General features: G+C 36.2%; 1 protein-coding gene across 1 annotated transcript; it reads left to right on the top strand.

The window, feature by feature from the left end:
- Positions 1 to 40,644: 40,644 nt before the first annotated feature.
- LOC133806236 (uncharacterized) lies at positions 40,645 to 43,954 on the top strand. The gene is made up of 3 exons (XM_062244361.1): positions 40,645 to 41,691; positions 41,793 to 42,900; positions 43,281 to 43,954. Exons 1-3 carry the CDS (start codon positions 40,645 to 40,647, stop codon positions 43,952 to 43,954), a joined length of 2,829 nt encoding a protein of 942 aa, XP_062100345.1.
- The last annotated feature ends 28,135 nt before the right edge of the window (positions 43,955 to 72,089 follow it).

Below are 72,089 nucleotides of genomic sequence, written 5' to 3'. Positions count from 1 at the left end.
CCATTGAAGTCTTTTTCGCCTCCAGCAAGAAAGTTATATTAGTGAATGTACTTTATGTTCTCGAAATGAGTAGAAACTTGGTAAGTGGTGATTTTCTTGGCAAGCCCGGCATTAAAGCTGTTTTTGAGTCCGGTAAACTTATACTTACCAAATCAAATGTATTTTTGGGAAAAGGGTACACTTGTGAGGGAATGGTTAAATTTTGCACCAATGATGTAACTTTCAATGTTATCAATAAAAATGCTAATTCCGCCTATATTATTGAGTATGATTCTTTATTTTTGTGGCATCTTAGACTATCGCATATAGGTTTTTCGACCATGAAAAGAGTAGTTAAATGTGGTATGATTGCATGCAATATTAAAAACTATGGTAAATGTGAAACATGTGTTAAGGCAAAAATGATTAAGAAACCACTTCCTAGTGTAGAAAGATCATCTAATTTACTAGATTTAATCCATAGTGATCTTTGTGAATTAAATGGTGTTTTAACTAGAGGTGGTCAAATGTATTTTCTTACTTTTATAGATGATTTTAGTAGATATACCTATGTGTTTCTTTTAAAGCATAAATATAAAACTTTTGATGCTTTTAAATTGTATAAATTAGAAGTTGAAAATCAACTAAATAAAAAGATTAAGGTGCTAAGAAGTGATAGAGGAGGAGAGTACTTCTCTAATGAATTCAATACATTTTGTGAAGAAAATGGTATAATTCATGAGTGCACTACACCTTATACACCACAACACAATGGTGTTGCCGAAAGGAAAAATAAGACTTAACTAGAGATGATAAATTCTATATTGGTGTTTTCTAAGTTGAACTTCAACTTATGGGGTGAAGCACTTTTAACCGCTTGTCACATTCTTAATCGAATACTGATGAAGAAAAATGAGATATCTCCATATGAGTTATGGAAAGGAAGAAAACCCAACATAGGGTACTTCAAAGTGTAGGGGTGTCTTGCATATTGCAAGAAAAACGAACCTAATAGAACAAAATTAGGTTCAAGAGCCATAAAGTGTGCTTTTGTTGGTTATGCCAACAATAGTAAAGCTTATAAGCTATTAGACTTAGAGTCTAATATTGTGATTGAATCTAGAGAAGTTGAATTTTTTGAGAATATGTTATGCGACAACAATTCTCAAGCTTCAACATCTCTAAAGGAGAATTTGTTATATGAGAACAATTCTCAAGCTTCTACATCCAAAGTTGATTCTCAAGAGGAGAATTCTCAAAAGGATGTAAAGCAACCCTTTGAACCTAGAAATCATAAAATTCTAGTAGTGGATGAGATAGATTCTCAATGAATTTCATTCTACATGGTAGAAGGAAATAGAGAGAAAGTCATTAAGAAAATTCCTATTGTACTTATCGTTGAGGATGATCCTAAGACTTATAGAGAAGCTATGCACTCGAGAGATAGTGCATTTTGGAAAGAAGCCATCAACGATGAGATGGATTCCATTCTTTCCAATAACACTTGGGAATTGGTAGACCTCCCACTGGGGTCTAAGCCAATTGGGTGTAAGTGGGTATTTAGGAAGAAATACCACACTGACGGCACTATCCAAACCTTTAAAGCTAGATTAGTAGCTAAAGGGTTTAGGCAAAAAGAGGGTATCGATTATTTCGATACTTATGCGCCTGTTGCAAGAACAACTTCTATAAGAATTTTGTTCGCTTTAGCTTCTATACACAACTTGTATGTTCATCAAATGTATGTCAAAACGACATTCCATAATGGTGACCTGAATGAGGAGGTCTATATGGAACAACCCGAAGGGTTTGTCCTACCAAAATATGAACATAAAGTATGTAGACTTGTAAAATCCTTATATGGATTGAAACAAGCTCCTAAGCAATGGCATGAGAAATTTGATCAAGCCATCATGTATAATAGATTTAGACATAACAATGGAGACAAGTGTTTGTATCAAAAACTTGTAAAGGATATGTGATCATTGTTTGCTTATACGTGGATGACATGCTTATTCTAAGTAATAGCATGAAAGGGATAGAAGAAACGAAGAGATTTATATCATCAACCTTCAAGATGAAAGATCTTGGAGAAGTTGACACCATACTTGGTATCAAAGTAAAGAAACATAGTGGGGGTTTTGCTTTAGGGCAAGCCCACTATGTTGAGAAAGTATTGAACAAATTTAACCATCTCAAGGTTAAAGATGCCAATACTCCATTTGATCATAGTGTAAAACTAGAGAAGAATGAAGGAAGATTGGTGGCTCAATTGGAGTACGCTAGTGTTATAGGGAGTCTAATGTACGCTGCCCAATGTACTAGACCTGATATAGCATTTGCGGTAAGTAAATTTAGTAGGTTTACAAGTAATCCAAGTGTGGATCACTAGAAGACAATTGGAAGAGTCCTAGGTTATCTCAAGAAAACCAAAGGACTAAGCCTTCACTACTCCAAATTTCCTTCAATTTTAGAAGGATATACAGATGCAAGTAGGATATCCAATCTTGGGGACAGCTTGTCCACAACTGGTTGGGTACTTACACTTGGTGGAGGTGCAATTTCTTGGGGTTCCAAGAAACAAACCTGTATATCTCATTCCACTATGGAAGCAGAGTTCATAGCTCTAGCCGCTACCGGCAAAGAGGTCGAATGGTTAAGGGATCTGTTGATAGAGATTCCCCTAATCAAAGAGAATGTATATACTATATCGATACATTATGATAGCTAAGCGACATTGGCTAGAGCATACAGTGGAGTGTATAATGGGAAGTCTAGACATATTAGTCTAAGACATGGATATGTAAGAGAATTGATTCAAAGAGGAGTCATCTCAATATCCTATGTGAGAACAAGTGAAAATCTGGTGAATCCTTTCACTAAGCCACTAATGAGGGATTTAGTGGTTGCATCATCTCGAGGGATGGGACTTAAACTCCCTAAAGAGATTCACGATTGAAGGTAACCTATATTAACACTAGTTATTCAACTAGTGTTAGGTTCAATAGGTAACAACAAGTCAATCAAGTGAACATTAGTTGTACTCAAAACAAGTCCCATCTGAGATATTGAGTACTTGTGTGTTACCAAGTGGAGGGAGGGTTAAAACTGAAAGGTTTTTTAATAGAATTCAGTCTTGTAAAGACAAGTATTTTTGGTAACAAAATACTGTAAGAATTCTACCTATATGGACCTAGGAGTGGTGCTAACTCTCATGAGAATTAGGAGTATTCTCAAGAACGTCCATGAATGGAAAGTGCACATGGCCATTAACGGTGCAAAGCGAGACATAGATGTCTCAAGTGAACATCGCAAAGGTGTGTGTGTTATCACCGATTTGTTATCATGAAAAGATGGTTCAATGCCTAGTGCAACCAAATTTTTGACAAATTTTGTGATAATTACACTATAGTAAAGTTCAAGTTGAAAAACACGTTGCTTTCTGCACTAATGCAATGACTCCTATAAGAGAGAGTTCTTATTTAATCAAGTGGGGGATATGTTATATTTAAAAATATAATAATTGATTAAATAAGTGTTGCAATAGATAACTATTTAATCTAGTGGGGGAATGTTATATTATTTTATAATATAATGTTTTAGATTAAATAAATGTGACAAAGAATGTCACATATTGTAACATATAATAGAGAGTTACAATATTTAGATATATGAGATATATCCAAATAATGTAACATATTTGGTGTTACAAATTTGTAACTTCCAAATATTACCCTTTATTGTGTAAATTTTGTGTTACACAATATTGAGATGAATTTCATAAAGTCATTTGAGAAATGGTTGTTAGAGATATGATTTTAACCCCAATAATGTGTTTTGGGGGTTACAAAATCATTTGGGAGGGTTTGGAACCGTTTGGAAAAACAACACAATTTTAAGTGCTGAAAATGGTCAGTGGCCGCGGCCTGTGGGACAGAGACTAGTGGTCGCGGCCACAGGCCAAAAACTGACAATTTTTCAATTTTTTCAATCTTTGTTGAACGGCTCAAAAAACCCAAATAACTCCCAAATCTCATTTTTAATTTCATATTAATCCAATTAAACATTGGTAACAGCCATGGGGGTTGGTGTAATTTGAAATTCAAAGGGTGTCTCTAAACTCTATAAATAGGAGCCTATAGCTCACTTGTAAAAAAACTTTTCTATCCACTAGAGCACTTGGCTAGAAACACCTTGAGGCTTGATTATTCTAGAAAGCATTTCCTATAATCTGTGAGAGATCCTTTAGTGCTTAAGTTAGGGGGAAATAAGCTTTTGGACAAAGGTTTCAAACCTTGTTCAAGTTGGTGATCCCCAACACTCTTCACTTTGGTTGTGTGAGTGAGAGTATCTTATTATTTTGTTTTTGTTATTGTTCTTATTTTGTTCTATTGTTTTTCTTCTTATCATTCTTGGTATATTTACTTGTATCTTAGCTCAAGAGTTGTAATCTCATCTACATCTTTCTTTTTACTTCCTCAAGTTTATTTGTATCTTTTTGTCAAAAGTTGTATTTTCTATTTCAATCCTCTTCTTCTTCTTTCTCTATATTTATATGTATTTTTCAGTTATAGAGTTGTAACACTCTTTTTAATCAATCATTATTTATTTGTAATATTATTGCATAGAGTTGTATTTTCTTACCATTTCCATTGAGGCAATCTATTTTTTCCTAACACTTGTATTATCACAAAAAATGGTTAAAGTTTTAATATCAAACCCATAGTCTGCCAACATTTGTTTCATCCACAAAAATTGAGTACAACAGCTTCCAATAGCAATGTACTCAGCTTTGGCTGTTGACAAGGAGATGGAGTTTTGTTTTTTACTATGCTAGGAGACCAAATTGTTTCCTAAGTAAAAACAACCACCACTTGTACTTTTGTGATCATCAGTGTTTCCTACCCAATCTGCATCACTATAACACACAAGGTTAGAATTTGTTTCTTTGGAGTACCAAATGCCTAAATCAAGAGTATTATTGATGTAACGAATAATTCTTTTTACAGCAATCACATGAGACTCCATGGGGTTTCCTTGGAAATGTGCACACACTCCAACACTATAACTGATATCAGGGCGACTAGCAGTTAAGTATAGGAGACTCCCAATCATACTCCTGTAAAGAGTTGGATCAACTTTCTTTCCATTCTCATCTTTAGATAGTTTGATGGTAGTTCCCATGGGAGTTTTAACAGGTTTAGATGTATCGAGTCCAAATCTCTTTACTAAATTTTTGGCATACTTGCTTTGTGAAATGAAAATTCCATTGTCTGACTGCTTCACTTGGAGTCCTAAGAAAAAATTGAGTTCTCCTACCATGCTCATCTCAAACTCTTCCTGCATTTGTTTCACAAATTCCTGCACTAAAAAATCATTAGTAGAACCAAACACTATATTATCAACATATATTTGCGCTATCATAATATTTATATCAACATTTTTTATAAAAGTGTTTTGTTTACTCCCCCTCTCTTGTAGCCATTTAAGACCAAAAAATTAGTTAGTCTCTCATACCAAGCCCTTCATACAAAGCTTTTTACAATTTAAAAACATGATTAGGATAGTAAGGATCCTCAAACCCTTTGGGTTGTTCCACATAAGCTTCTTCATTCAAAAATCCATTTAAAAAAAGCGGGTTTGACATCCATTTGGAACAGTTTAAAATAAAGAACGCATGAAATAGCTAGTAATAATCTTATGGATTCAAGTCTTGCAACAGGGACAAATGTCTCATCAAAATCAATTCATTCAACTTGAGTGTACCCCTGTGCAACTAGTCTAGCTTTATTTCTTATTATGGTCCCAAATTCATCAGTTTTATTTTTAAATATCCACTTTGTACCTATAACATTAGTATGACTCGGTCTAGGGACAAAGATCCATACCTCATTCCTTGTGAATTGATCTAGCTCTTCTTGCATAGCATTGATACATGATTCATCATTTAAGGCTTCCTTCACATTTTTTGGTTCCAAAGTAGAAGTAAAACAAACAAATTGAACCAAGTTTACATACCTCTTTTGAGTGACCATACTCTCTTCAAGATTTCCCAAAATGAGATCAGAAGGGTGATTCTTTTTTACTCTGGTTGATGGTTCTTTTTGAACGGAGTCAGAGGAAATAAGTGGATTTTCCTTCTCTATTTGTCCAGTTGTTGTTTCGACAGAATCAACGTCTGATACATCATCAGTGGCTGTTGTCGCCTCTGAAGGTTGTGCTGTCAGATCTGCCATTTCTTTATGATGTCGAACATCAATGAACCTGTCAATTTCCTCCACATGGGAGTACTCAGAAAAATATTTTAGATCATCTACAACCACATTAGCAGATTCCATAATAGTTTGGTTTCTCATGTTATAAACACGATAAGCCCTATTATTGGTGGAATATCCAAGAAAAACTCCCACATTGCTTTTGGCATCAAATTTGCCCAGATTCTCACGATCTCTAAGAATGTAACACAGACACCCAAATACATGAAAATAATTGACATTAGGTTTTCTACCTTTCCAGATTTCATATGGAGTTTTATTTGTACCTGGACGCAGAAAAACACGAATAATTGTGTAACAAGCAGTGTAAATTGCTTCAGCCCACAATTTTTTTAGCATAACTCTGGCCATTTCCTGCAAAGTACGATTTTTTCGCTCCACTACCCCATCTTGTTCTGGGGTTTTGGGAGCAGAAAATTCATGCAAAATTCCAAAAGATTTACAATATTCATCATAAATAGAAACTCCTTACCATAATCACTTCGTATTCTTACAATCTTTCCAATGTTACAATTTTTTTCAACTCTTAGTCTTGTACATAGAATTTGAAAAACTTCAAATGTATCTAATTTTTCACTTAAGAAATCTACCCAAGTAAATCGAGAAAAATCATCCACACATACAAAAATATATCTCTTACCATTAATACTTTCAACCTATATAGGACCCATGAAATCCATATGCAATAATTCTAACACATTTGAAGTATTAATATCAGATAGTGCTTTATGGGAAATTTTCAACTGTTTTCCCAATTGACATGATTCACACTTACCAAGTGATTCTTTACCCAGCTTGAGTATACCACGGATGAGACCTGCATTAGCAATATTTTTTTAAGTTTTTGAAATTTATATGTCCAAGTTTTTCATGCCACAAATCAGTATTATTAAAACTTGATGATGACGCATGGCATGTGAATTTTTGTGTGAGTGTGTAACAATTATCCAAAGAACGAGAACCTTTAAGAACAATGTCACCACTTTGATTTACAACATTACACTCATCATGTGAAAAATTAACAAGAAAACCTTGGTCACAAATTTGACTTATGCTAATTAAGTTTGCTTTCAGCCCATCAACAAGAAGCACATTTTTCAGTTTTGGTAACCCTTCAATGTTTAGAGTACCTTTACCTAAAATATTTCCTGACATTCCATCCCTAAATGTTACTAGTCCACACTTCAAGGATTTGAAGTTGGTGAGTATGTTGGCATTACCTGTCATATGTCTTGAACAACCGCTATCAAAGTACCATGAACTAGATGCATGCATTTTATGACAGGTAAAGGTAGCCAAGCAAACAGAGTTATCTTTCTTGACCGATATTGTTTTTTATTTTGAATTTCTTTTGGTCAAGAATTGATTCATGCTATCAAAGTGTTTAACATAATTCGTTTTAAACAAATTTAACAAAGAAAAATACTTAGGTCTTATGTGTCCTTTCATCCCACAAAAATGACAAAATGGTACAAATTGTCCAATGTTTCTTTTTGGAGAAATTTTATTTAATTGTAGATCTGTTGGAACAGATGACAACTTTGTGGTCTCTGAAGAGTTACTTGTTCCTACAAAACGGTTAGTTGGCACAACAGTCGGATAATTCATGGATTTTACAAAAAACCGTTTTTCTTAAGGATTCAGATCCATTAGATCCTAATCCATTGTAATCACCAGCCTTTTTTCCTGCACAGAGAATATCATCCAAAATTCCAGATCTTGGATTAAGCATTTTGACACCTTTTTGCAAAAGATCAATTTCTTTACTCAAAGAATTAATTTCATCATTTTTGGAAGCAATAATCATCTCAAGTTTTTTAATTTTTTCAACATATTTTTTATTATTATTAGCCATTAATCGATTCTCAGAGCAAACTTTTAACCATTGATCATACATTATTTTATAAGACTCTTTCAATGACTCCTCATCTAAGTCAGAATCATTAGAGTCAATGCTAGAATTCTCATTATTCAGAACATAATTATTAAGGCATAACAAATCCTTGTAATCGACTAAAGAAAAAACCATACCTTTGTGAATAGAGGTTAAGGCAACACTATTTTCTTCCTCATCACTCTGTTCAGAGTCTTGATCACTCCACGTGGCTGTCACGACTTTCTTTTTTTTTTAAGGTATTTGCACACTTAGATTGAATGTGTCCAAATCCTTCACATTCCCTGCACTATCCTTTTTATTAGTCTCAAAGGGTTTAGAAAAATTACCTTTTGGGTTTTTGGATATGGCCTTTTTGTTTCCCAATTTGTTTATGTACTTTTGAATTTTTTTTTGTTAACAAAGCCATCTCATCATCCGAACTCTCCTTCTTTTCTCTAGAAGATTTCAAGGCAATAGATTTTTCCTTGATTTCTTCTGTTTTACCTTTTTGTCTAGTTTGTTGGTTTAGTTCAAAAGTTCGGAGTCAACCCATCAATTCTTCTACTTTTATTTTGTCCAGATCTTTTGCTTCTTCAATTGCAACTAGCTTAGTCTGAAACTTGTAAGGAAGAACTCTATCAATTTTTCGATCCAAAATATTCTCTTCAAGTTTCTCACTAAGAGAAAAATATTCGTTAGCAATATCTGACAATTTCTCATAAAATTCAGTGAGGGTTTCATTTTCAATCATTTTCAAATTTTGTTGTGAGCATAACAAGCCTAGAACGCTTGACATCGGCAGTTCCTTCAAATTGAGTTTGAAGGATTTGCCAAGCATCTTTGGCCGAAACACATGAAGAAATCAATTTAATATAACCTTCACCAACACCATTAAAAATAGCATGTAATGCTTTATTATTGTAACTGGACAGTTTATCTTCAACATCAGTCCAATCAAGTTCAGATTTTACCTTAGTTACATCATTGCTTTCTACTGGAGGAGTCCAACCACTCAAAACAGCTCTCCAAGCCTTTTCATCTTGAGATTTGATGAAGGCTCTCATTCTAACTTTCCAGTATGGATAGTTCGAATCATTGAGTAAAGGGGGGTGAGTTATGGAGCCTCCTTCCGTGAAAAAAGACATTGCAAGAACAAGAACAACAAACGGAATAAACCAAGATCACACTCAAAAGTGAGTGACCTGCTCTGATACCAATTGAAATTCTGTTTTTAGTAATTACCAAATTAATTAAACCATGTGAATTAATTAAAGTATGGAATGGTAATTAAATATTTAAACAGATGTTCGTTCTGTCGGGACAGAATCCACACTTGTCACGACAGAAACTGAACACAATAAAAAGATAGTCCAAAAACAATTAAAGAACACAACGAATTTTTACAAGGTTCAGAAACCCTTTCGGATAACCTACTCCTTGGGGCCACGCCCAGAGAATAAAATCAATTAATAAAGAATCACAAGTACAAAATATTGACTTATACAAAACAAGACTCCCTCTTGAGATTTGCCGCAACTTTGTTGTACTTCTCTTCACCAATCTGATTTTGATTTAAACGCTCAACCACTTGAACTCCCTTCAATGGACAGTGAGTGCTTGCATCCTCCCGACGCAAGGCTTGTAGAAATACTCTCCCGAAGATTATAAAGTTGTGTTCAAATTACAAAGTGTATTCACTCATGAAAGTGGTATAAACTCACCACAAATACTAAACACTCATTTTTTTCACAAGATCACGTGAATACTATGATCTTGAATACAAAGAAGGAACTCTCACAAATATTACAATACACTCACAAATTATGCATCTAAGATTTCGCTTTTTCTCAAATTCTTAGAAACCTATTTATAGAGTCCATTTCGTGCTCATAAAGGCTGAGAATGAATCTCCTAATAAAGGCGAGAATATTTGAAGATATTCTTGATTGATGAAGAATTGCCTTTTTTAGAAGATGTTGATCCGACAGATACGATTTTGGTGGAGACAGCTAATACCTGTGTCAGATCAAAATGTTCAAGACAGAAATAATAATTAATGATAGCAAAGATTCAGTTTCCTGAATTTTATAATCTTGAGCTGCACGAAAATATACAGTCAAATATTCTAGAAATGACTTTGAGTATGTACTGAATATTTACAAGATATATAACTTCCCTTTATAATCAAATTGTGATAATATAAAGCTAAATAAGGAAGCTAAATAATCCGAAAATCACAAGAAAGGGAAAGTAAATTCCAAAAATCACAATAAAGGGAAACATAAATTGATCTTTTAATTAAAAAGATATTTCTATAAAATATGCAAATTTTAGGATTTACAAAAAGAATTCATAATATATTGTTTAACAACTAGTAGATTGACATAATAGTTGATTATTATATATATATATATATATATGAAAGTTGATTCTTGACCACTGACTTAAATATAGTCAAAGTATAATAAATTTTAAGATCGTAAATGTTTAAATGTTTAACAAAATTATATATTGATTGCAAAAATAAGGGATAACCATCATATTTGATATTTTCGTAGCAGTGCTTATGGTTTCAAAAAGATTGAAATGCAAAATCATCCAAATAGTATTAGTGTAGTCCCTCAACAACTATACTTGAAACAATGGTAGCTCCATACCCTAATTAAGGGATTCTTGGGGTGTTTTGAATATTAGAATAGTAATGAGCGGAAATTTAATTCAGACTTCACCCACTAACTCGGTTTGGTTCTTAAGACCAAATCCAGAATGTTTGAAGACAAATCATTTTTTTTATCCCTAATTTTCCAGGCCTCTTTCTTTTCTTCCTCACTCTTATCCTATAGAGTTTTGTGATAACGCATTATTTTTATCTTTATATATATATATATATAGGAAAATTGTAAAATAGGGACATGCCTTTTGTTCCCACCGGTAAGAGTGTTTCTATTTTTAGTGCATGAAAAATTATAACTCAATTTTTTTTATATGACGGTGTACACTGTAGTTATAGTAGACATCCCACTAATTTTCAGAAAATTATGAATAATTTATGGTGCCGAAAAAACTTCTAAATAATTTGTTTCACGCGCGTATAAAACAAGATAAAAACAATCTGTTTTCTTATTTTCGGTATATGGATAGATTACAATTCAATTTTTTTTATATGACGGTGTAAAATGTAGTTATTTAGAATTCTCACAACTTTTAAAAAAATTCTAAGTAATTTACAATGCTGAAAATATGTTGTTTTGAAGCTTGTTTTATACGCGCGTGAAACAGGTTATTTTGAAGATTGTTTTTGGTATCGTAAATTATTTAGAATTTTTAAAAATCTGGTAGAAGGTCCTAAATAACTATAATGTACACTGTCATATAAAAAAAATTAGAATATAATTTTTCCACCTGCCAAAAACAGAGACGCCCCTACCGGTGGGGGAAATTGCATGCCCCATTGTAGTCGTCCTCATATAGGAAAATTCTAAAATAGGGGCACGCGTTTTGTCCCCATCGGTAGGAGCATTTCTGTTTATAGTGTGCGAAAAAATTATATCGTAAATTATACAAAATTTTCAAAAATTTGGTGAAAGGTCCTAAATAACTATAATGCACATCATCATATAAAAAAAATTGGATTATAATTTTTCCACGTGCTAAAAACAGACTCCCCTAGTGGTGGGGGCAAAATGCATGCCCCCAATGTAGTCGTCCCCATAGGAAAATTCTGAAATAGAGGCATGCCTTTTGTCCCCACATGTAGGAGCGTTTATTTTTTCACATGGAGATTTTTTTTTTCAATATATATGTTTATTTCTCTATCTATCCAATTGTTCAATTTGTGAACACTATCAGAAAAAGAGTGAATATCATTTTGGACTCCATGTTTTGTAAAAGTTACCGATCGGACCTTGTGTTTTGTTAAATGATAATTTGGACCTCATGTTTTACAAAGTGGAAAAAAATAATACCGTGAGCCTAATATTGGTCAATTTTTTTTAAATATGACAAATATACCCCCATATTTTATAAATTAACTAAATTAAAAAACAAATACAAATAAAGATATATATTTAAATAATTAAATAATATTAAAGTATGATTAAAAAATCAAAATTTAAACTTAAATCTATACTTAATAAAAACAAAACACAAAATTAAATACAGATTAAACTAAAACTTCTTGTTTTTTTCTCTTCATGTTCCAACTCATTTATCTAACCCATATTTCATCAACAACATAAATTCTTCAAATTTTCCCCTAATTTTTTTCAAGATTTTATTCATCCATCATCATAAATAATAAAAAAAAACCCAAACTTACCATTGTTCTTCACAAATAAACTCAACATAAACAAAAATCAACTCAAATTTATCAAAAAAAATTATTCAAAATAATATCACAACTCAGATTTTTCCTCTACAACGAAGCACAACCGTATGTGAAGCCAACCCATCCCTGTCGTAAATCCCCCTCCTTGACCTCTTGAATTGTTGAAGCCATCCTTAATGTTGCCGAAACTTGGATTTGTCGAAGCCTCTATGATCTTGCAAGTTGAAGCCTCTCTGATCTTGCAGCTACGCCATTTCAGCCGACCATCCAGCATCGTCACCGACAACGGCGAAGATCAAAGCTCACCGAAGATCAGCTCTGAGCCAACCTAGGTGGAGGCCAGTCCTGAAGACTTAAGCTCATCCTCAACGACGTTCTAGTCTTGCCTGCAAGCCCAGATCTAGCACCTTCGTCAACAGTTAAGAGCCTCCAAGCCTAGATATAGCACTTTCGTCGATCACTAAAGCACCTCCAAGCCTCTTGCCTCCAACCCCCTGAACATCACTGTAGACAAATAAGAAATTGTAGATGAAGAAGAAGAGTCCCTATTAAGATTTAGGTTTAGTTTTTCTTTTTTGGGTCAGGAGATTTAGGTTATGTTTTAGGTTTGATTTAGATCTATTTTATTTACATATTATTTTTATTATTAAAATATATTTCTTTATTTTTATTTACCATTTTATTTGTTTTTTAATTAATTAATTTTTATAAGTATGGGTATTTTGGTCATATTCAAATTTTTTTTTGACAAAAATCAGACTAAGGGTATTATTTTGTTCCATCTTGCAAAACATAGGTCCAAATTATCACTTAACAAAACACAGGGTCTAATCGGCAACTTTTGCAAAACACAAGGTCTAAAATGGTATTTACCCTTACAAAAATTGTAACAACCTAAAAATGCTAATAAGGTTTAGTGCCTTGATAAGTGTGCCGAGAGGGCATAATTAGAGATGTGTGTGATTAATTGATTAAATGCGTGACTATGTGGCATGCATGATATATATGATGATGTGAATATATTATATGCATGTTTATGAGTATTAGATATGCATGTGAGCCTTTTATTGTTTATAAGGGCATATTTGTAATTTTGGCCCGCTAAGGGCATAAATATGGTTATATTTGTTAAATGATTGAGGCTACATTATTATGTGGATATATTTGCAATATATGGCTCGAGGCGATCCTAGTGAGCGGAATAGCGGAATAGTCACAACGGGGTTTAATACCCGGCTCGGGGTGAGCCTAGGGGTATTTTGGGAACTTAAGGAGTAATTTGGTGGTTTATTGAGTAACAAGTATTTGGTAATTAGTTGGACATGACAGGATTGATTGGGAATAGATACAATGACTTGAGGAATTAGCGGGAATCGGGATAAATGACCATTATTCCCTTATGGGCAATAGAGGAGGTTGGGTTAATTAAGGGTATTTTTGTCTTTTACGTTAAGGATATACTCAGAAATTTTAGGAAAATACCAGAATTAGGAAGAAGGACTCTCAACACTCTCTCTCCCTACCACTCACGATTTTCTCCCCCTCTCTAGAACCTAAGGGACTTTGAAGCTTTGATGGAGGAAAAACTCAAGGATTGAAGCTTGGGAAATTTGAAGGGTTAAGGCTAGGATTCTGAGGTACTGCTCTGGGACAACATTTTTATCTTCAAGGTAAGGATTAGAGTCCAGTTGATTGAATGAATTATGTTGAATTACTGTTAGAACTTAGAGCTTGCATGAATTATGGGTTGTGACTGGTATTGGGTGTTTGATGGGTGTAAGGGAATTGTTTATAGGCTAAATATGATGTTTAGGCTATAAGGATAGGAATTCTGAACTTAAATATGAGTTTGGATGATGATTGGGGTATGAATTTTGGGTTTAGGCTTGAGGGAAAACGTAGGAAAAAGGCTGGATTTCTGGGTTCGGAGGCCTGAGCTGCGGCCTTGTTCTTCAGGTGCCACGACCTGCCTGTTTGAAGAGGTTGGGGACCCCTCTGGTTGGAGCATACCGCAGCCCAAGTCCTCCAGTAGGGAGGGCCTTGCCCTCTGACCAAGTAGTGGGTTGTGACCCTAAAGGGCATGCCGCGGCCCTAAATAGAAAGGAAAGGGAAGCTAAGGTTTTTAGGCTCGTGGACGAATTCTACTACCAAGTTTAGTAGAATTCGAGGTCTCGGAGGCTAGTAGTTGTTTCCAAAACATTTTATTGGATTATAATTTGATAGTTATCCATTATTGCTTGTGACTAGGTTTATCGTTAAGGCTTAGGACTGAGGACCATGCTCGGGACCGCTCTTTATCCATCGCTTAGGACTTGAGGTAAGAAAACTGCACCCATATGGTTGTGATCGGGACTGAGATTCCCTGTGATTGAACATATGTTTTCTGTGAATTATATATCTGTTATGTGGGATATGAAAGTACGGCCTAAGAGTGCTTGGGCTGATGATAAGCGTACTGAATGCGGCTCGGCCTAAGCGAGTCGGGGTCAGCTAAATAACTAGACGGCTCGGCCTATGGGCGCCGACACCAAAATATTCGTATTACAGATTGAGTTATGTGTTTGAAAGTATATGTTAATCGTTGGCTAGCTTAATACTTGTATTATGCTGATTAATTGAACTAAATGGCTGAATTTTATTAAATGCTCTTGTTGCTATCTATGCTTGTTGTTTTTGTTTCCTTTCTGGGCCTTAGCTCACGGGTGGTACGTGGTGCTAGTAAAGGCAAAGGAAGTTGGACCAGCCATGAGTTGGAGAGCTCTGGGGGCAGAGTGTACATCGTTAGCTGCTTGACCGCCACGACCGAGGGAATTTACAAGAATTAGAGCTCTAAACTGTATTTTGCCGTTAGACTGGCTTTTGTTGTATCAGTCTTTGAGAGTTGTATTTTCCATGTAAAACCTGTTTTGGGGATCCCATGTATGAACCATTTGTTTTAATAAAAATTAACTGTTTATGATCAAAATCTTTTCACCCTAACGTGCAGTTGACTTTAGAATCACATTTATGTTCAAACGACTTGATTAGCAAGTCTTGCACTATTTAAAACACAGTACAATGGTTTTGGTTATCCAGGGTGTTACAACTTGGTATTAGAGAAGTCTAGGTTTAAGGGTTCGTGAAGACTAGCTGGGCATGTACACTCACCGCTAAAGACAAGCTTGACTCAGGGTTTGGTAACTATATACATGATTATATGCTTAAATGTTTAAATAAATAATAAATGTTTTATCTGCATGATTTATAGGGAGCATGAGATATACTGATAAGGCCTTGCCCTTGACTGCCATGTGATTATGTTAAGTGTAGTGCACCAAAATTTTTTAGATTATTTAAATTTTGTGTTTTATTTTATTTAAATGTTAAGTGTGATGAATTGTTTTATTTAAATGTTATTTATTTTATTTAGTTGTTGTTTGTTTTATTTGATTGTTTATTATTTTATTTAATTGTTAGAATTGTTTGGTATAATCTTTTGAATTTAAATTTGTTAATTGTTTGTTTGGTTAATTAATTTAATAAGTGAATAATTGTGTAACATGTTTATTTTACTATTAGTGTTACATTTTAAATAAGTGTGACAATTGAGGTAATTATGTGAGTTATGGTTGAATGCACTAAGGTGCATGGTAGATAGTGATGCACCCTAGTGTTTTAGTGTGTGCTAGTATATGGTAATAGGGTGCACATGTGTGGATTTTCAACACATTTTATAATTGTCATTTATTGATATTTTGGGGTAGTTTTATTTTAATAAGTAGGAAAATAAAAAATAAATAAAAATAAAGGATATGGCAAGTAAGTGGACGTGTGGTGTAGGGAAATGGAGTGATATTTGTTTTTCCATTATTTTCTAAGGTAAATAAAGTTAAATTGGATGAGGATAGACATTTTGGGAAACTACCATTTGACTCCAATCTTTTATAATAAAAGAAAATTAAAAGGAATTAAAAGAAAATAAAATGAAGAAAGGAAACTTACCTTTTTTCTTTTATTTGGTCATTATGAGAGAATGGAAATAAAGGGGAAAGGAAGAGAAGAGGAGGGCATTCTTGTGTGGCTGCCGTGACCTAGAGAGAGAGGTAGAGAGAGAGAGTGTGGCGTGTAGAGAGAGAAGGAGAAGAAGAAAGAAAGAAAGAAAGAAGAAGAAGGAGAAGAGGAACCAAGTTTAGAGTATGTCTTTCTTGTATTTTTGTTGTCCAATCTCTTTTTCTTGATTATATGATTTTGACTTGGTTTATTTGTTGTGTGTGATTGGATTTCTTTCTCCTCCTCATGGTTGATTTCAACAAAAAAAAACCCCTAGGCTTGAACAAGGGGTGTCAAGTTTGGGTGTTGATCATATTGTATTCTTGATTTTACAATCAAGAGAGGTATAAAATCTATAACCCTAGTGTTATGATGTTCATGGATTGATGGAGTGTTTTCTTATTATTTTATGCATGAGTTTATGTTGTTGGGTTTGATTTTTATGGTTGTGTAATAAGAATATGTGTAGTGATGATGAGTATTTGAAAAACATGAAAAGAATAGGTTATTTGTTTATTGTATGAGTTTCGGCCTAGAGGGGTATGCAAAAACATGATTGTTATTTTTATTATATTTTATAACAATGAAAATTTTAGAAACATGATAGGTTGTGGCAAGATCTTGTATGATGTTATGATGATTGTGATTTTTGGAATAATTGCATGATAATAATGTATTGAGAATATATGTAACACAAGATCAATGGTGGTTGTTGTTCATGACTTGTGAATAAGCTCTATGGTGAATGATGAATTATTGTATACTCATGATGTGATTAAAATGGATAAAGAGGTTAGAAGCATGCTAGGGTTTGTGTTGAAATATTGTGCATAAATGAGCATGAATTTTGTGAATATAATGAAAGGAATAAATTTTATGATTTAATGTGCTTGCTGATTTTTGTACAAAAATGATGTTGTTCATGATGAGATTAATGTTTCCAGTGCTCAAATAAAGTTTGCAAATATTTTGATGTTTTAAGAAATTTAATGTGAAGTTTAATTATGCTTTGAAATTATATTGTGTGTAAATAATTACCTACATAATTTTTATTGAATTTTTAGAAAAATATGAGGTTTTAAATTGAATGTGGTGATTTTTAAAGGTAAAAAAATAGTTGCTAGAATTTTTGTAAGAAAATGTGAAGTGTGTTCCACTAAAATAAATTTGATGAGTTTTTGGAACAAATTATTATCATAAGTTATGGTAATATTGAAAAATGGTATTTTAAAATGGTATAAATGCATATTTTGATAAGTTATGATTTTCCTTTATTTTTGATTGAGAAAAATATTTAGATTCTATTTATTTGTGATTTTTAAAGAAATTAAATAGTGGCTGAAAGTTTGGTTTAAAAAATTTAAAAATGATTATTTAATTGTTACATATGGATTTATGTTACATAAAACTAAGTCTTAAATAATTTAAATAAAAATATATTTTTCTCACACTTAAAAATATATTTTCTCACACCATTTATGTTACACAATTAACCAATGTTAAAATTTGTTTTTCTAAAGAAACATATTAAACATAGGTATTTTTATTAATTCCAAGCTTTTTGTTAATTCTTTGTAATTTGAGATTAATAAATGAAATTGTCACATATTTTATTTTTAAGCTAAATCAAATTATTTTATAAAATAAAATAATGTTTTGAGAAATTAATTAACTTAGAAATTTTAAGAAAAATAAAGCATGTTATATGTCTATTGATTTTTAAAAACAATAAAAGTAAGAAATGTAGAATTATCGTTTTTAAAACGTCGCAATTACGTAATGTTCCCACGTATGCATGTTACATGCAAATCCACTTTTACGTCCAAAATTATGTTTACTATTCAACTATGTGGTTTTTATAAAAAGATCATGCATGTAAAATAGGTCAAATGAGCATTATTCTTTTATAGCTTTATGTGCAGTTAAGAATAATTGCGTGTTATGTGTAACTGTTATTATGTGTGCATGACCCATGCACACATGAGTTGTATGGAAGGGCAAAATAGTAATTTTATGAACCTAAGAAATGTTGTTTTGATTATGATATAGGCTCGTTGAAAGATTGTGAAAATTTCTTAGCTTAGACCTGAGGTAAGGAAGTTAGATAGATTCTATGATTTTATGCTATGAGTGGTAAGATTGTTGTATGAATGAATTGTTATGAATTATGAATGCCATAATGTGATGATATGTTGAATATGATATGTGTATGGATGTTAGATACATCAAACAAATTACGATGTTAGATACATCAAACAAATTACGATGTTAGATACATCAAATGAGTTACTATAGATAAAGACGTAACTCCCAGGGCGAACGCGCCGAGGTTATTCAAGGACCAGAGACTCTTTTTTACCTCATAGGGTGACATGGACAACTAGCGAGCCATGCTCATCATGTATGTTGTATGATTGTGATATGATGATATGTTACGGTTACATTATGATATGCAATGATGATATGTTACGATTATGTTATGATATGCCATGATGTTTTAGATTAACGTGAGTGTTTGTATTTGTTGTATTCTTACTTGCTTATTGTTTGTAATTCCTTATTGGGCTTTTAGCTCACCCCCTTACTTTCCTTCTAGGTAACAAATAGGATTTCTTTATGGCACGCGTGGTGACGTGAGGAGTTCTATCATCGTGGGGTGTATGGCGTGGGGTAATCCTATGGACGGAAAAACGATCATCTTAGAACGCCATTTAAATTATGTTTTGTTTTAAGAGACTTTCCTAATTATCAGTGGGACTCAGTTATTTAATTTTTGTTTCTTTAAACTTTGCATAAAAATTTATGTTTTCTTTTAAAACTAAAGGCGCCAACTTGCATGGTTTTAAGCAAGTCCCCACTGAGACTTTGATAATGAGTGGTATTCTTTTATAAACTATGTTATGCGAATGTTTTATAAGTATTAGTTTAGGGTGTTCTTTACATTAAGCCATGCTTATTAGCATTGCTACTGTATGTGAATAATTGTTTAAATGCTGGTTTGCATCATGATTATACTTTGTGGCCTGGATATCGGCGTTGGACCATAGAATGAATGTGAACCTGTTATCATTGCCTGACCAGCCGAGTTGTTGATTGCAGATAAACTTGGATATATATATATGTGTCCAAAGCAATCAATACGACTAGCCAACACAGGGGTCAAGGCTAGAGATGATGAGTAGAGCCAGAACCGTTTGCCAATTCCTGAGAACTGGCAGAAGTTGCTTCCTGATATACAAGCTAGAATTCAGAGTCAGGAAGAGCAAATCCGCCTTCTGAGGCAACAGGCTCCGTCTAGGAGTGTCACACCTAACTTGCCACCTATTGTGGTACCAGTTGTATAGCCACCTCAGATTGGAAACAAGTGGGAGCCACTTTATGAAAGATTCAGAAGACAACATCCTCCAATCTTTGAGGGAGGACCAGATCCACTAAAAGTTGAACAGTGGATGAGTATGATCACATACATCCTTGACTTTATGAGGGTGGAAGGTAATGACAGGGTGGCCTGTGCCACCTATATGCTTAGAGAGGTTGCCTGAATTTTGTGGGAGGTGGCATCACAGACTCGGGATGTTTCTGCTATGAGTTGGGATGGGTTCAGAGATCTATTCAACCAGAAATATTATAACGTTGTCGTCAGGGTGGAGAAGGTGAATGAGTTCATTGGGTTGGTGCAGGGCGGTATGACAGTTACTGAGTATTCCCTGAAATTTGACAGACTAGCAAAGTTTGCACCAGACTTAGTGCCTACAGATGCGGCCAGACAGGACAGGTTTATTCGAGGGCTTAATGCTATGATAGCCCGAGATGTGAGGATCACATCTGTACTTGGGGAAACAACTTATGCCCAGGTGGTTGAGAAGGCCCTCACTACTGAGGAGGTGGAGAACAAGATTTGGATGGAGAACGCTGTGAGACGGGATGTTCGCAGAGCAGTTCCTCCATATACAAGGTCTGCTAGGGGTGGAGGCCCCAGTGATCAGAAGAGGAAGACCCCTAACACCTTGACCACTACTGGTCCTGGTAGAAGGGGTCAGGGTGTCTAGGGTGGCTGCCAGGGAGGCGGTGAGACGTGGAGGAGTTATCCAGAGTGCACTAGATGCAGGATGCGCCATCTGGGCGAATGTCGGGCCAAGGCTTGTTACTTGTGTGGGTTGGTGAGACACCTTAAGAAGGATTACCCGACACTAAAAAATGAGGAACTAGGGAAGGTGGAAAGCTTGACTCTAGCTCAAGTGTTCACCTTGACGCAGGCAGAGGTCAAGGCTAGTCCCTCAGTAGTGACAGGTCAACTTTCTAGCGCTAGCTCTTCATATACTATATTGATTAACTCTAGTGCTACACATTCATTTGTTTCTAGTAAAGTGATTGATAGATTGTGCAGGTCTAGTGAGTATTATACTGTGAGGTTTGAGACTATACTGCCTTCATGGGAGTTGGTAGTTTCTAGGAGATGGATTAGAGCATTGCCAGTGATGGTTGAGAGTAGGGAACTATTAGTGGATTTGATCGAGTTGGGTATGGACGATTTTGATATGATTTTGGGGATGGATTGGCTAGTCAGATATGGGGCCACTATAGATTGCAGAAAGAAGATGGTGACTTTTGAGCCTTCGGGTGAGGACCCCTTTGTCTTTGTGGGTGTTATGCATGGACCCCGCATTCCTTTGATATCAACATTGAGGGCTAGGGACCTATTACAAGGAGGTTGTATAGGTTTTCTGGCTAGTGTGGTGGATACCACTAGAGTTTCGCCAGTGGCGCCGAAAAGACTAGATTGGTATGCGAGTTCTTGGACGTATTCCCTGAGGACTTACCAAGACTGATGCCACACAGGGAGATTCAGTTTGTTATTGAGTTAGCGCTGAGTACAGAGCCAGTGTCGAGGGCATCATATAGGATGGCTCCGGAAGAGCTAAATGAATTGAAGATACAGTTACAAGAGCTTCTAGACTTGGGATTTATTAGACCTAGCTTCTCGTCATGGGGTGGTCTGGTGTTATTTGTGAAGAAGAAGGATGGGACTCTTGTAGTGTCCCAGATTTTACTTAGCTAGATATTAGTAGTAATTAATATTAGTTTGTCGTATGATAGTTTCCATGGATTTTGGTTCAAACCGGGACTTAGTTGGAAACTCATAACAACAATTATGGATTTTATAAGTTTAACCTATAATTTAAGAATATTAATTATAACATAAGGTTTGATTAATATTGCTGGTTCTAGAAATATTATTAATTATAACCTAAGGTTTAGATAGAATTAATAAGAGCATGACACTTGTCATAATTATGTTTATTAAGGATTTAAGTTTTTTTTTTATGAATAGTTTAATTAAAAGAAAGGTCTAGAAGCTCTAGAACCTTCTAGCAGCTGTTAGGATCACGTTTAGATTTAGTCAAAGTTGTTTTATCAATTCAAAATATGCTGAAAAAGTACAAATATGTGTTTGATATATCAACAAATGTCGATATATCGCAGCTATAGAGGCCGATATATCGCCTACGGAAGACACAGAAAACACGTCGACTTTGCATGAACGAACGAACGGGGCTCGGGAATATGGGGGAGGCGATAGATATATCGGCTCCAACTCACATTTTGAAAGTTTGTGGATTTAATTTGAAAATAGCCTTAACCACTTAGAACTGCCTTTGAACGATTTTTACTGAGTTTTGGGCGTCTGTTGAATGAAAATTAAAAAAAAATTCATTATATATTCAAATTAAAAGGGGTTAGTTTCACTCCTTGAACTCTATAAATAGGAATAGTACGCAGCCATTTTCTTCATTCTTCAAGCATTTGTTCAGAGCCTCCAAGTTGCTAAGTTTACTATAGAGAGAAACACTTGGGTTTTGGGTTAAAAGCTTTATCATTCTAAGCTTTTCTAAACACTTGGGAAGTGAGATATAGTGAGATTTCGATGTCGAGGTTTAGATCAATTCATAAGATCATTCAAGGTATTCTTATCCCTAAGTTCAATTCTTTATGGTTCTTTAGTTTTCTTTTATTTTCTTTTCAGATCCTAACTCTTGTTTATGATTCTTGGTTAGGTATTTAAGTTTCTTGAAACTTAAGGTTCTTTTCGGTAAGTTTCTACTTGGATGGTTTAGTTCTCTTTTCATCTTCATTTTTTAGAAATACTCATGGTTTTGTTGTTGGTTTTCAGGAGTGTTCCAATCCCGTTCTTGTTCTCAAATATCCCGGTTTTTTGGTAAGGAAAATAGGATAGATTATATGTGTTTATATTTTTATGTTATGATATGTTTTATGCTATAATATGTATATGTATAAGTATGTTTTGTAGTCCTTGGGCATATGACTTGCTTAGATTGCAAGCCCCAAGAATATGTTTTATAGTCGCTTGGGCATATGACTTGCTTAGATAGCAAGCACCAAGAATTTTTTTTTATCATTTTCATGGTTTAGAGTTATGATTTACCCAACCTCGATTAATAGACAGAGGACCTAGATGGGTTATCATATACTACCATGTGATCTAACCAACATCGATTAGTAGACAGAGGACCTAGATGGTTTTATCACATGCCATGTTAATGAGTTAATGCCATTAATATTGTAGTCCTATATGATATACGTTTTTATAGTCATATGTTTTATAGTATATGTATATGATATTGTCTTATGTTTATGATTTATGTTGTTAATAGATTTTCCTTGCTGGGCATTAGGCTCATTCCTTTATTTTTTAGCTTGATGCAGGGAAATGATATGGAAGGCAGAAAGATTCAGGGCAGCTTGGCTTGTGTGTTGAGGATGAATGGACTGCGTGACGATAAAAAATGAGGATGACGTTATTTTTAAGTCATTTTATTCATGTTTTTATGTATTTCCGCATTTAGTATTTAAACAATTAAAGTTTATGTTTTATGTTTTATAAACAATGGGATCCCATACCATATCACATTTTATTTTATAGTTTTACCTTATCTTGTATTGGTGCAATATTTTGGGTTTTAAATAAAGTTATGTTATTTATAATGTATGTTTCCCAAATTAGTAGCTATGTCTAGTAGTTTTAATGGTCCAAGGTCTTAGAAATAGTTGGGTCATTACAACTATGAGAATGTGTATAGACTACAGGGAGTTGAACAAGTTGACAATCAAGAATAAGTACCTCTACTGAGGATAGATGACTTGTTCGACCAGCTGCAGGGAAAGACGGTGTTCTCGAAGATTGATCTTCGATCTGGTTATCACCAGCTAAGGATCAAGGACGAGGATATTCCTAAGATGGCCTTCCGTACGAGGTATGCGCATTATGAGTGCTTGGTCATGTCGTTTGGTTTGACCAATGCCTCAGCAGCGTTTATGGATTTGATGAATAGGGTGTTCAAGGATTTCTTAGATCAGTTTGTGATTGTCTTCATCGACGACATCTTAGTTTACTCCAGTTCAGAGTCAAAGCATGAGTAGCATCTCCGACGGGTATTACAGAGATTAAGAGAGCATCAATTGTATGCTAAGTTTAAGAAGTGTGGGTTCTAGCTACCAGAAGTGACACTCCTTGGACACATTGTTAGTGGAGATGGGATTAAGGTAGATCCAGCCAAGGTTAAGGCAGTTAGGGATTAGCCGAAGCCAAGGAACACCTCGGAGGTTAGGAGCTTCCTTGGATTAGCAGGATATTACTGACGGTTTGTGGAAGGGTTTTGAAAGAATGCCACCTCATTGACTGAGTTGACACGGAAGAATCTGAAGTTAACCTAGTCAGACAAGTATGAGGGTAGCTTCCAAGAACTGAAGCGATGACTGATTCCTGCTCCTGTGTTGAGTCTCCCTTTGGAGGTAGGGAAGTTTGTAGTGTACTGTGACTCATTAAGGCTGGGATTGGGATGCGTGTTGATGCAGAATTAGAAGGTTATTGCCTATGCATCACAACAGTTGAAGGATTATCAACAACGGTATCCTGCCCATGATTTAAAACTGGCAACGGTGGTATTCACACTGAAAGTTTGGTGACATTATCTGTATGGGGAGAAATGCGAGATATTCATTGATCATAAGAGTTTGAAGTATTTCTTCACCCAGAAGGACTCTAACTATGACATCCTTTACCACCCAGGAAAAGACAATGTAGGGGCAGATGCGTTTATCCGGAGGGGCTCGAGACAGTTGTTTAATTCAAAGCAGATATTGAAAGAGTTAGCAGAAGAGATGGCTAGTGCAAGGATAGAGCTGGTTGTGGGTCAGTTGGCCAATATTACTTTACACTCTACCCTCATAGAAAGGATAAGAGAGGGTCAGTGGATGACGCGTAATTGCAGGAGGTTAGCGGGAATGTCCTAGCTGGAGTGGCTAAGGTTTATTCTATTTTAGAGACAGGTTTACTACTGTATAAGGATCGGATTTGTGTTCCAATGGATATTGGTATTAGATGAGAGATACTTGATGAATCCCATACTACACCATACTCACTCCATCTAGGCACCACGAAGATGTACCTGAATCTACAGACTTTATATTGGTGGCCTGGGATGAAGAAGGACGTGGTTGAATACGTGGCCAAGTATTTGACTTGCCAGCAGGTAAAGGCTGAACATCAGTGACTAGTGAGGTTGTTACAACCTTTGGGTATTCTCGAGTGGAAGTGAGAAGATATTACTATGGATTTCGTGGGAGGTTTACCCAGGATGGTAGGGAAACATGACTCGGTGTGGGTGATAGTAGAGAGGTACACCAAGTCAACCCACTTTCTGCCAATGAGGACAACCTATACTGTAGACCAGCACGTGGAGTTATATGTGAGGGAGATTGTATGTCTCCATGGGGTTCCTAAGTCAATAGTATCATATTGGTATCCCATACTTACCTCCAAGTTTAAGGGTGGTTTGTAGAAGGCTATGGGAACTCAGCTGAAGTTCAATACAACCTTTCATCCTCAGACAGACGGACAGTCTGAGAGGACAATTCAGATACTGGAGGACATGCTTAGAGCATGTGTGTTAGACTTCGAGGGGTCTTGGAGTAACCACCTCCCATTGATTGAGTTTTTGTACAGCAACATTCATCAATCAACGACTGGAGTAGCACCATATGAGATGTTGTATGGAAGGAGATGTAGGTCACCCATTCATTAGGATGATATGGGGGAGATGAAGTATTTGGGAATGGAGATGGTTCAGAAGAGTAATGCTGCTATTGAAAAGATCTGAGCTCGAATGCTCGCTTCGCAGAGGAGACAGAAAAGCTATGTTGATCCTAAGCGTAGGGATGTGGAGTTCCAGGTGGGGGACCACGTGTTTCTACGAGTTTCACCATTACGAGGGATGAGGAGGTTTGGGAAAAAGGGCAAGCAGAGCGCTAGATTCATAGGGCCTTTTGAGATCCTGGAGAGGATCGGGTAGATAGCCTATAGGTTGGCTCTGCCACCATCGTTATCAGGAGTTTACGACGTATTCCACATCTCTATGCTTCGGAAGTACATCTTAGATACAACCCATGTATTAGAGTATGGGGATCTGGAGCTACAACTCAATTTATTGTATGAGGAGCGACCTATTCAAATCCTAGATAGGAAGGATAAGGTTTTGAGGAACAAGACAATTCCTTTAGTCAAAGTATTATGGACGAATAACAAGGTCGAGGAAGCGACCTGAGAGCTAGAGTTAGCTATGCGGGATCAGTATCCCGAGTTATTCAGGTAAATTTAGTGGACGAAATTCTCAGTAGGAGGGGATAGTTGTAACGACACAAAAATGCTAATAGGGTTTAGTGCCTGGATTAGAGTGCCGAGAGGGCATAATTAGATATGTGTGATTAATTGATTAAATGCGTGACTATGTGGCATGCATGATATATATGATGATGTGAATATATTATATGCATGTTTATGAGTATTAGATATGCATGTGAGCCATTTATTGTTTATAAGGGCATATCTGGAATTTTGGCCCTCTAAGGGCATAAATATGGTTATATTTGTTAAATGATTGAGGCCACATTATTATGTGAATATATTTGCAATATATGGCTCGAGGCGATCCTAGTGAACGAAATAGCGAAATAGTCACAATGGGGTTTAATACCCGGCTCGGGGTGAGCCTAGGGGTATTTTGGGAACTTAAGGAGTAATTTGAGGGTTTATTGAGTAACAAGTAAGTATTTGGTAATTATTTAGACATGACGGGATTAATTGGGAATAGATAGAATGACTTGAGGAATTAGCGGAAATCGGGAAAAATGACCATTATGCCCTTATGGGCAATAGAGGAGGTTGGGTTAATTAAGGGCATTTTTGTCTTTTGCGTTAATGATATACTCAAAAAATTTAGGAAAATACTAGAATTATGAAGAAGGACTCTCAACACTCTCTCTCCCTACCTCTCATGATTTTCTCTCCATCTCTAGATTGAAGCTTGGGAAATCTGAAGGGTTAAGGCTAGGATTCTGAGGTACAGCTCAGGGACACCATCTGCATCTTCAAGGTAAGGATTAGAGTCCAGTTGATTGAATGAATTCTATTGAATTACTGTTAGAACTTAGATCTTGCATGAATTCTGGGTTATGATTGGTTTTGGATGATTGATGGGTGTAAGGGAATTGTTTATAGGCTAGATATGATGTTTTGGCTATAAGGATAGGAATTCTGAACTTAAATATGAGTTTGGCTGATGATTGGGGTATGAATTTGGGGTTTAGGCTTGAGGAAAAAGGCTGGATTTCTTGGTTCAGAGGCCCGAGCTGCGACCCTGTTCTTTAGGTGCCGCAACTCCCCTGTTTGAAGAGGTTGGGACGCCTCTAGTTTGCTCAAACGTCGCGGCATGGGGGAGCATGCCACGGCCCGTGTCTTCCATTAGGGAGGGCCTTGCCATTAGACCAAGTAGCAGGTCATGGCCCTAAATGGAAAGGAAAGGGAAGTTAAAGTTTTTAGGCTCGGGGATTTAAACCTAAGACAAATTCTACTACCCAGTTTAGTAGAATTCGAGGTCCCGGAGGAAAGAGTTTGTATCCAAAACATTTTGTTGGATTAGAATTCGATAGTTATCCATTATTTCTTATGACTAGGTTTACCATTAAGGATCATGAATGAGGATCGTGCTCGGGACCACTCTTTATCCAACGCTTGGGACTTGAGGTAAGAAAGCTGCACCCATGTGGTTGTGATCAGCACTGAGATTCCCTATGATAAATCATATGTGTTCTGTGAATTATATATCTGTTATGTGGGATATGAAAGTATGACCTAAGGGTGCCGGGGCTGATGGTAAGCATACTGAACACAGCTCGGCCTAAGCGAGCCGGGGTCAGCTAAATAACCAGAGGGCTCGGCCTAATGGCCCATCACATGAAATCTTGTGAATAGGTTTAGAGAAAAATTAGGCCCGCATGTTCTCGTTGATCTAGAGGTGGGCTGTGTGAAGTTGTTGGTCTAACCTCTAGATATGGAAAAAGCGATCCTCGTACCCCGACAATGGGGGAAGTCACTTAAAGGGTCTTGAAAATAACGAGTTTATGCAATAAGAGCATTGGCTACGACTCACTAGAAAGTCACTAAATCCCCAAAACTTACCGAAGACTCAGAAAGTCTTGTACTTTGTCGTGAACCCCTATGCCAAAAACTAGTCCTACATATAACCTCTGGAATAGACACCCCGCTATTTACCAAGTTTTTGACCTCGTAGTGGGTGTTCAGGTTGTAGAAATTGCATTCCTAACCTACCGGGTCAGGTAGTGGCTAGCTTAGTGACCTGTACAACACTTGCATCCCTACAAGGATGCGATATCCGTTGGGGACAAACTAGAACACTAAAATCCAAAAATATTCAAGGACCTTGATGTAGAGGTCGTTTAGCAGAAAGAGAGACCCCACCTGGTGTTTCAGGTTGCTCATCACCTATCACGAGCCTCTTCGTTGGCGCGTCATACCACCAGTACATATTCTTCATCCTTAAGAAGACGTTAGGTTTTTGCTCTGAGGGAGAAAGGTTGAAGTTCCTCTCCTTGGAGGTCGCGGCTAGGTCTGCGATTGCCCTTCTAACCTCGACCAAGTCAAGGAAATCTGGCGACCCCTTGTCACCATGGCCTTCGGTAATGATGGATGGCTGGTGGTTTCTTCTTCCTCATGTGATCTTAGTGAGGCTGCTATGGAGCCATAGATGTCGCTTGGTTGGTATGAATGGTGATGTCAACTTGCGCCTGTAATTTTGGTAGGGCTGGGAGTTCAACTTTGCCTCACTGGTTTTGAAAAACACCAGTGACCTGCATCCAACTCGCAGGAAAAAATCTTCTTTTCCCTTCCTCTAATTAACGGATATGGCTAACGTGAGAAGCTTTCTCAGCTAACTAGCGATATTGGTGATGCCACTCCTCTTAGCGACGTTCTAGTCTTTCGTGCAAAGTTGGTAACCTAGGCTTCGAGTCTGACTCCTCATCAGTCAAAATGCGAAGAAAGTCATTTGAGAATGGTAGTTGACCTTCGTAATAGTTCTGATCTCCTACGAAAATATGAAACAAGAAAGGGAGGTCATTTTTCGAAAAAGATAGCAACCCTAAACAAGGTTTCCAAGAATAAACATTTATGTTGGATCACCAATAAATTGGTTTTATCAGCGACCTAGACAAACAAAATGGATCAAAAAGAATTTCTTGGATGCTTTCTCAAATAGCCTCCGTGTTCTTGAGTGTCTTTTGAAAACCCAAGAACTCAGATCAACCCCTACGATTCTAGCGAGCTTGTATGTATATGCATCCGAATTCTAGGGTGCCTGACCTCCGATCTACACAAATCTGGCGAGCTTCAGGCCCCAGTGACTCGACCTAAGTCACAATTGGTAATTTATTATTGAAAACCCTACAACTCTACTATTCACAAGTAGAGGGGGCCCAGATCTACTTCTAAAATAGTAAAATAATGATGGAAAAGTGTAGAGAGAGTCAGAAACTTACTAGATGTGAATATCTTCTGGAGTTTCTAAATAACAAAAACTTGATATGGACAATCAAAAGATTTTGAGCTCTGGAAGCGTTCTCTCATTTATTGTGTGAAGATAATATAAACTGGGTGCCCATTTTCTGCCTCTTCTCGTCTTTTTATACTCAACCCATTGGGCATTCAAAAATTAGATGCTAAGGCTATAAAGCCTCGTAATTCTAACCCCGAGACCACACTAGGCTATCGAAAACCAAATGATAGACTAAATAATGCATAAAACTTCATTAAAACATTCCTATTTAAGACATGCAGTATTCATATATCCGTAGTTTAAAATAAAATATTAATTTAAACGTCAGTAAACAAAGAAAACTATTTCCAGTCTCAATTCACAATAAAACATCTTTGAAACCATATGAATAAAAATGTCAAGTAAAACTTTGGCGTTTACCTCCCTTTGATCGTAACAAGGTTGAATGACTATCGTGATATACATTTTTCATATTAAACCAACACTTTGTTATAAATGCACCCACCCCTCCTAATGTTGATTCATAGTCAAAATGTCTTCAAAAAAGTCCCAAAACTATTCTACACGGGACCCTTAATCAGAGACACAAAAATTAAAACCAAAACATAAAGCTAAACCAAACTCCCGTTTCTGGGTGAGTAGCACGATCGTGCTAGGGCCTGGGCGCGGTTGCGCTCATATAGAGTTTTGACTTTCTGGACATGTAGTGTGGTTGCGCTCGATGAGATTTTAGAAATGGCAAGATGCAATTTTTAACCCAATTTCCCCCAAGAACATGAACTTAAACATCATCAAACCGAGATTTCAACATACAACAATTACATAATAAAAAAAACCATTCCTGAACATATCTAATCATTAATTTATCACCAATTCATGCATTCATTCAAAATTATCATAAATGCATGGTTAGGGTTCAAGAACCCTAACTTTATCTTCAACCTGGAGGAAACAATTAACCAAAACCTAAATTCTTAACCATTACGCATAAATCATTCTGTAGCATGTTTCTACCACTGAATCACAATCATGGACATCCTAATATGCAATTCTAACAATTAAATCATGACTTCCACATCAAATTCCCAAAAACAATAATAATCATATCCTATAGTCTAAGAGTAATTGAATCTTACCTGAAAGTCGATTCCTAATTCACAAACCCTTCTAGATCTGAATGAGAGAGTGAATGATTCCTTGCTTTGCTTGAGAAAGTGGCAGCCATATTACGATATGGTTAACCCTAAGTCTCTTTTTAATTTGCTTATACTAACCCTAGCACTAAAAGACTACCCCCAATTCTAACTCTCTCATAACTAGGATCAAGTCATTTTAGTAATTTCACATAAAGCTAATAGTTTCAATTTCCTTAATTAACTTATGGCCCATAAGTCCTCTAAATTATATTAAGGCCCTTAATTACATATTCTGTGACACTTATGCTCTTACAACTTGAAGGAATTATTGTTGTTACTCATAAACATACACAATTTCAACAATTGCTCACATAACATATTCAAATCATAAGCATAGTCAAATATACACTTAAACATGTATTCACATAAAATTACAAAATACCACTAATAGTTACCATGTAATGAAAATACCCCTTAAGGGAAAAATTATTGAATTTCCCTCACAAGCCAAATTACAAAAATACCATGACATGCTTGGAATGATATTACAAAGGCCCATCAACCATGTAACCTCAAAAACTTGTGAAGTTATTGAAGATTGACTTGGGGGGGGGGGGGGGGGGGGATGTTGTACCTCATTTTGGATAAGTTGACATGACAACCGATGTGGAACAAATGTGCCAGCTAAGTAATTTAGGAGGGTCCGAAAAACCCGATTCCTCGAAGGTTGCTAACTAGGACCTCGCTAAGAGGGCTTTGCCAGAGACATCCTCAACAAGGCAAAATCATGCAAACCCTAGGTTGCCAACTCTAATGAATTTTATCAAATCAACATTCCCACCTTATGTATGGGAAACATGTACTTGAGACATTACCGAATTTAGCAATTGAAAATGTCATGGATGCTCTGACTCTCGCAAGGTTTAATCTATAATGGGAATGAGGTTGTCCCATCAAGCTCAACCTCCATTTTGCCTCTATAAATACTGCAATCCGAGACCATTAATGGTTGAACTCACCATTGTATCAAAGAGAATTTACTCTCTATAATAGATACACCAATCAATATACTGACTAAGTGGACGTAGGTTGTTAATGGTTCAACTCCTATAAACTCTATTTCTTTACTTCATGCATTTATTGCCTACATATTCTCTCCAAGTTCTATGCACAAAAGTTCTCACTCTCTTAATTTATTAGTTGTCCAAAAGTCAAGTCAACCACCTCTCTCTCACAATTTTCCTGTAACGATGATGGTCCACAAGGAGGATTAGACCCACCATCATCCTTGTAAGAATACATAACACCAACCACATCTAAGAGATACAAAGATAATGATTTATATATGTATACATGAACAATAAATGATGAAAAAAATATAAGTATACAGTAATTCTAAATTATCCATACACATAAAAAATCTAGAATAATTTGGAGAGGCGTATCTAAGAACATTACTAACTCACCCTATTTGAATGAGTCTAAGGCTTTTAGTGAGTAATAAAATAATATTATCAATATCTGATAATAATATTCTATCCTATCTTTAGTAATAATTTCTTATCAATAACGAACAACAAATAATTAATTTTTTGTTCTTTATTTTGTTTTGTTTTTTTATAATATATACGAATACATTATGATGTCTTATGAATAAATTAAGATGTATTATGAATTTATTCATTTAATTATTAGTTTTAATATTAAAAGTGTTCACTCATATTTATTTATTTATTTTAACTAATTTAATCATTTTACTTATTAGGTCACTAATTTAGTTTTTTTAAGTTTTATGGAAATTTTTTATTATTGTTTAAAAATTTTCACACTTCCATAATTTTATAAAATATTATGACATACAACAGACTTATATTTTCATCTATTCCAAAAATAAAAAACCTGCAAATAAAAAATATCCAAAACATACAACAGACATTACAAACAAATTTTAAACATATATATTTAAAAAATATGAATTTATGTAGCATATTCTAATATCTTAAAACATATCATCTAACACAAGAAAATAATATATATATATCATATTTTCCATTAAATTTACATAATCCATTTTTTTAAACTTAACAAATTAATTCATAGAATCTAACTAACTAATTAATTAAATATAATATATTATATAACTAATTCGATACTCTGCCCTGTCTATCATAATATGATTCAATTCATATAAGTAAAGTCATCGAGAATGAAACATAACATACTAAACATAAGAAGGTGATTAGCCTCAAGACCCCACGGTCAAGAGAATAACCACTTTTAATACTAAATGAAAACTACACATATATCCACGATGATTGTCCTGTAATATGGACATACCACAATTCAGACACATGGTCACCATAACTATAGAACCTTAGCATGCATAACAAACAATTGCATCCATAGCAAGTCGTAAACATAAATTGCATGCACAAGCAATATTCATTTTACTTTAAAGCATATCATAAAATCATACATATCATGGAAACAAATAGAATCCATATAACCTAAGTTACTATTGGTACAAAACTTCCTTATCTTATGATTTTAGCTTGACTTTTCCTTTTTGTGACTGGAATCGCTTCTAGGTCATATAAATCCAAGCAGGATGCATAACTTAGCTTTCAATCATACTATGTCTTATCAAAAAAATTTAAGGGGAAAACTTATCCAAATATTCGATTCCCTATACTTGGCCCAAACCCGAACCCTCAGGGTAAAATGACCAAAATACCCCTCTTCGAAACCCTTACTATACTTATAAAATTAACAGTTTATTTTTAATCTATTCTTGAAATTTCATGTTCAAACTCCAATTATATCTCAAGTTATGAATTTTCGAGCTCGGAGCTCGAATCATGAGACTCTGACACAATTCCCGAGCCATGACATAAAATCGAGCCCCAAGCTTTGACGTAAAATCGAGCCCCAAACATAAATCTCACTATAAAAAAATCATTAAAGTATTTTATATTCATTGAAAATACTTTCTAAATCCTCGAATCCTAAATTAAATCTCAAATGAAACAAAATCCCTAGTCTCGCCTGTAATCCCAAGTGCTAAGCTCTACTTGAATATCATACTTACTCTTAACTATATTCAAAGCCTTAAAAATATTAATCATGAGCCTTAATTTCTAAACACGAGCCAAGACCAATGTTATAAGTCATACGGTTCAATTAAGCCACATGCATGGCCCATGGCTCACACATGGCTTGACCATAGAGCCATTCCATTTCGTACCTGAGCCTATGCTCTGTAAACTTGACCATTCTCATAATTTTCATTATTCTCATTGTATCATCATCAATATCACCATTGGAGACACCACCACCACCCATGGTCACGACCATAGTATGATATTAATCATCTGAAATACTCTTCAATCCATAATAAACATTAATGACAGATGGAGAGAAATTCACCTCTCTAACCCTTACCAACACGGTGTGGTTTTTTCTCTGTTGGTGGCCATTAACATAAAATTGTTAAAGTTTCAAGTTCACTCTCTAATAATTCTAATCCTAATCATTAATGTGCCTAACTTAATCCAATACTCGCAAGAACCTAGAGCGTTGCTTTATCTCTATACCCTCTGATATCGCCTAATAATTCATCTTGTTGTCATAGTAGAAAACGGGATATGTCGTATCCACAAAGAGGAAATGAGAAACAATCAAGGAAAGTTAGCTAAATTAAAGTATGAAAATGAAGTGACAAAAATGAGAAAATATTTTGAGAATTTTGAACAAGAGTTAAAAACTTATAATGTTGCAAAAATAATCAAATGAGAGAAAGTAGTGAGACAAAGATTCACTTATGTTTTGTATTCTACATGAAAAATAACTCATACTCTATGGTTATCTTGAATAAATTAAGCCTTCTTAGTAATTACCAAATGATTATCAATATAAGATATCTAAATAGCGACAAAATACTCTTCATGACAATTTTGTAGTAAAAGATAATCCTATATAATAATGCTAGGAAAATATTTATATGGCATTACATAAGTAGTACATGACTAATACTTATATAAAATATGATATAATACTTTGTAAATAAATGAAAAGAAGAAGATTTGAATAAATCAAAATGTAAACACTACAATTGTAGTGTCCCAAAACTCCTACTAAGATTAAGTACTTGGATTAGCGTGTCAGGAGGGCACGTGGGATAAATAAGTAAATTATATTTATATATAATTGAGCATGCTTGATTATGTGTATTAAATGTGTTTAAAGACCCGCTTTTATTAAAAAGGGGCATTTTCATAATTTTCATCTGGTGAGGGTATATTTGTATTTTATCTGCTATATGCTTTGAGACCACATTGTTACGTGGATATATATGTGAAATTCAGCAGGAGTGGGTTCTTTTGAGCGATTTTAGCGAAAAGTCACAACAGGAATAAATACCCAACTCGGGCCGAGCCTAGGGGTGTTTTTGGAATTCCAAGAATTTGAGATAATTGGTAAAATGAAATTTGTTGGTGGAATCATTGTATTAGAAGGATTAGTTGATTAATTTGGAGATTAGTGGTGAATTTTTTGTTTTGGTGGGAATTTAGTCGAAATGACCAAAGTGCCTTTGAGGTTTGTTAAGGGATTTATCAATGGGAAGGGAAAAATGCTCTTTTGACCATAGAATTAGAAAAATGTGGCTAAGTGTGGGCAACAACCATACCTGATATGTTATAGACTTCTCCTAAGTTCTCTTCACACACACCAAAAATAGGATCCAATTCTTGATGTTTTGAGGATGCTAGAAGGGATTGATCATTAAGGAAATGAACTCAGAACTATCAAGGCCACAAACAACTTAGAGATTTTTGAATTCAGAGGAGGTAAGGATTCTTACCCTGTTCTTCATTTTCTTTGTGGTGTTCTTGAAGAAATTGTTGAGTTTTATGTTAATTTCGAATTCAGGGGTTCTAAGGATGTTGGTATATATTTGCTAATGGTGGAAATTAGTTGAGAACTATTGTTGTGGTTGATTCTGATTTGAAGTAAGTAATGCTAATGATTTCTTGGGATTTTCAGATTTTGGGAAAAAGCTTGAGTTTAAGAACTCAAAGTTTCAATTTTTGGGTATGGATGTATGTTTGGTAAATTTTGTGGTATCTTAAGGTTATATGTAAGTTGTATGTGTGATTTAAGGCTAAAAATTATGTGTAAACTGGATGGAAATTCTATTTTGGATTGGGTTTGGAACTGAAAAATGCAGGTGAAAAACGCAGAATTCAGGGTTTGTCGCGGTGGCATTACGACGCCTGTAGATGAGCACCGCGCGCGTATGCATTTCCTCGAGAGCAGGGTTTGCTCTCTGACTTCCGTGGCGTCACGACACTAATGCCTTTTTAGGGTACAATTTTTTCAGGTTTTGGGAATTAGGGTCGAGGCTTAGGAAATCTGATTTGGGGACCCACTTGGGGGATGATTCCATTAACTGAATGAATGGAATTAGAGGTCCGAAAAGCTAGGGTTTAGTTTTGGAACATGTGATTTGAACTGAGTCCCTAATAAGCGTACCATTTATGTTGTGACTAGGATTTTTGCGGGGCTCAGGAAAAGGATCACACTCGATGTCACTTTGTCTTTAGCACTGGACTCGAGGTAAGAAAACTGACATATGCACATAGAGTAGGTTATTTGGTATGTACATTAGCATTAATTTATCTATGGATGATCAATACGATCTATATTCGACAATCATGTGTAACGTGGCCCGGTCGAGAAGTCTGTGTAAGGTGGGTCATGAAGGTAGGGTCAATTTGAGGGTGTGGTCCCCACTCACCCGACATGGGCTGTAGGCTTGGTGCCGGAATGTGCACCTCACTCGGTTAAGCCGTTCAACAAGGCTGTTTTGCTGGGTCATGTAAAGGGTTCATGCGTTTGAAGTAAACATACTAGTAAATTCTGAAATGTGTTGAAGCATGTTGTTTATTTCTTATGATTTATTGGATATGCCTTATGCCATGCAAGCTAAAGGTAGACCAACCATGAGTTGGATGGCTTTGGAGTGGCGCGTACATATTCAGCTGGCTCGGCTGCCATGGTCGAGTTATTTTGAGGGACTTAGGTTATGAGTCCAATGTTGTCGCACAAGAAGGCTACTTTTGTAACTTTGGTTGTAAACATTTTTCACTAAAAACTCATTTTTCGATCCCATGTAATTATTTAAAGTTTCAATGAAAAGTTTATATCTTTGACCAATGCTTTTAATACCTAAATCTTTGATTAGCTTTAATTATATTTTTTATTCCAAATGACTCGCTTAACGAGTAAAGCAATATTTTAAACACACAGTGTAACGACTCTGGATTAGGAGGGCGTTACAAAAATAAAGAGAATTATTTCACATTAAAAATACTCTGTCATAAACTCCTCTCTAATCTCACCAAAAATAAATTAGCCTAAAATAGGCATTGTTCTCACTCAAAATATTAAAGAAATAAACAAAATAATAGCTATATTTCTCTCTCTAAACTCTCTAATCTGATCTCCCAATCATTTGGCTCTCTATTTATAGTGAAAATAGGACCCAAAATGTGTTAAAATCGTGTACAATAAAGTGGGGAAATGGCTAAAAAATCTGATGAAAGTGGGACAAATGGGTCACATGTTGGGCTCTGATTGTTGGGCTGATCAAGGTTGCTGGTGTAATTGAAGACAACCTTACACCCGTGTCACTTGTTGGTTGGCTCGGCAGGGATGTGGTAGGCGTGCCAGGGAGAAACTACTATAGGTGGGACCCGCAGGTGGTAGGAGTGGTAGGGACTCGATGGACAGGTGTTGCAAGCATTGGCATTCGACAAGATCGTCGGACTTGCAGGTGGCTGCAGCTCACGCTACGTGTTGGTTCACAGAGATGGTTGGCTCGGCTCAATGAACTGGAGGGTGTCACATGGCGCAACTAGGCTTGTTGAGCTCAGCTTGGGCCTTTTTTGGGCTTTTCAATTAGGCTTTTTCATCTTTTTATTTATACCACTTCTCAAATCTAGAAATTAACACAAAACCAAAATAAATCAAATATTTACATCTAAAATAATCTTACAATTAAAACCATAAAAATAATTAATTTAAGTTGATTTTATGTACATAATTGAAGGTAGGGTTGTGCAAAAGTTTTTACAAACAACCCACAACCCGAATAAATCGCCCAAAACAAACCAAAAAAACCGACAAAAAATGCAACCCGAATAACCCGACATAAATTCAAATCGCTCAATTATTATATTGGGAGGTTTGGGAATTATACCAACCCACCCAAATAACCCGAATAAAATGATTAAGAGTTTTTATTCATTTACACGTACGTATATTACATATATTATATGTAATATTAAATATTGTTTTAAATTTTTAACAAAGATTTTAGAATATTATTTTAAAGTTTCAATTTAGAATAATATATCTAAGTTAAACTATAGAAACAATTCTAAATATTCCACCTCTTGATTTCACAATCTATAACTATTTCAACTACCTAGATCCATGCTTATCTCTCAATCTCACACAATCTAAGTTGTTCTACATGCTGTCAGATTGTTTAAATGTTCCCCTCTCGAGTAATAATTCTCACAATCTAAATATAGCCTCAATTATAATAATATAATGCATCATAGTATATAAATACAAATTTATAACATCAATAAACCAAAGTAGAACACAAGAGCAATATTGGACTAAATTAAACTTTGCACTAAATCATAACAAGAGATCCATCTACACCTTAACAAACAAGAAAACTAGCCACTCATGATGTAGTTCATAATCTGAAACAAATTTGTTAACTAACAATTCTAAATATTCCACCTCTCGATTTCACAATCTATAACTATTTCGGCTACCTAGATCCATGCTTGTCTCTCGATCTCACACAATCTAAGTTGTTCTATATGCTGTCAGATTGTTTAAATGTTGTCCTCTTGAGTAATAATTCTCACAATCTAAATATAGCCTCAATTATAATTATATAATGCATCATAATATATAAATCAAAATTTATAACATCAATAAACCAAAGTAGAGCACAAGAGCAATATTGGACTAAATTAAACTTTGCATTAAATCATAAAAATAGAATCATAACAAAAGATCCATCTACACCCTAACAAACAAGAAAACTAGCCACTCATGATGATGTTCATAATCTGAAACAAATTTGTTAACTAACAATTCTAAATATTCCACCTCTCAATTTCACAATCCATAACTATTTTGGCTACCCAGATCCATGCTTATCTCTCGATCTCACACAATCTAAGTTGTTCTACCCATTATCAGATTGTTTAAATGTTGTCCTCTTGAGTAATAATTCTCACAATCTAAATATAGCCTCAATTTATAATAATATAATGCATTACAATATATAAATCACAATTTATAACATCAATAAACCCAAGTAGAACACAAGAGCAATATTGGACTAAATTAAAATTTGTATTAAATCATAAAACTAGAATCATAACAAGAGATCCATCTACACCAAAACAAACAAGAAAAGTAGCCACTTATGATGTGGTTCATAATCTCAAACAAAGTTATTGACTGTCTTTTTCGCTATCAACTAATTAAACCAAAGCTTAAAGAAATGCAGTAAAGAACACATGGATTTACATGGTTCATGCTATTAATTAACCCTAGTCCATGAGGTGGTTGTATTTGGATTTAAGGGGCTTGAGGAGTCAAGTTTCTATGAAGTTTCAGGCAGCGTTTTAGCAATGCTTTGAATACAAAAAGTTAGGAGAGCCTTAAAGAGCATGGTTACAGCCTTCTCTCTCTCCATGGCGAGAAGAAGAAAGTCTGTGCAGAAGCTTGCCAAAGTGAGTGTTTCAGAGCTCCCTTCATCCAATGGATAGATTGATGAGGAAGGGACCATTGTGACAGCGGTTGCTGCATCTGAGGAGAAGAGGTCTGAACCAGTGCTTCCTGATCCAGTTGAGAAGGTTCCTGTTGACAATGCTGAGACTCCTAACCCGACGTCGTGGGCTGCAGAAGTTGAAGCGCAGTCTTTCCAAGACTCGGCAAAAGAAAATTGGGCTCGGTTTATGGAATCTCTCCCAACTTTTGGTTGTACAAAGCTTCACTATCTGGATCTGATTCAGCGAGATGGAAAATTAGTGGCTCAATTGGATATGGATGAGGTCAAAATGGAGGCATCCTTCTGGAAATCAGCTCTGATTTGTATAGTAATTGGTGCTAACCCTCCCCTTGCTGTTTTTGAAGGATTCATTAGGAGGATTTGGGGTAAGCTTGGAATTGACCATGTGGCCCGAATGTATTCTGGTTTCATAATGGTTAAATTTCGAGATGAGGCTGCTAGAGATTTGGTGCTTGAATCAGGAGTGGTTCATTTTGACAAGAAACCAGTAGTGCTTTGACCATGGACATCTGATGCTGAGTCTTTAAGTTCAGTAAAATCTGTGCCTGTTTGGATGCGATTACCTGGTCTTGGTTTGCAATATTGTAGTGTGAACTGTCTGAGTGCTCTTGTTAGCACGATTGGTACCCCCATTATGATTGATAAGGTTACTAAAACTAGATCTATGATCAAGTTTGCTAGAGTCCTTGTTGATATGGAAATTGTTGAACATCTCCCTATGCATATTAACTATCTTAATGAGAGAGGTCAGGTAATGGAACAACCTGTTGATTATGAGTGCTTACCCACTAAATTTTCTTGTTGTAAGAAGCTGGGTCACAATACTGCCTCTTGTAAGCATGCCCCTAAACTTGTTAGGAGGACGACAGAGACAATAAACCAGACAAGTAAAGATTCAGCTGAAGCAAGTGGCATTGCTAAAGATGTTCCGGATAACAGTACCCAGGCTCAATAGGAACCACAAGAGATGCCTCATCTTGCTACTGATCCAAATGCTCCAATTGGATCCAAATGGACCAATCCAAGGAAACTTGGGATGATGAAAACCACTGCTCCGATACACACTGAATTGCAGAGGAACTCCTTCAGCATTTTGCAAGAAAAACAGAAGCACACGACTGAGTTGAATTTACCATCTGACTTGAATGGATTGCTGCAATATTTTGAGTTGGAACGTTAGGGGGATGAATAAAAAAGAATAAGCAGATGGCAATATTGGATGTCTGCAGATTGAATAAAATTGGTATTGGGGCATTGCTTGAAACAAAACTCAAAGGAGCTAGAATAAATGATGTAATGACTTCAACTTTTGCTGGTTGGAATTTTTATAGCAGTTCTATTTTGGAGGGTCGAATTTTGCTAATATGGAAAGCTCATCTGGTGAAGATTGATATTCTTCAGGAGAGTGATCAACTCTTACACAGTAGAGTTTGTTTGCTTGGTAGGAGCCATGATTATTGTATCTCTATAGTCTATGGTTCTAATCATTTGGAGACTAGGAAAGTATTATGGTATGATTTATCTACTGTTCAGAGGCCTGTTAAGCCTTGGATCATTTTGGGAGACTTTAATGTTGTTTTTAATGTAGATGATAGACTTGGTGGAAGACCTATTTCTGTGAAGGAAATGGAGGATGCTCGCCAGTGGCTAGATTTAGGGGAGGCTGCCGAAATGAAGTCCTTGGGGCCAGCTTACACTTGGTCTAATAAACAAGACGGGGGAGCTCGCATTTTCTCCAAGTTGGACAGAGTTTTTTCTAATGAGAGTTGGAGTGATACCTTCCCGTTGGCTGCTGCTGTTGCTCAATGGGATGTGGTTTCTGATCACTGTTTCCTTCTTATCAAACAAGTGGATTTCAGAAGGTCGGGAGTGAAGCCTTTTCGGTTCTATAATATGTGGGCTGATAATGCAAAATTTAGGGAGACTGATCTATCTAGCTGGAATGCTCTTTTAGAGGGCCAAGGGTTGGTTAAACTTGTTGGGAAACTCACTAGACTCAAACATATTTTGAAGAAGTTTAATTGGAGATCTATGGGAGATGTTGTTTGTAACTATGAGGAAAGTAAAAATAAATTTCAGCTGGCCCAAGCTGCTCTTCACTCGGATCCTATGAATGCCTTCTTACTGGATAAAGAAAGAGTAGCTCAGTTGGATTACAGTAAGCATGAGACGACTTATGCTAGTTTTATTCGCCAAAAAAGTAAAATCACTTGGCTCCGCTTTGGTGATGAAAACTCCTCATTTTTCATGCTAGTTTGAAGCAAAGGCGTGCTACTAATCGCATTGTTTCTTATATTGATGCTGATGGTCACTTTGTGGATGATTATGAGAAGGTAATTAATTATTTTTTCCAGCATTTTAAGAATCATTTGGGCTATGCTAGCAGGTTTACTGGTCGTATTGATCCCAGTTGTATTGGTCACGGTCCGGTTCTGAATTTTGATGATCAGATGAAGTTAATAAAGTCGCTTACCCTCCAAGATGTTCGTTTAGCCTTGTTCGGTATTCACTCAGTCAAAATTCCTGGCCCGGATGGTTATGGGGCGGGTTTCTTCAAAACTCTATGGAAGGATATATGCAAGGAAGTTTCTATGGCTGTTTTGGACTTCTTTGAAACAGGCAGAATTCCTCACTTGCTCAATGATACCCTCATTTCTCTCATTTCAAAAGTGGATCACCCATCTTTGGCTTCTGATATCAGACTGATCGCTTGTTGCAATACCATATACAAATGCATTTCTAAAATGCTTAGTAACTGGTTGGCTATTGTTCTCTATTCTCTGATCAATCTTAATCAAGGAGCTTTTATAAAGCATAGATCTCTGGCTTACAATGTCCTTATTTTTCAAGATTTAATTAAGGGGTACAATAGGAAAAATAGCTCCCCTCGGCGCACAATGAAACTTGATCTAAGTAAGGCGTATGATACTATTGACTGGGATTTCTTGGAGAATTTACTTAATACGCTTTTCTTTCCTAGTCAGTTCATAAAATTGATTATGGTTTGCTTGCAGGGCTCGTCTTATTCTCTGGTTCTAAATGGTAGGATTCAAGGGCACTTTAAAGGAGGAAAAGGGCTTAGGCAAGGAGATCCCATTTCTCCTTTGCTATTTGTTATTGTGATGGAGTATCTCACCCGTCTGTTGATTAAGGCTTCCAAGGAAAATCGGTTCAGATTTCATCCAATGTGTAAGTCTTTGAATCGAATTAGTCTTTACTTTGCTGACGACCTCATTCTTTTTTGCAAAGGTACCTCCTCCTCTGTGCAAGTTATTCGAGAGGTGTTTTCTGAGTTTAGCATCTCTTCGGGTCTAAAGATTAATTACTCTAAAATTTACATTGGAGGAGTTCCAGCTGAGATTAAAGCTAGAATATTGGTCTGTTCGAAGCTGAATGAGGGTGTTTTTCTGCTGAAATACCTTGGGGTTCCTCTTAGGCCTACCAAGTGGAAGGCTACTGACTGTGATATCATTTTTAAGAAGATTTAGCTACATCTCAATGTTTGGGCTAGTCGCCACCTTTCTTATGCTGGTAGGGTCCAACTTATTCATTCGGTTTTGCTTCGAATTCGTAATTATTGGATGAGCATATTCTTGCTTCCTCAGAGTGTTGTTAAGGAAATTGACAGGATGTGTGGCAGTTCCTTTGGGGGGAGAATGGATCCTGAAGCAGCTTTCATTTCACTCCTTGGGAGCAAGTTTATCATCCTAAGTCTTTCAGTGGTTCGGGTTTTCGTGAGGGGCCTTCTTGGAACAAAATTTTTCTTGCCAAATATATTTGGGCTATTGCCTCTAAACAAGATCAACTTTTGGTTAAGTGGGTGAACTGCATTTATCTTAAAGGGGATAGCCTCTGGGATCATGTGTTAAAGCATGACTCTAGTTGTTATTGGCAAAAACTTATCTCATTCTGTAGTTCTATTTCTCGCTCCACTTTGGAGGCCGTTGTGATAAAGGGTAAACTTCATTTGGGTACCCTGTATGTTCAACTTCTTTCTTGTGAGTGTATAGAGTATGAGAGAACTATTTGGTGCAAGCTATCTGTTCCTAAGCACAGATTTATTTTTTGGCACGCTGTTAATCAGCACCTGCTTACTAGAGATTTGTTGTACCTTCGTCATGTTGTTGTTGCTTCTGTGCTATGCCCGGTTTGTGGACTTGTTGAAGAAAGTCATGGCCATTTATTTTTTGAGTGTATCTTCTCCAAGAAGGTTTTGCAGCTTGTTTCCAACTGGCTTGGAGGGGTTACTTGGCCTGAAAAATACAAGGACTGGACTGCTTGGATAACCAATAGGAAGTCTGGTTGGCTTCATCACATTGTGGCTGCAACTCTTGCTGCTTCCATTTATTTCATTTGGTTAAATCGTAATTCTTGCTATTTTGGAGATAGTTGTTTTACTATTTTTAAAGTTGATCATTTGATTAGGTACTCTGTTAAAGCTAGAGTTCTTAACATTTCTTCTAGGCATTTATCTACTAGAGAACGGCAAATGATTGAGTTTGTGAATTGCATGTAATATGTTGAGGGTTGGTTGTTCTCTCCCTTTTGTTGTATTCAGCTTGTTTGATCAATGAAATTTCTTCTCCTTTTGATAAAAAAAAAAAAACAGCTAGGAGAGCCTTTACAATGGGTGCCCTAGCCCTATTTACAAACATTCCCAATTAAGTGGGGGCTAAATGCTAGTTAATACATATTCTCATAATAAAGGTGGTGTTGGGCCCATGCGTATCACACGGGGCCCATTTCTAAGGTTACAACCCACAAGCTTTCAGGGAGACACACCTAGACACTTTCAGGGGGTAGTTGCACACGTTCCCACGTATCACACAGGGACATGCTACTTGTCGACTGTTCCGACTCGACACCAATACTTGAGGGAATAGTAACTTTGTCAAATGGTTGTTGGTGGTCCAGGGTTGTCGTCCATGACACTTGAAACTTCACCCCAGGCCCCAAGGAAAACTTCCCAAGCCTGGAGGACTAGATGAATAAGATAATGGGAGGACCACAATAATGGTCCTCGGAATGTAACCTTACATGGAGACATTAACCTCTTGAAGCAGATCACATCATAAAGGGAAGGACCTACCTTCCGAAGAGCTCTAGGTGAGCTCTTAAGGACTTCATTAGATTTCGTGGAGCTTAATCACTTCTTTGATGAGTGCCACATGTCATTTGGTGAAAACACGGACGACATTTTTCCGCCATGTTTTTGCTTGTCCTCATATAGTGGAGACTTGGACTGAGAGGAGTGATTTTAAGGGACGTATTTAGGGGGTGACATTTGGGCTAACCGAGACATCACACTTCAAAAAAGTAATGCCACATATCAACTCCCCATTATTGGGCACATCAATCATTACAATTAATGAGGAGTCCATTCCACGCACAAGACGTCCAATCTGCACCCGAAGTGTCCTTTAGCCCTGTCCCGAGGTGTACTTTTCCACGTTATGATCGCAAAATGTGCCTTGATATTCATGACCATTGGATCATGCTCGAGTGCCTACTCCATATGTGATCAACGGTCAGGGATGAGTTGCTTCCTCCCCATGTTCTCAAGTATAAAACTTGAATTTTGCCTCCCATTTCAGCACTTTTAGCATTTGAAACTCTCTCAAAAACTAGAGCTCCTCAACTCCTTTCATCCTTCCCAAATTGAAATTCTCACAAGAGTTCCCTCATTGGAGACATGGGCAGTTGGAGAGAATCAAGCTTTTTTTGGGTCAACGACGTGAAGTATTTTCGAGTTCGGACACATTACAACACTTATCAGAGGATTTTTAAGTTCGAACACATGCATAGGCTGTCGTGGTTTCTGGGATTTAGATGTTATTTTGATCTATCTAGTCTTTTTAGGTCCGTTTTGGTGTTAAAAATAGCCAATATGGCCCATTTGGGCCTATCTGCATTTTTTTTGCATTTCTGGGCATTCGACCGGAATCTGAAATTTTCCAGATTCCGATGAAGTTCATGAATTCTGGTGGTGTCCTCCAGCACCCAATTTCTGGTTCTGAGGACACCCCAGTCTGTTAGGCTTCTCTTTCTCCTCCATTCCTCGAGCAGTTGTCTTAGCGGTTCTCGTGTATTGGCATATCTTTCTTTTGGTCAAGACACTAACTACTTGGTTTTGCTTGTTTCATTTTTACGAAAAATTACACAACCTCCACAAGCAAGGCTTCTACCGTTTCGATCACAAAATCATCGACACGGCCCGAGAAGTATGACAAATCCTGGAGGAGAGGATTTTGTCATCCCTGGAGTAGAGCCGAGCGATAGTGGTTAGAGATAAGCCTTTGGCGGCGGAGTGGCCAGGTCAGTGTTGCACCTCAGAAGAGGAGGTGAACATGGGTCCTATACAAGGGACCACACTTTATGAAGTGGATGAATTTGAGGAAGAGCAACTCCCCAGCAAGCCGAAGCATCGAGGGGCCCTAAACAAAATCCTCTCTTAGTATGGAGTCAAAGGGGCCCGCCTGCCCCAGGACTCAAAAAGGGCGCACTGGAGTGTGAATGACGTCGGGGCCTGGAGTGCTTTACACCTCAAAGCAGGGGTGACCTTTCCTCCACATCAGTACTATGTTGACTTCCTTAAATAAGTCGGCATAGCTCCCTTCCAGCTGTCCCCGAATGGGGACCAGGTCCTCACTGGATTGTATGTGCTATACTAGAGACAGAACTGGCTTGTGCCTTCTCCAGCCAAAATATTGTACATCTACAATTTTCAGGCTTGTCCTTGGAAGAAGAGGTTCGTTGGGTATTACACCCTATTGAAGTACACTTATCCAGGGTTGATGTACAAGGCTCCTAGTCATAACAAGAGCCACACACGAGACTACAAAGACCATTTCTTCTTCACAAGTGGCTTTCTAACGCCGACCAACCCTACCCTTCTCCTGGAATTCATTAGGGTTGGTAAGTGTCTCAAACTTAGCCTCTAGTTTAGTCCTCCAATATTAATCATCCCGTACTTAGAGATATTTTTTTGATAAGTCCTCTCCGCCGTACTCCGTTGGTCGCAACGTATGATGATCGACTCCAGAGGATGAAGGGTCTTCTGGATGTAGAGATGGAGCTCTGCTTCCTCACCATGGAAGCTCACCTCCGCCAGTTTGGCCTTCTCAAGGAGGATCAACATTTAGGCACCGTGGACCTCTCTTCATTCCAGAACTCGAAGAAGTCCCAAAACGAAGCTGACCTCCAGATGTATTACGTGGATTGACATGCGCTCCTCCAGCATAACCAAAGGATGCAGGAAGAATGTGTCGAGAATGTTCTTACAATTCAAGCCGCTACTGAGGCTCGGTAGGACAAGGAGCTCTAGCTAGAGGTGGAATCTTCATAGTGTTACCAGGGTAAATCTCCCATAAGTTTATATCATGCTAAGCAAGTAAGATAAGGGGTAAGCTTTGAGCATGTGTGGGTCTTAGCTTTGCTCCTCTGGAGCAGACAGATCTCGGGTGGTCATTAGAATGCGGAGGAGTTCCAAGACAACTGAGATTTTATCGATGCATTCCTCCACCGCTTGAAGAGAAGTCTACATCTTCGTGACATTGGGTGAGGTGATGTCCATGCATGCAAGGTGGTTTTGTCAGTACAAGACGAACACCACTTAGAAGATGGGCCGACTTGTAAGGGAATTTTCCCACTCCATTCTTCACCCGGAGGAGCCATAGGAGGTCACATGCTTCAGACTAGAGCTTCTTAGATGCATTTTTATTGCCTTGTTATCTTTTGCAGATCACATGGTTCGGCTGACTCCATTCAAGCCAAACGCAAAAGGGTTCAGAGGCCCTCTCAAATTTAAACTCCTACTGCACCGCCCTTGCTGCTTGAGCCCTCGGCGATTGTTCCTGCAGCCCCGGAGGTCCCTGTAGCTTCGACAGCTGCTCCACCGACCATTCCCGCGAGGCCGATGTTAACTGAGGAAGTCATGATGTAGGAGGACCCACTGGCCATCGATCTCTGTGGGGGCTCTCTAACCCTAGAGGAAGGAATTTAGGAACGGGAAATAACCTCCCATCCTTTGAGGTGTGTGGCAGTCCTCCAGCCAGGACACCTTGGCTAGTAATCTTCCCCGAACATTATGAAGGGGAAGAGCTCGAGAGGCAGCAGAGGATCGTGGAGTATTTCAATGCTCGCCTGGAAAAAGGGAATGAGAACTTCATGGATTTAGCGGAATACCTTTGCAAGGATAGGCTTCGGAGAGGAACCCCATTGCCACCTCCCAGTTGTGAGGAGCTGGAGTCCCTTTTCGTGGGGAGAATCAAAAGCATGACAGGTCGGCGAAGCTTCTGCAGGGATTGAGCGGAACCCTCTACGACATGCCTCCTTGTATCTATGCCCGTGTCAGAGGGGATAATGAGATATCCCTCCTCGCAGCTTGCCGCTACTCCTCGGCATAGGGAATTCTTAGACTCTATAATTTGAATTTGTACCTAAGTACTGCATTCTTGTGTACTAACTTCGCTTTGTTGTGCAGACTATTGCGTTATGCCAAAGGCTCTGGGACATCGAGACCACGAGGTCCTTTGAGCAGAAGGAACTCAGAGAGGCATAAATCACCCTCGAGTAGCATTCCAAGATCTAGAAGGCTCTTGAAGGTGAGAAGACTCATGCCTCCGACTTGGAGACCCTCTTGGCGGAGGAGCAGTCTAGGATTCATGCCCTCGAGGGCATTTCCTCGAAACTAGTGGAGGAAGCCACGGGCCATTCCAAGGTCACAGAGGAGGTCGTGCACAAGGCCATGGAGGACATCCGGCCGGCATAAGAAGAGACCCAAGTTTCCTGTGGTCGTGGGTATTAGGTTAATTTTAATATCGTTTTACGGTGTGCTTTAGGTTAGGATTTAATTGATTATGTTTCTTTGTGCGATATTATGATTTGGTTTTATGTTTATTTGCAGATGAGCATTTAGTTACAGGAATGGAGTGGATTGAGAAGAAAAGTTTGTATCTGAGTATTAAAATGCCAAGTTTGACGGAAATATGATATTGGAACTTTCTAGGGATGTGTGGGCCACTCAAATTTCATGTCGAGAGTGAAAGAAGTCAATTTTATGAATAAAGCAAATTTGAGCCACGACGCCTATTAATAGAGTCGATGTCCAACTTTAGTTAGGAAGCCCAAGATTTTGGAGTCCCAAGAGCCGCAGCGCTGGTATGTGCATCACGGCACTGTAGAAGTTCAACCCATTTTAAGTCGCCCACTGTTGACGTTAGAGACTACAAAATTTGGGACATATCGCAAAGGCACCACGCCAATTGGTTTTGAGCCACGACGCCTGCATCCACACGCAAACCATAAGTTTGCATTTAAACGGGGGTAAAATGGTCTTTTCATCACAAATTTCTAGGGATGCTATTTAAAAACCATTTAGTGTGATTTTAGAGAGGGGAGACTATGTTAAACTTAGAAAGAGATTGAAGATTGGAGGAGACGTCAAATGGAGATTCTATAGAGTTTTTCTTTCTCTATCTTTTACTTTCTAAATTTTAATGCTTTGAATTAGTTTAATGGGTATTATTATTATTATTATTATTTCAGTTATGAACTAATTTCACTTTCTAGGGTTTGTAATGGAGGCTTTTGAAACTCTTTAATGATTTAATGCAATTTCTATGAATTCTTCCACTATATTGTGATTTATTCAACTTTTTGCTTAATGCTTGTGAGTGCTTGATCACCATTTACATGATTTATGATTTTAGTTCAAAATTTGAGAAGTGAGAGTTAAATATGCTATAGTTGATTAAAAATGAATTTTGATATTGGACGAGAGTACATGTATGGTTTGTGTAGCTTTATGATTGTTTTGCTTACTGCCTATTATATGTTTAATTTATCACAAAGATGTAGAAAGTTTGCATATAATTGAAATCTACATGTCTTAGTAAGAATATATATTACCCTTGTTGATCTGCTATTACAAGAGGAAGAGAAATAGTAGAAATTTTGTTAATAAGATATAGAGTGGGTAGATGATGAAATTACATACCCTAGTTTTCATCCATTAATTCAATTCTTCAATATTTGTTCTTTTAATTTCAGTTGTTAATTTTAGTTGTTTTTATTCTTTTCAATGCATTATTTTCCAATCAAGGTTTTATTGATCAAATAGAACTAAGAAATTAATTCATTGGTAATTAATATTCAATCCTCGTGGGAATGATACTTTACTTTCTATTTTATTACTTGTAAACGATACATATACTTGCATTATCAAATTTTCACAACAAGTTTCTGCTGCCATTGACGGGGGTTGTTTATCAATATCAAAAATAATTAAATTTTATTCTAATTTGGTTGTTCTTTATTAATTTTCTAACGTGGTTGGTGCCTTGATCCTCTTATTTTAGGTAGAATTGGTTTATGCAATGTGGAAAAGTAGCTGAAATACTACCGGTGAATCCTAAAATAGAGAGGACTTGTAGATATAACATGAGGATGCTTTCGAGGAGCATCTCCATGCTGATGACGCTGCAGTTACACAGGCTCGTGTGGCAGCAAAAGCGGGTCAAACTCCCGAGGTTGATCCTGTGATCGTCTTGATCGAAGAAGTCTCTTCGGGCAAGATCTAAGCCCTTGTAATTTTTCCTTTTTATTTTGTTATGTAAATAGGTATACATGCCACTTCTTTTATTGGGGGTATAAACAATCTAAGGCTCGAGCCCCCAAGCAAAATTGTATATAATTTTAGCTTTCAAGGATGTCCTTTGCTTGCACTATTTACTTGCCTTCTTGCCTTATCACTCAAACACATTAATTGGCGTTTAGTAATTTTTCGAATTGGTTTTAAAATTCATAAGGTTTTATATTCAACTCTCAATGTAACTTGTCATCACGAGAATATTTTATTAAAACCTTAATTTTTCCCCGTATGTGGCACTCAGTCGTGAGACTCAGGTCTTAGCTACCCTAGTTAGTGTAACAAGGGACTTATGCTCGAGTTCTGGTAACTTGAGTCTTCTCGATCCACGTAGTTCTTTGACGCTTTTAAGCACTTTATGTTGTTTCAATGGCTCATAGTCCTCAGAAGTAACTTTAGTACACTGTCAAGTGTTAGCACTTGATGTATCCTTAAGTTCCCAAGTTCTAAATAACTCGAGGCTTAGGAGGCTAAATTAACTTAGGGTTCGAGAACTCAATGTTACTCCATGGGCATATAGTCCTCAGGAGGTTACATTAGGCCTTTTCTATTATAATCCCCCCCCCCCCCCCCAAGTACAGGTTACTTGGGGTTGGGGTTTTTACCCTTTTTTGGAAATTGGGAACTCGTTACTTGTCTTCAGGCTCTAAGTCCTCAGGAACTGGGTCAAGTTCACATTTTTAAGCTATTGGGTTTTATGGCGTTCAAGTTTTTGGACTCTTAACACTTGCACCCGAGTATGGGTGACTCAAGATTTGATTTGCCTATTGGATGTCGGGAACTTGTTATTTCTCCTCGGGCATAGTTTTGGGAGGTAACCCATGTTCTCCACCCGTAGGCTATTTAGAATTTTTAATGCATTCTCGCAAACTTTGACACTAGGCTTACTCCGCTCACGACAAGCTTAGTTTCCTAGGTCGTGTGCCACAAGATGTTATCCTGCTAGATGACCCAGATATGCCCCTCAAGTGATCGGAGACTAGTTTGCATTCACTTGTACAGGCCAACGAGCAGGTACTCCTCGAGTATTAAAATTAAATGAACAAATAATTAGATTTAAAATTATAAAATACAAGAAAATTCACTGAATTTAATCTATCGTGTTTTGTACACACGATTTCCACTTATTGTGCTCAGAGGCTACAAAATGATTACAAAATTTAGAAAATACATTGCTCATATTATTTGTAATACTGGCGGAGATTCACAGCATTCCATGTGTGGGGCACTAGCTCTCCACTCAGTCGGGCCAGTTTGTATGTCCCAGGACACATGATGCTCTCGACATGGTATGGGCCTTCCCAATTAAAGCCCAATACTCCAGCACCTAGGTCTTGGGTTGCTAGAAAGACTCTTCGCAATACCAAGTCTCTAACCCCAAACTTCTTATCCTTCACTTTGGAGTTGAAATATCTGGCCACCTACCGTTGGTAGGACACTACACTTAGTTGTGAAGCTTCTCGGAGTTTCTCCACAAGGTCCAGAGATTCTCGCAGTAAAGCATGATTTGTGGTCGGATCGTAAGTGCCTCTATAGTGCATGGAGATTGCTGCCTCAACTGGGATCATGGCTTCATAACCGTAGGCCATGGAGAATGGTGAATGGCCAGTAGAGGTCCTACCAGTGGTGCGGTAGCTCCATAATGCTTTAGGCAGCTCCTCGGGCCAAGCGCCTTTCGCCTACTCTAGCCTTTTCTTTAAAGTGGCCTTAAGTGTCTTGTTGAATGCTTCCAATTTCCCATTTTCCTATGAGTGAGCTACAGAGGAGAAACCCTTCATGTTTCCATGCCTTTGATAAGAGTTAAATAACAACTCACTGTCAAATTGTAGGCCAATGTCGAAGACTATCTTCCTTGGGAGCCCGTAACGACAAATGATGTTATTGATGATGAAGTCTAGCGCCTTCTTGGAGGTGATTGTAGTGAGAGGTTCAGCCTCGACCCACTTTGTGAAGTAGTCGACTACCATAATAGCATACTTCACTCCCTTTCCCATGGGCAAAGATCTGATTGAGTCAATGCCCCAGACTTCGAAGGGCAAAAGACTTGTCAGCTGTGTGAGCTCATTTGGAGGAGCTCGGGGTATGTTGGCCTAGTGATAGCACTTGTTGCATTTCTTGTCATAATCCATTGCATCACCTTTCATTGTAGGCCAGACGTTGTTAGGATTAATGCCCTAAAAGTATGGAAAGACGTTTTACTGATTTAAATAAAAGTACATTTTTTTATATTTGAATGTTATAATTATTGTTTGAATAATTTATATGAATATCAAGAAAATTTCATATTCATTTATGAGGATATGATCTTGTATTAGTACAAAAGAATTAAGATGATATACAATGAATCTTTAATGAATGGTTACTAGTACGGTTTAAAAAGTATACGAGATGCAAGTAATCTAGATTTTGGTTACTGATGTGGATAGACATCTTGGTAAAGGTACTGTATATAATACAAATTATATATGACAAGACCAATATGAATTAACTATCTTTATAAACTTAATGTTTTCCATAAAGATTTAATTATTATCATAATAGATGATCATTTGTAGATCCGTCTAAATCCTGTGTAGTCATGAACTCTTGTTTGTGCTTATTGGATCTTTTGATTCACTCATTAAGGTTTCTTAGTATAATGAGGCTATTGACTTTCATTTTGGAGATTCAATATCATGAATGGCTGGGAACATGATTTATAATAATGGAATCCATACTTTCCTAACGGATAGAATATTGGTTCCCTTAAGGGTTAATTTTGTAATTGAATAGTTATTGAGCTCAAGTAAGTAAAGGTCTTGCATTCAGCTTACAAATCTTTATCATTTTGGTGACTCCGTGTCATTGGCTAAATCATCAGTCAACATTTTGGTGCTTTCAGTGAGAGCTGAACTCAAGACCTTTAAGAAAATCAATGGCAAAAACAACCAGGAAAGCGGGGAAAACTTCTGGAAATATGCCAAATCAACCTCCTCCCCAAGATGTAGCAGAAGATGAGCCACAGGTGGAACTGGAAGAGGAGGAGATGGATGTTGAAACCTTGCGAACAACTTTGATTGTATTGCAAGAGGAATTAGCTAGTTTGAGAGGTAATCAAGAGAATGTGGCTAAGACAATGGTACTGCAGCAAAGGGAGATTGACTGGCAGCGCCAAGAACTGAATGAGCGACAAGCTGACATGGACTGCCGACCGTGAGATGCCACTGTGGCCTTAGAAGTGACCACTCAATTGGCACGAGGACAACCTGCACCTACCTCCCAACCAGATCAACCACCCAGCACTCACCCTCAACAAAATCAACATTCAGAGCATCCCCAGTATCACCATAATCCACCATAACCAAGTAATCCTCAAGGACAATAGTAACCTCCTGCTGCTCAACAAGAGAGACCAGTCCAAAATCCTGAGCAGCAACCACCCTCTCGAGCTAGTCGAGATAATGCTCAATAGCAAAGGAAAAATAGGGTCGAGCAGCATCCCAGAAGCCCTAGACACTAGATAACTATGCAGAAAAACCCTCCTAGCAGGGGACAATGTACCTTAGGAGGTAGAATACGGGTGGATTCAGGCATCGCGGTCAGAGGTCCCCCACGACATAGTAATGTCAGAGGACCTACCGAACAACACAGGCCTCCCCCTATTTATCAAGACATACCAGCAAAGAGAGAGAGGGAGACAGTGCGAACAACAAGTCGCACACTCATAGGTCACAATTTAGAGATGACCATGATTATAACGAGGCAGATTCTAGCAGGAGGAATGCTAGTCAACAGCAGAAAGAGAGAGGCGAACGACAAAATCCTCCGCCAATGGAGAACCAATCGATAAGACAAAATTTTGGAGAGCAGCCTAAACAGTCCAATGTCTTTGACCGACTAGGTGTAAGCGAGCAAAGGCGTAGAGATGAAAACATGAGGATGTACTCAATAATCGAAGGGAAAGATACGACGAGTATTTCCCCCCAGCTCTAGTCGCTCCAGCAATACCAGATGATGTACATGCCCAAATAGATGCCTTGAATCAGGCCGTGCAACAACTGGTTGGGAATAGAGCGTCCCATATAGAATTTGATCGGAGAAAGGGCACTCCATTTGTTCATAGATTTGTTGTGGCGGAGACTCCAAGAAAATTCAAGATCCCAATACTACCCAACTTCACAGGAGGGGAAGATCATGTATCTCACGTGAACAAGTTTGAGATACAGATGGACATCCAAAAGGGGTCAGGTGATGCTCGGTGCAGGATCTTTCCTGCCACTTTATCTGAATCTGCTCAGGAGTGGTATTTCAAGTTCCCTCCAGCCAGTTTAGTGTCCTGAGAGATGTTCGTAAAGGAGTTTTACGAATAGTTCTATGCTGGTCGAATACATCCAACAGAGCCTAATCAGCTAGTCAAGATTCGATAGAAGGAGGGAGAAACCCTAAAAGGGTATATCCAGCAATTCATGCGAGCAACTGCTGGGGCGAAAATTGTTGGAGATGAGGGAAAGATGATGGTGCTCACGGCTGGAGTACGACGCCATTCTCCCCTCTGGAGTAGTTTGCAAAAGAATGGAGTCAAGAGCTCTCAGGAATTTTTGGATCGAGCAGACAAATATATCAAGCTCGAGGAGGCTATTGCCAATGAAGACGCCACCAAAGCTGCCAATGGGTATGGTAGATCCAATGACAACGGAAAAAGTAATGGAAAAAATGGGGCGGGGGGGGGGGGGGGGGGGAAGGCGAACAATGAACCAGAAACATCTGATAGCAAGCACCCCAAACAGAATAGGTACGAACCAAGGTTCACCAATTACACGGCCCTGGTCGATAGCCGAGCTGAAGTATATCAAGCCAGTCATACTGCCATTCCCTTTAGGCAGCCAACCCCGATTAGAAAAGATATCTCCAAAAGGGACACGACCAAGTTTTGTCATTTTCACAACGATTATGGCCATGACATCAATGACTGTAACCAGCTCAAGGACAAGATCGAGTTCCTTATATGACAAGGACATCTAAGGAGGTATGTACAAGCAGGTGGAGGTTCTCAGCAGGAGGCTCAAGGAGGCAACGAGCAGGCACCTGTACGCCAACGCTCGCCTCCTCTACAACCAACTCCGGTCGCTGGTACATTGTTGACCATCTGCGGAGGACCACATATAGCAGGTGGCAGTGGTAAGTCAAGGGAGAGATATGCCAGAGCCCTACGTCATGATCAGGACATCGAAATGCTAAATGTCGAGGAGCGAACTCCCAAAAAAGCTCGAACAGAGGAAGAATCAATAACTTTCTCCGAGCTAGACGCTCAGCATGTTTGATTTCCCCCACTCAGATTCTCTAATCGTGGATGTTCAAATCGCCAACATGATGGTAAAACGAGTGTTGGTAGATACAGGAAGCTCGGCCAATATTTTGTATAAATCTTCACTGGAAAGAATTAAATTATCAGTGCAAGATTTAGAGCCATGCAACCAAACCGTCTACGATTTTTCTGGCGAAGGACTCGCACCAACAAGGTCGATCAAACTCCCAGTCATAGCAGACGTTGCACCAGCGAACAGGACATTACTCACTACTTTCATAGTATTTGATTGTCCGTCTGCATATAATGCTGTGATTGGAAGACTCATACTCGTCGATCTGTGAGCCATAACTTCGGTCTAGCATTTGGCCATGAAGTTTCCAACCGACACAGGAGTTGAGTGCGTGTTGGGAAACTAGTGAGAAGCCAGAGAATGCTACAATTCCTCGATCACAAAAGCAAGAAGGGGCAGATCGAGAAGTGGAGCTAAAAAAGGTTGCTGGTGGTAAATGAAATACAAGCCCAGTTAGGTGAACAAGTCACCAAATAGGGTGTTGCCCAAAGTGAGGATAGGGACTTAGATCCTCGCTTTGGGGATTTTGAAGAAAATATAGGACCCATGGAGGACCTCGAGGAGGTCCAGTTAGAAGAGATAGATCTGACCAGGGTTGAAAAAGTCAGTAAAAACTTAAAGACAACAATGAAAAATGAATTGGTGGAGTTTTTGAAGAAACACCAGGAGGTCTTTGCTTGGTCGCATAAAGATATGATTGGGATAGACCCAGCGGTGATCAGCCATGTCTTGAATGTAGACAAAAACTATCCACCTGTACAACAAAAAAATGGTTGCTCGACAAAGATAGATCCAAAGCTCTAAAAGAAGAAGTTGAGAGGCTAAAGGAAAATGGATTCATCAGGGTAGCGTTTTATCCATCTTGGGTCTCTAATCCCGTACTAGTTCCCAAGCCAAATAGTAAGTGGAGGACGTGCGTGGATTTCACAAACCTTAATAAAGCCTGCTCGAAGGATTGTTTCCTACTTCCAAGAATCGACCAGCTAGTCGATGCTACATCAGGACATGAAATTTTATCATTCATGGATGCGTACTCTGATTATAATCAAATTAGTATGTATCCACTTGATGAAGATCACTCTAGCTTTCGAACAGATACGAGACTTTACTATTTTAAAGTAATGCCTTTTAGTTTGAAAAACACTGGCGCGACTTACCAGTGACTACTCAACCATATGTTCAAAGAACTGATCGGCAATAACATGGAAGTCTACATCGACAATATGCTGGTCAAGTCAAGAAAGGCTAAAAGGTCGACCAGCCTTAAATTGCTCTCCGTGACTAGCTCCTTGACGCTTTTTTCTATATTGGTCATGCTGACCAAGGCTACGGCTCTTATCTCCATCTCTGGAGTGGGGTCTGGTCGGTACCATGGACCTAGGTGCAACAAAAGACAACTAAGGACAAGGAAAGACGAAAAAATGAGTAGTTAAAGGTCGATCAGAGATTAAAAGTTTACCTCCACATGTGAAGGCCAGGTTGTTGGCAACCAAATCAGTTGTGAGGAAGTACTCCTGGAAGTGCCTTCCTACATTGGACTTGTAGGTAACATCACTCAAGAATGTGTGAGCAGAATCCTGGTGTCAAAAGTGGAAGAATCCCGTGTTGTTCTCGTTGGGGTTGGATTTGTGATCGAACATATAGGTTATCTCATGTGGAGTAGGCACAGACCATTTTTTGTGGTTGAATAGGATATAGAGTGCTGAAAGTACTCTATATCCGTTGAGTGTCATTTGGAAAGGGGCGACCTCGAAATAATTGGCCGCCCCTCAGAAAAAATTATGCAAGGGGTAAGACTGCCCCTGCTTCAATGTGATACCTCGACTAGGCGCTGTATTTTTCCACCATCCTGGTCGATATGACACTAGGAGGGGCAATGTATCAGTCTACCTTTGCTCGAGGGCCATTGCAAGGACAAGCTTTGGGCTGAATGTATGGTGGTGAAAAGTTTAAGGGTTGAGGGTTGTTTGAAGGACCCTCGGCATTGGTTGCTGGCTGGTTAGAAGGTGAATCTATTGTTTTCTTTTTCCTACGAGTAGTGTATTTTACATGACCCATGTTCGATTTGTTGTGTGGAGGATTGGTCGTAGGGTTTGATTGTGAAGCCGAAGGCTCAGGAAAAGGCAAAGAAGGCTGTTCTTGATCCTCGAATAGCAAAGCAAGAAGATCATCATCTATTGGTTTCTCACCTCCCTAGGGATCATGCATGAATATCTGAGAAGAGCAAAGGGGGAGTGAGAATCTACGACCAATAGATAGAAGAAAGAGAAAAGCAAGGATAGCGTTGCTCGTGTATAAAAGTTAAGCTTTTATAGGACCAGCAACATCCTGATTAAAACACAATAAACATGCGAACAATTTGAAAAAAACGGATCAAAAAGTGAATGTGAAAAGTTTTTTCGGAAAAACTTTTCAACTCCGAAAACAGGCGGGAAAAACCCAATTTTTCCGAAACACTCAAAATCGAACTTTCACTTCAATTTTGGACCCAAAATCAATATTCCTATACCCCACATTACTTTTTAAACATTGTCTAGTATTTTATACTGCCTAAACTCCTTATTATAGCATACTTATTCTATGTATGTTTGCTTAAACCCAGTTACCCAAAAATTTCTCAGGAACAGCAGAAACCCAGTTACGAAAATTCATGAATCAAGACTAGAATACATAAGAATTTCTACAAAAATGAGAGGGTGGATTCGAAAACTTACTTGGAGTATGGATTGTAGGAGAAATCATGAAGGAGTTGCTTGAAGACGTCTCGAATCAAACTGGAATCTCTAGGTTTTCTTGAAGGATTGTCTGAGTTCTTGAAGAGAGAGAAGGTTCGGGTAAAAAATGAAAAGGCTTATATTTATACTGCTCGGGGCGTTAATAAAAGATAATGATGAGAATGGGATTTCGATATATGCAGAATTGCAATAACCGTCAAAACATTTATGAGAAACTGTAAAGGTCGTAATTACTTGCTTTTTCGAAAAAGTACTGACAGATGAGATTGATTGCTGGTCGAGTAAGTTTATTAAATGCTGATTGCATTAAAATAAACTTGGGGGGGGGGGGGGGGAGGGGGGGGGGGGGCAAATGTTTACCCTAAAAAATACTTACTTGCTGACGTGGCAAGATTAGTGTGCGCATGATCATTTAGTGATTACATCCAAGTCAACCAGCGACCAGAAGAGAAGTTGCTCGATGGATTTAAGAAAGATGCTGAACAGTACGACAGAAAATGTGCTGACATATGCGACTAGGTCTGGTCGTGGTAACGAAGCCAGAGTTCAAATACAATTATAAGATAGATATTTCTAAGATATTTGTCCCTATTTTTTTTATGATTTCTGTTATTATTGAAACAAAATGTAGGCATGGCCCATTGGTCCATATGTATGTCCTTGAGTCTATAAATAGGACTCAAAGGACTCATTAAAAGGGGAGAATAATTTGTATTCAGAGAGAATCAGTGTTTTCTATACACAAACTTTTGTATCCTTTTTTGGAGGTTGTGAAACTCAGTAAACCCTAGTTTGCTCATCGCATGTTTCATAATACATCAATAAAAATACTAAGTGGAAGTAGGTTATTACTAATATCCGGGGCCGAACCACTATAATTCCCGGTGTCGTTTAGTTCTCGCATTCAGCTTAAAAATCTTTATCGTTTTGGTGACTCCGTATCGTTGGCTAAATCCTCAATCAACAATTAATAAACTAGTAATTAATTTGGAATTAATTTATTAGTATAATAAAACACTTTATTCTAAAATAGTAAGTGGGAGAAGGTGAACATCTCAATGTGACTTTTGGTCTCCATTATCAATATAGCACCGTGAAATATAAATAGGGTCTTGAGGCAGCTTTATTTCTGTCGCCATGAGGAAGGTTTCTAGATATATTTATACCAAGGTTGGCTTCTTACGAAGATAGGAAAGAGTGATGTATTTTAGGCTTGACCCAACCTACGGCGACACTCTCTAAGTTAAGTCATGAATTTCAAAATAATGGGTTACACATACAAAGATACAATTAAGCTTTTGCGGTGGATAATTGTATCTTGACCAAACCTGCGATACTTTATTTTTAAAAGAGAAAATAAGAGTTATTTTAAGTTTTAAATAATAAAGATAAGATTGTCTAATACGATATATGAATTAACTTGATCGTCCCTGAGGCGACACTTTTTTTGTTGGGTTGTTTTATCATGGAATAGTAAATGATAAGTTTATGTGTTTTAATTGTTGCATTCATGCATCATATTTACTTTCTAAATTATTGATATTTTTTCAAATAGTAATAATGTTGTATATTATTTTTAGTCATAAAAATGTTGCCACCCTATTACTTTCCCATTACGTGTCTTGTCATGTATCAAATGATTGATGATCATATAAGTAATGTAAAACTAATTGAAGATGACGAAGGAGGATGGATAAATTCAACATTATTCGTTTTTCTAACTAAAAGATTTAAACATATTTTTAATGAAAGATGACCTCCTCCTGTGCCATCATGGGATGCAAGGAAAGAAGAAAATGAGAAATATACTGATTGAATGAGATCAAATCACATGTAAATATTTTATATTTTTAGAAGCATGGAAGAAAAACTGAGAAAAAAGTTCGAAGAAATTGAATACGTCTATCATGATAGGTAGGATGCTGTCTTTTAGGATATACAGGCACTACAAGAAAAAGCTATATTAATAGCACTGGATTTGGACATTATTAAAAAAATGTTATTAAATATTAAAACAAAAGGTGTGGAGAGAAAAAAAAAACAAGAGTGCCTTGATTACGTACTTTTTTTTTTTTAGTAAAATAGAGCTCTCTCATCTATTGTAAAGAAAGCACTAATCTGATTTTTCTCCTGCCCACTTCAGTGTCCAATAGCCGAAATAGTTAGCTCCTCTCCTCCCTGAAATTGGTGTTTCTCCTCACCCAATTGGAATAATCTTCTCGTCACCGTTCCATGGACTAAACTTGCCGAAGCTCTTCTCCTCCGGTGCACACACCCACACCTCTCCGATTCTCTTCTGTCACGAACGATTCAGACTTTAGATGTATGGGTGGGTAAGTATTCTAAGCTTTCATTTTCATATATATATGCGTGTGTATGTGTATGTGTGTTAGACTAGTTTTCTAATATCACCTACTGCCGCCACTAACCAGTCGAAGGTTTCTCCTCCGACATGCACAGGAACGCACACAACTCTTGGCATCCCCTTTGTCATGAACGATTCAGATTTCAGATCATTGGATGGGTAAGCCTTATATATATGATATATGTGTAGTTCTGATAGTTTCTTTTTGTTAGATTTAAACAATTTTTTTCCTCTTATTTCGCTAACTAATACATAGACCATATGAGCTACTGGGTTTAATCAATCGGTTTTGATAGATTGTCTTTTATTTTTTATTCTGGTTTTGTAGAATATTAAATTAAATGAATTACTTAATGTTGAATATTGTGCTTAATGAATCAGTTTTAATGATTTTTCTTTTAATTTTTCTTCTATTTATGTAGAGTATTTATGGGTTAACTCTATTCATTTTATGTTTCTATACAAACTTTGTAATTTCAGAAAATTAAGAAGGAGAAACTTCATAAGCACACGAGGTACGATTAACATGGGTTTTAAGTGTACTATATATATTGCTCTCTTTTATTTCATAGTATGTACAACTTGGTTAATTTAGATTCTCTGCTATGTGATTACTTATACATGATCGGTAAATGTATTTTTCACAATTTTGTTGCATACCAGATTTCAGCCAAGATGTTTCATTATTTCAGCTTAAGATAATGGTAGTAGAGTGTGTATGGTGATTCATGACTTAATTATTATTTTTGTTTTTGTTTTGTTTGATTTTAGAATTTGAAATGTTGAACTTATGAGTGATATTTGATTAAGTAATAGAATCCTTTAAAATTTTAAGATTAATCACAACATTTGATGATCATTTGTGATATACATTTGTGAAATTTAGTTTAATTTTCTTAAGTTTCATTTTTCAAGAACAAACTTTGGTAATTGTTTGAACATATTCTTTCTTTGAGATTATATGAGCTAATACTCTCACCTAAAAAGGTTAATCATTAGTGGTAGCCAGTCCACACTGCAAATAACACTTTGTGGGCTGCAAGGTGAGCATCTAAGTTTGAGAATGATCAAACATCATGTTCTATACCTCTTTGGCTTTGACTCTAGGGAAGGAAGAAGCTAATTTATTCATGTTCTATTTAGTGTTCTTTATTTTTCCATATTAAATTTCAATACATGGGCTGGTTTACTATTTTATACAGTTTTACAAATTAGTTGCTATTTTGCTCTGTTTTGGTTTATTTGTGTTTATTTTGTAAGAATATTATATACAGACCAGCATAGTTATTCTTTTATAGGGCTGACTTGTGTTGGTGTTTTCTCTCTTTTAGCTTTTTTCCTTAGTACTCACTACTCCTATGAAGTTTTCGTCTTTGTTTATATAGATGTGATATATACGTGTTATTCTAGTTCGATGATATCATATATGTGAACTGTTTTAAGTTATTCTTTTGTTAATTGTAAACACAGTTTATTCTCTTATTTTGCTTACTTTTTTGAATGATATAGGCTATATGAGTTATTGGGCTTAGTGTATCAATTAGCATGATGTTGAATATTGAGTTTAATAAATCTATTTATGGCAGGAGGACCAAAGAAGTTTCAAGAATTTTTTGTTTCTGTGTAAGTAGTTTACACTATGTAAGTTATATGCCTTTGGATAGTAAAATTTTTGGAAAAAGCAAAAAGGAAATGACAGAAAAAAGGTAATCAAATACTACAAAATTGGGGTTTGTTTTGTTTGATTTGATTTTTAAAGGCTTGTATTGAACCACATAACAAAAAAAACTTCTTAAGTTAGCTCAGGTCTCAATATGTAAGAACAAATGTTGGGGTTAAGTGCTGCTAAAAGTTTAGGCTATGTTTGGCTGGAAGGATGAAGTTACGAAAGATGGATAAGGTAGAAAGGATGAAGAGAGTTGATGAGTGGAAAGGAAATGAGTAATCTTTTATGTTGTTTGGCAAGTTAGGAAGGATGGAAGATAATATTCTATCATTTTGTTTGGTATTTGAAAGAAAATGTGAAGGATAGAGAGTGATATGATTATAAAATTCTTATCTTATTTTTAATATATTATTTATTTATTATTTTTGTTTTTAATTTGTTATTTAATTATAAATTACATAAAAATTATATAACATTTAAATATATCTTATGATAAGAGTTTACAATTCATTGACAAAATTAACAATTAAAAATAAACTTCAATTATCAGGAACATTAGCTTATTTTTTACATTTATAACAATTAATTTTTTTATCATTTTAATAAATCATCATTGTCATTATACTACTAGGCAATTATATTTTTGAAAAATTAAGAGTGTGTTTGACATTGTTTTCAGAAAATAATTTTTAGAAATAAAGTTACCAAAAAATAAATAATTTGTGAACAACAAAAAATTGTTTTTAGTTGTTCTTAAATTTTTTTTGTCAATTTTTTTCTCATATAACCTTTTTAATTATTATTATCTCACGTCACTTTCTCTCTCATTAGTATGTCTAATCACTTTTTCTCTCCTCACTTTCTCTCTCATTATTTTTTATCTCCTTATTTTTTCTCTCATCACTTATTATCTCTTATCACTTCTTATATCAACATTTTCTTTCTCCTCATTTTTTCTATCTCGCCATTTTCTGTCTCATCACTTTTTTTTTTTCTTGCATCAATTTATCTCTTCTCAAATTTCTTTCCTCAAAATTTCTCTCCTTACTTTCTCTCTCCTTATTTCTCATCACTTTTTCTTTCACATTACTTTTAAACTATTTTTCTCTTTGTAAATATATTTATTAATTTTTTTATTTAAGATTTTTTTAAATTATTTTTAGAAAACATTAATCAAACACCTGTTGTTTTTTTAAAACTACAAAAACTGTTTTCTGTTATCATTTCTGAAAGAGTAATGATATGTGCACCAAAAATATACACTCAAACATTACACACAGCAATGTGACAGTTTAGTCTAGCCAATCACATTTATTAAAACTGGTACCTACTGTTTTAAAAAGCAGTGACACGTCACTGTGTGTAATATTTGGGTGCATATTTTAGGTGCACATATCATTACTCTTTCTGAAAACACAATTTTGAAAAAAAAAAAATACCAAACAAGCCCTAAGTAATCATATTTATCACAACCAAGTAGAAAAAATTAATTTTTTTTCTTTCTATTTTCCAACTATTTTGTAATCATCCATTTAAAAAAATTTATATTACTAAGTTAATTAAACAAGACAACAAAAAAGAAGTATAAATAAGAAACTCTTTATTATATGTATAAGTGTGTGTAGGCGTGAGAGAATAGTAAGGCCATTACCTTTTAAAAAGTAATAGAAAGTTGTGAGATAATACATATATTAAAAATATAATTCTCATTATATAAATATATAAAATTATGTGAGAGTATATATATTTATACCTTCAGCTTTCCATCCCTTCCAATCCACCCATCCCAGGAATGATTATGAATGGTGGGCCCGGATGGATTTTTGATCGACCTATTGATCATTTCCTTCCTTTCTTCTATTGTGCCAAACAAACTGATTTGTGCTCTCCCTCCATGCCTTTCCCTCCCTCCAAAATTCCTTCATGCCAAACAGACTGTCAGGTTCTTTTTGCCCTAGATAATGAAATTTGTTGGCAAAATATGTAAAAAGAAATCTTTGAAAATACTACATATGACTTAATTTAATAATTACACATATATGAGTAGTGCTGAAGAGAGTGGTTTCATTCTAGTTATAAAGACATTAATGCAAGATTAAGAACAAAATATGTAGTTTCGTTAGCTCAACCACAACCATTGAACAGTTTAAAGAGCCTTGAATTTCTAAGTGTCTTACTGTGGATACTTAATATATCTACAATCGAACTTGTGCTTCTGATTCTTATTCTTCTTTGCTTACTTCATTCTCTATTGAATCCTTGTCATGAGCTCTCGTCTTAGCATCTTATGTGGCTGCAATATCCTTTTCTTGCTTGGGCAAGAAAAATGTATTAAATGGGCTAACTATATTTAATTTTTAATCTCTTTGAAAATAGACTTATTAATGTGTAAGTATTATTATTAAATGTGGTTTGATAAGACTATTAGTTTCTTTTCTTCCTCAATTACTGATTTATGATGCTTGTGGTTGTTCTCAGGTACCCTATTTATGTTTTACATATATTTTAGATTTGATGCAGAATAAAACGTGTTCTGCAGGAACTTCTTGTTTCTGGAAGTACTGCTACTGGTACCCAAGCATTTCTAAGATTCATTTTTTTTTTGTGTTTTGCTTACTTTGGATTATTCTTTTAGGTATGCCTACTTATTAAAACTCTAGATATCCTACACGAAGTGGCAAATGACATTGAGGACATGTTAGTGATAGTTCTTTCTTTAGCCCTGCCCATTGCATTCTGTCTATATATATCTTTGTTAAAATTTCTATATAAATGTGTATATGAGATATTTTCTTTACAATTTTAACTGATATATAGATGATATGCATGACTTCTTTGTCTTTCTTATTAGTGTCATGTCCATTTGATTATTGTCCCAAATATTATTTCATTAATTCTTTATACTGTAATTTCATTCCATGAGTTAAAGGTTCATGTATATGTACTCCTACCTCTGATTATTAATTCTTTTTTTTTTTTTATGTTTACAGGTGCACAATGATGGATGGGCACTCATGATGAAATAGTGACAGAATTAGTTTGATTGAATGCTTGTGCTAAATTAGTCTGTATAAGTACAGTTTAATACTTTTGGGATATTCATTTGTTATCATATATAGCAAAATTAAGAATACTATAGACAATATGTATGGAACTTACTTTGGATTTATGTTTAAGTACACTTATTCTCATTATATTTTTATTATTTTTATTTATATTATTGTGGAAACTATTAGTCTATTAATATATATTATAATATAGAAAAAGATAAAAGCAACAAATTTAAATAGTATCCATGACATATCAAAATTATTGTAACATTGTTCACATTGCATTTACAAAATGTCCTATTAAAGATAACAATAAAAAACACTTTTGTAGATAAGCATTTGTGTTATGCACAAAAGCAGTGATGACAGACACAAAGATCTTAGTACTGCATTGCATTTTGAAAATGCTATGAAAAAGTAAGCATTTTTAATAACATGGGATGACATAATGTTAGATTTAACGCTATTTATTTATAATGATAGCATTTTAGAAACGCTATTGAAATGACTTTTTCTTGATGTGAAACAAGACTACATTCACGAAGAAGGTAAATATGATTTGCCTTTACCTTAAGCTTAATAAGCTTAATAGTGGATTATAATGTATCATTCTGAATCTTTGATTTAGAAACCACTAATCATATTTTTGTTCTTCTTTACAGACAATTGAGTAATCAAGAGGAACTTGCAGATGGAGACAAAAAGACTAGAACTAAGAGATAGAAAACATCTAGATCAAGAAAGCGTTGAAGAAAGTCCTTTTATTTTATAGTTCTATAGTTTTATTAAAAGAATACTATTTTTTTGTTTTGAACAATTGTTTTAGTTAATTTCTTTTAGTATTTTGAATTTGATTTTATTCCATGTATTAACTTTAGAATTTTTTTTAATTTGATTATTCTTAAATTTTCTTTAGACATGCAATTAAAAGATTCAGACTTTAACGCTTTCATAAAATGAATGATCGCTAAATAACTGCGAATTATTTAAAGTAGCTAAAACAAAAGGAAACAGAAGACAAAATGTTTCAAATGAGGATGACACATATCTTTGGCATCTTAGACTTGGTCATATAGGACTAGACATGATAAACCGATTAACAAAAGATGGACTATTGAGAGAACTAAGAGTTGGAACTCTTCCACTTTGTAAGTCTAGTGTAGAAGGGAAAATGACCAAACATCATTTCTCAAAGAAAGGCAATAGAGCTAAAGAGCCTTTAGAGCTTGTACATAGATGTGGATATGAGTACTTTGTCACCTTCATTGATGATTACTCAAGATATGGTCATACTTACCTAATGCTTAGGAAGTCTAAAACCTTTGGTAAGTTTCAAGACTTTAAAGCTGATGCGCAGAAGCAATTAAGTTAGACTCTTAAAAAACTTTGATCAGATCGAGGTGGAAAATATTTGGATTTTGAACTAAAAGATTTCATGCTGGAGCATGGTATTCTATCCCAACTCATAGCACTTGGAACGTCACAACAAAATGGTGTTTCAGAAAGAAGAAATAGGACCTTATTGGACATGGTCAGGTCTATGTGAAGCTTGTCTTCACTTCCTCTCTCATTCTTGGGATATGCACTTCAAACGACAACTTACATTTTGAATATATTCCCATCTAAGACCATAAGCAAAATGCCACTAGAACTGTTGAATGGTAACAAACCTAGTTTGCATCATTTTCGCATTTGAAGCTATTCTGCTCATGTTCTTAGACCTAAAATAGGGAAACTTGATTCGAGGTTTGAAGTGTGCATTTTCGTGGGCTATGCTCCAGAAACAAGAGGCAGTTACTTCTACAGTCCCAATGACCAAAATGTATTTGTTTCAACAAATGTGACCTTCCTTGGACATGACTATATGAATAACCATAAACCTTGGAGCAAGGTAGTTTTGGAGGAAATCATAGCTAATAAGATTCCATTACCTTTATCATCATCATTAAATGATAAATTACAAACCGAAGAAACCACTTTTCCCGAAAAGGAAACCATAGTGCAACATCATAGTGGGAGAATTGTGAGACAACCTATTTGCTACAAACATGAGGCACATGTCCTTGTTTCTGATACAGACAAGGACGATCCATTAACCTTCAAATTGGCAATGGATGATCCTAAAAAGGAGAAATGGCAAGAAGCAATGAATCAAGAAATGGAATATATGTATTCCAATTCTGTCTGGGAACTTGTAGACCCACCTGAAGATGTCAAGCCCATTAGGAGCAAATGGATCTTCAAGAAGAAAAGAGGTGTAGATGGGAAAGTAAAGACTTTCATGGCGAGGCTAGTAGCCAAATGTTACACTCAGAGAGAGGGTGTTGATTATGAAGAAATATTTTCTGTTGTGGCTATTCTAAAATCCATTCGCTTCCTTTTATCCATAGTTGCCACATGTGACTATGAGATATGATAAATGGACATCAAGACAGATTTCCTGAATGGAAATTTTGATGAAAATATCTATATGATACAATCAGAAGAGTTCATTAAGCATGGGGAGATCATAAGTCCATTTATGGATTAAAGCAAGCATCTAGATCTTGGAATATCACCTTTGAACTGAATGTTGACGAAGCATGTGTGTATAAATATGTCAAAGGTAAAGTGGTGGTTTCTTAGTTCTTTACGTGGATGACATTCTGATCATTGGTAATGATGTAGAGACACTGTCAAATATGAAGAAGTGGTTAGCTGAAAAGTTCCAAATAAAATATTTGGGCGAATCGAGCTATGTTTTGGGAATCTAAATCCTAAGGGATAAGAAGAACAAGCTCACTTTCTCAGGCTAATTATATAGATAAGGTGATTGAAAGAGTCTCTATGGAGAATTCCAAGAAAGGTTAGTTACTGACAAGACATGAAATTACTCTATCCAAAGACATCTCAAGAGGAAGATGACATTAGAAAATATCCCTATGCTTCAGCAGTTAGGAGTCTAATGTATGCTATGATGTGTACTTGCCCGACATATGCTATGCAGTAAGGATTGTAAGTCATTATCAATCAAATCCTAGTTTGGAACACTGGATTGCAATAAAGCACATTCTCAAGTATCTTAGGAGAACGAGAGATTATATGCTTGTATATTCAGGGGGTGAACTAAACCATACTGGATACACTGATTCTGATTTCCAATCAGACAAAGATTGTCGTAAGTCGACTTCTGGGTCAGTGTTCACTTTTGGTGGATGAGCTGTAGTCTAGATGTAAAATGTCCTATACTACTATCTTTGCAAAAGATGATAACTTGATAATTTATTTAGAAAAATATCATAATAATAAAAAAGGTTTAGTGGGGCCTTATCAAATCATGCAATATGGGCCCATTTGTTAAAATAAAAATATAATGGCTTTCATGCAATTTAGAAATAAATTATTAAAGTCCCATTGAAAACATAATTAAAGAGGATAACTCATAAAAATGTTCTTAAGCGTTGCTAGATTGTTTTCAGTTCATCAGAGCCCCACGACATACATACTCAGACCAAAGAACGCCCCACATCACATTGTGTGCCAATGAGAAACCCCATTGCCTACTTGAGAGGGGGAAAGTAAGGGTTGAGCTAAAAACTCAGTAAGGAAGTACAAACAAGAACACAAATTCACATAAGTACAATACAAAACTATTCTCATTGTACATAAGCTTAAAATAACATATCATAGGCATATCAGAATCTCACACTTTATCTGAATATTTCATCATAAAAAATAAAGCCACAATTCTATGAGGTAACCAGTAAAGCATAAACCAGTACATCCTCCTCTTTGAGGTATTCAGGAGCTTTGGTCCTAGAATAACCTCGGAGCATCTGCCCTATGAGTTACGTCATACCTTAGTAACTCATTTGTTGTGTTGTGTTCAACACACTAACAACCTCTGCTTTTCATACAACATGCAAACACACATACAAGCAGATCATCTCATAAAAATACATATCATACAGTCAACATAAACTCATAAAAATTCTAGCTAACATCCTTACCACAAGTTCACACAATTTAAAGAGCGTGATACTTCACAACGAGCTTAGAATCATAATCAAACATATTAAGCATACTATACAAGCATACCCCACGTGTGCATGAGCCATGCACACATGGCATAGGTTTGCACCAAAATTATAACATACATTAATTTCAAATAAAATCATAAAATAATAATCTCAATTCTACTAGTGAATCATTAATGTTTGCACAACAAAAATCATCCATTCAATTAAATTACGTATATTTGAGTGTAAAACTAATCTTGCATGTAACATGCATACGTTGGAGGGTTATTCAAACTCGCCTTGAAGTTGGCAAACTCTACTTGTTTATTTTATTGCCATTTTCTTAAAAATTCAGCAAGATTTGGTTTACAAACTAGTTAACATTACTATATTACCTCATTAGGTCATAAGGTTTTATTCTAGATTATATTTCACAAAAGATTTTATTTTTAACTAGCATTTTAGTTGTATTTGCATCAAATTAATAAAATCTCATTTATTATTTAAAATATATAAAAATTAGCTCATGACAACAACTTTTCTATTCCTCACAAAGTAATTAATTTTGAAAAAAATTAATTAATTCCATAAAATACTCCAATTCAATTTAGCAAAGTCAATTAAAAAATTAAAAAAATATATATTAACCTTGAAAATTTTAAGATCTCAGTATCACAAAATTTTACATCTAAGTCAAATATATAAAAGTTGGAAAAATCCAACTATATTCTCATTTATTAAATAAATTCTTTGGACACCTTTTAAAAATAATTTTGCTTAATTATTTTGTAAATAAAAATTGCATAAATATAAATGAGAAAAATACATATTTAAAGTATGAAAAAATCACATTTATCATACATAAAAATTAAGACATAAATTATTAAAACATATATTTGATATATTTTAATTAAATGATATTTTCCCATAAAACTAAGTAAAAATCAGCAAGAATGTTATCACATAATATTAAACAGTTATACTCATAATTCTTGTAACAAATCCCACAAGTTAACCTAACATGTTTCTATGCTTGAACAAAATTTAAGAACACATTTTTAAACATATAAGACGAACACAATTCACAACAAGTCTAACTCACAATGCATTATCATGGTCAATTCTACACAACCTAATAACATGGCATATCCCAAATAACAGCATGCTCATAACTCAATGTTTAAGAGTAAATCAAGAAACCAAAGACATCACTCACAACTTCCTTAGAATACCCTAGGCTGAAACCCCTTAACATGTTTCTAACACTCAAAATGCATCTTTATAACAAGACATCACCATTTCTCTAAAACAACCATGACCCAAAATAACTCATAGTTCTTAAAAGATTTTGAAATCATACAAGACACAACATTATAGTATAAGCAACATTAAACTCAATATGCTTTATTAATATATCAATCGAAATTCTATCAAGCTTGTAATATCACAACAAAGTCTAATCAAGAAAACATGTTAATCATAAATCAAAAGAAATCAAAATGGACTATAAACCACATATTAGGCTGATTGTACACAACAAACACATTCTTGTTTTCCATTTTTAATTTTTAACCTAACATGCCTTTATTCAAAATACCAAAACAAGATATGTTTTCATTATAGCAAAATAAAAACTATATGTTAGGGCATGTACTCTTGTTTGGCCGAAACCTATCATCAAAACAAGCCCATCAAGATCATCAAATCAATACATCATCGCACCTTATAAACATGCCTTCAAAAACAACCAACAACATCAAGAGATAACAAGAGAACTAGAATATCTTTTTCACAATCATCCTCTTTAACAAACAATGCCCAAGACGTATACAAAGAACATATGAATCATCAAAACAACAATAGGGTTTGAGATTTCCATTACCTCCTTGGTAGAGATTAAGACTCACACTATAAGAAATCTAACATTTACCTACACATTTTTTACCTATATATATATATTGGTAAGTAAAAATATATTTAGCTACACTTTATTTTGTACTAACGATTATTGGTAGGTGATTCTTATAGGAAAGGGCGAAAGCATTAAAAACATATAATTACCTACCATTATTATTGGCAGGTAAATAGTTTACCTATGAATAAGTTTGGAGGGAAAATTTTGGGCATTTCCCGGTTATTTTTCCCTCCGAAACTAACATTATTTATATATATATTTAAAAAAAATGCTTATGTGTATCCTGAGTTGTAATCCCAATAATGATGTGTTAAATAAATAAAACATGTGGCCCACACATTATGTGACATGTGTATATTTTAAAAAAATAATTTATAATTTAATTTAAAATCTTATTTTTATTTTTATATCATTTTTATTTTTATTTAAGGTTTATATATAACCTAATTATACCCCTAACTCTAACTATTCTACATGCCCCTCTTATCTTCTCTGCGCCTCCCTCTTCTCTGCTCTGTCGTCTCTTCTCTACTCATCGCCTACCTCTTCTCTTAACCACTTGGCTCTGTCGAGATGTGCTTTCTTGACGAGCCATGACCACCCTTTCTGTCTTCGACGAGCCACCGCCTTCGATGGATGCTCTTAGTCGCTACTGTCGCTTCCATATTTGAATCTTCGCCTCTGTTGACAAGTGGTTTTAGTCCATACCGCCGCCTCCATCTCTGAATCATTGCAAACAACTCTGAACCGTGGCCTCCTTTAGTTCTAGTGGGTTATCAGCTTTCTCATACTCCGACAATTCCCTGGTTTCAATTTATTTTTGTAGACATGGGTCCTGTTAGACAAAAAATTCAAATTTAATATATTAAAATTAATGTCAAACACAATTTTACCTATGTCGATTTTATAGCATAAGA

Source organism: Humulus lupulus, chromosome X (genome assembly GCF_963169125.1).
Source record: "Humulus lupulus chromosome X, drHumLupu1.1, whole genome shotgun sequence".
In the NCBI taxonomy this organism is placed as follows: Eukaryota; Viridiplantae; Streptophyta; class Magnoliopsida; order Rosales; family Cannabaceae; genus Humulus; species Humulus lupulus.
This window is presented reverse-complemented; position numbering and strand designations above follow the sequence as displayed.

Excerpts from the sequence above, each read along its gene's own strand:
- LOC133806236 (XM_062244361.1), top strand. The coding sequence starts at position 40,645 with ATGGCAATATTGGATGTCTGCAGATTGAATAAAATTGGTATTGGGGCA. Across the intron at positions 41,692-41,792 it reads ACTCCTCATTTTTCATGCTA|CATTTTAAGAATCATTTGGG; the intron begins GTTTGAAGCAAA and ends TATTTTTTCCAG. Across the intron at positions 42,901-43,280 it reads CAAGTGGAAGGCTACTGACT|GGGATAGCCTCTGGGATCAT; the intron begins GTGATATCATTT and ends TTTATCTTAAAG.